Source organism: Triplophysa dalaica, chromosome 22, assembly GCF_015846415.1.
Source record: "Triplophysa dalaica isolate WHDGS20190420 chromosome 22, ASM1584641v1, whole genome shotgun sequence".
NCBI classification, from domain to species: Eukaryota; Metazoa; Chordata; class Actinopteri; order Cypriniformes; family Nemacheilidae; genus Triplophysa; species Triplophysa dalaica.
Window position 1 is genome coordinate 7,912,672 of NC_079563.1, and position 72,089 is coordinate 7,984,760.

General features: G+C 36.6%; 4 protein-coding genes across 6 annotated transcripts; 3 read left to right on the top strand and 1 right to left on the bottom strand.

The window, feature by feature from the left end:
- The first annotated feature begins 7,479 nt into the window (after positions 1 to 7,479).
- Positions 7,480 to 38,886, top strand: phf24 (PHD finger protein 24). The gene is made up of 8 exons (XM_056735834.1): positions 7,480 to 7,863; positions 18,595 to 19,013; positions 23,790 to 23,975; positions 29,358 to 29,436; positions 29,632 to 29,834; positions 31,502 to 31,668; positions 35,227 to 35,316; positions 37,173 to 38,886. The coding sequence occupies exons 2-8, from the start codon at positions 18,597 to 18,599 to the stop codon at positions 37,267 to 37,269; spliced, it is 1,239 nt and encodes a 412-aa protein (XP_056591812.1). The 5' UTR covers positions 7,480 to 7,863; positions 18,595 to 18,596; the 3' UTR covers positions 37,270 to 38,886.
- A 4,716-nt stretch (positions 38,887 to 43,602) lies between these two features.
- Positions 43,603 to 49,993, top strand: prkab1a (protein kinase, AMP-activated, beta 1 non-catalytic subunit, a). 3 transcript variants are annotated; one of them, XM_056737429.1, is made up of 8 exons: positions 43,603 to 43,730; positions 45,241 to 45,456; positions 45,542 to 45,711; positions 46,470 to 46,563; positions 46,647 to 46,761; positions 46,856 to 46,989; positions 48,820 to 48,888; positions 48,973 to 49,993. In XM_056737429.1, the coding sequence occupies exons 2-8, from the start codon at positions 45,310 to 45,312 to the stop codon at positions 49,048 to 49,050; spliced, it is 807 nt and encodes a 268-aa protein (XP_056593407.1). In that variant the 5' UTR covers positions 43,603 to 43,730; positions 45,241 to 45,309; the 3' UTR covers positions 49,051 to 49,993. The 3 variants fall into 3 exon arrangements, with proteins under 3 accessions (XP_056593407.1, XP_056593408.1, XP_056593406.1); XM_056737430.1 differs by having other exon boundaries at positions 43,631 to 43,730; positions 45,305 to 45,456; XM_056737428.1 differs by having other exon boundaries at positions 43,641 to 43,730; positions 45,214 to 45,456.
- Positions 49,994 to 50,347: 354 nt separating this feature from the next.
- On the top strand, positions 50,348 to 51,960 carry LOC130411978 (phospholipase A2-like). Its single transcript, XM_056737022.1, has 4 exons — positions 50,348 to 50,424; positions 50,895 to 51,045; positions 51,600 to 51,733; positions 51,815 to 51,960. The coding sequence occupies exons 1-4, from the start codon at positions 50,376 to 50,378 to the stop codon at positions 51,931 to 51,933; spliced, it is 453 nt and encodes a 150-aa protein (XP_056593000.1). The 5' UTR covers positions 50,348 to 50,375; the 3' UTR covers positions 51,934 to 51,960.
- Positions 51,961 to 64,632: 12,672 nt separating this feature from the next.
- Positions 64,633 to 66,650, bottom strand: ppp1r3c2a (protein phosphatase 1 regulatory subunit 3C2, duplicate a). Its single transcript, XM_056736383.1, has 3 exons — positions 66,508 to 66,650; positions 66,306 to 66,367; positions 64,633 to 66,088 (listed from the first exon to the last, which is right to left on the bottom strand). Exons 2-3 carry the CDS (start codon positions 66,317 to 66,319, stop codon positions 65,095 to 65,097), a joined length of 1,008 nt encoding a protein of 335 aa, XP_056592361.1. The 5' UTR covers positions 66,320 to 66,367; positions 66,508 to 66,650; the 3' UTR covers positions 64,633 to 65,094.
- Positions 66,651 to 72,089: the final 5,439 nt, after the last annotated feature.

The following is a 72,089-nucleotide window of genomic DNA, read 5'->3' on the forward strand; positions in this document are numbered from 1 at the left end:
TCTGAGGTCAATAAGGGGAGGAAAAACACTATTGAAGCAACATAAACATATGCATTGCATGCTGTGATGCGTGTGGATTGGTTTGTGTGAGGAACAGATTGAAACGAAAGATTTACATTTACCGATAACCATCATTTTTTTTCTCAAATGTTTAAAAAAATCCTTGTATATATTAAATACTTCATAAAGTTGAATATCTCTGCTTTACTTTTTCTTTTAAAAATATTTAAGTAGAAATATATTGATTGTTTTAGTCCTTGATTCTGTGTTTTATTCACAATAAAACACCGCTATGACTGCTTCACCAATTGATTGACCAGACGGAAGTGATAAATAATATTATACACCATAAAAAAACTATATTCTTTATATTTCATGTTGAATATTGTCTAATGTCTTATTTCACCTTGTTTTTTCACTCAAATTGGTATTTAAAAATGAAATATAGGAGGAAGGAAACCTATAATCAAGTAAATATTATTAAACATATTAAACACACTTTCCTATAAACTAAATGATCTTGTACTATATTTTCACCATCATAAATCATATTTATCACTCACAAAAGTAGTGTCAAACACATTCAAGCTTAATTATTGTACTTACATTCGTAGGTAACGTCAATACCCTGAACTATATTTGCTTCAAAAAACTTCTTATTAACTTTGAATTAATGTTACTGCTTTAATCTTTATATTTTTTATAACTGCAATCTATACAAAATGGTTTACCATCGTTGAACATAGTATAAATCTGTCATTTATAGTAACCAAACAGATGGATTACGTTTCAAAATAGGTGCAAGTTTTGGGAAAGGGTGGATAGTAAAAATGTCTGTTCCCCAGACATACAATATGGTTTCAGAAGACATGTAATATAGTGCATAAGTAATAGTTTGTTTTTCATCTTTGGTTTTGCAGCTTGACCGCCTCTGGTGTTCATGAACCGTCACTGTATGGCTGAGCTAAATAATGAGCTTCCAAAATGTCAACTTTTCTGTTCCACTGACGAAATAAAAACATTAGGTTTTCATGACCCTTAGCTTGTTTACGCTTTGTGTCTCTCTCATTTAGACTAACAGCTATGTTGACCACCCGAGCTGAGGGCATCACAACCATTTAATTAAAGAAACCAACTGTCCCTGCTGTCAGATCCCCAACCAACCCCCCGTTCTACCACCTCTAATGATCATCAATGCTCCATACTGCCAGGCTAGCTCGCTGAAAGTGTCCTATATTTAAACTCGGCATTGGATTCTGTCATGGTTATACATTCACAAATCAGTGTGTCACCGTTCCCATCAAATCCCTGCTGACAGACCCGCTGGGTTTGATCTACGGCAGATCGTAAAGGTGGGGTGGAGGCAGTTGCGTCGAGTTTGTATACAGCTCTCCGGCACCAAAGGTGCAAATAAAACACTTTGCCGGATTGAACTAGGGAGGGAAACGACGGTGGTCTAGCGGCTCAAGGAAATGTGCAATTGAAGCTTTTCTCACCTTTTTGGGTGAATCAATACGTCTATGTCTTGAAACCTTTAAAAGCGGCACTGATAAATATAACATTTCATTTCCAATTACTCAGAGAAATTCTGCACTAGGCAATGCACAAAAAGCGAACCGAATGTTCAAATAAATAAATGAATCTCTATTGTTATCTCTGAAATGAGTCAGCAACACACACCCACTAGCAGAAGAACTTCTTAATCCCAAGTCTCTTTGAATTAACTGTTGGAAAACTTCCCTGATATTTTGAATAACAACGTGTTTCTGTAATATTATAGTTCCCAAATATATCGTGGTTAAAACAGCAAGGTTGTTTTAAGGTTAAAGGAACAAACCTCTTCAACCAGCACCACAAACAAATGGCCCACGAAGCGTTGCTTGTTATATTATTCATTTTCATCGAAATCATTATTTTAGGGTTATGGTCCTACATTTGTCTCCTCAAATCTGTGGTTATGAAAACAGATTGTCTCTTCTCTGTTCTCTGTGCACTAATAGAGACAAACACAGTAAAGTAATAATAATGGCAAAACCATCATCGAATCATCTAATAATCATCTAATTACTGTCTTAATGTTCCCTGTGTGATGTAATCCAAATACAAGTACATTAGACTATAACCTCTAAATGGAAAATTAGTTTAGCTTTGTTAATTCAATGTGGCCTTGCCGAAGCGTCTCTCTGCACAGGAGTTTTTAAACACAGCTCTTCTGTGGCAGAAAGCTGGAGATGAAGAGGAAAAGGAGGTCATATTGCTGTTGTCTCTATCAAATTTCAGCATTGCTGCCGTAATGCAATTACGATGCCATTTGATTATGCCAGGCAGAGAAACATTTCCTGCCTCTAAGGATGCTGGGAAACGCCTTCGCACTTTATGGACTGCAAGGACAACGTGGCTAAAGGCCATCTTTGATTAACATGTGTATTATACTGTATATGTAGCCTATGATATTATAAATAAAGTTAGTAATGAATATAAAAACGGAGAAACACAACTTAAATATTGATAGCTAAACAGATTTTTACATGTGAAAAACATTTTAGTTAATTTAATCAATTTGGAAATTTCATACGATTATGAGTATTTATATAAAAAATTATTTGTTTACTAATATTATAAACAAACATGACAAATTGAACATTTTACTTGTTTCAGGCTTATTGGTTCGTTTAAAGTGATAGTTCACCCAAAAAAGGAAAATTCTGTCACCTTTTACTCAATCTCTTTCATTTCAAGCCTCTATGATTTTCCTTTTTCGCAGAACACAAAAGAAGATATTTTGAATCTGAACAGCACCGGACCCCATTCACTTTTACTGTATGAACACAAAACCAATGCAAGTGAATGGGGGCCAGTTAACAATATTTTTCAAAATATCTTCTTTTGTGTTCTGCGGAAAAAAGGACCTCACACGGGTTTTAAATGTCAACAGGGTCAGTGAATGATGACAGAACTTTCATTCTGTCGTGGTCAGCTTAACCAATAAGAGCATTTTGGAAGGAGGGACTTTGTATAGCCCTGAAGAAATCCAGTGGTTTCGTTAGAATGGCGACAGCGGTGAACAATTGACTTGAAATATGTGAAATATAAGCGTTTTTTGAAATTAGAAACACGAACATCCATTGTTAAACACCTAAAAAACAAGATCGAAGCCTCAAAAAAAGATGTGAAGGTGTGACAGCATAGTGCTGTGTCAGCCACCGTATTGCTTCAAAAGGGAGAGCAGTGGAGTGTACTGTTGGTTACAATTCACTACCTCACCCCTAGATGCCACAAAATTTCATACACTGGTCCTTTAAAGATTACGAAAACACGTAAATAAAAACTAAAGATCTGCTCATATAAATATTCTGTTATAAACACTTCAATATTCCATTAAAAAAATCATTGCCCATTTTGATTTCATGGAGACTTCAATGTGATTGATAACCTTGTGGAACTTTGGCAAAAGTATGAGTAATGCGTTTTATTTGAAGGACATAAGTATTATTTCTAGATTAAACTTTTTTTTAGCTGTTTTCACAAATGGGACAGAACTAAATTCAGGCAGAGAAAGAGAGAGGTGGTTGCTAGGCAACACACTTGGCATCAGAATCATAAGATTTGTGCAGCAGCACCTCACCGGGTGCCACATCAGAATCCATTCATTTCTCGTCATGGTTGTTGCTCTGATTTGTTCGTGGTGCTAGACTAATACCCCTACAGCAGTCTAATACTGGAGAGAAATCAATGTAAGACAGACTTCTTGGAAGATCTACTGCCTGGAAAGAATGAGACAGGAAGGAGTTTAAAAACACAAGCAACTGACTCTTTTTAAATTCTAACCTTTTTATTATTTACAACAACATGGAAGTGATCCTTAAATTGGCTTAATGACAAAAACACACGTCTGTTTTGTTTTTGATTGTTTCCTCATATCTCCGTCTTCATCCGTTATTTCATTTCCTCCAAACCTTTATAATAGCCACAGACAACATCAATGATGTCACTTTATGAAAATACATAAAGCAGCAGACTGAAATAGACTTTAACCCATTCATTTACTACTAGATGAATAAGAGCTGTACTTACAGCAGGGGTTCTCAACCTTTCTGACTCCAAGGCTTTCTGAACCAACTTTTAGTTTTAGTTTTCATGCGTTTCAATGCTAATTTTGTCTCATTTTAAAATATTGGTAATCTTGTAGCCCCCTTTGAAGTCAGCTGGGCCCCCCTGTTGAGAACCACAGATTTACAGTATTTAGTTCACAGTATTTTCAAGGTATAAATTGCATTAATTTGAAGATTATGAAATGAAAAGAGAGTGAGCAAGCATAAGGCCTAATACAATCTGGTAAGCTCTGAAAGTCATGACAGTAGCTATTTATTCTGCACAACCTTACAGTATAGAATGATAAATGCAAAATATGCTGTTTCGCCTAAAAATCTATGTTTTGTACTTGTGTTTGGATCATTGTTCCCATTTATTCTGCATGCAGCCTGTATAGTCAAACAGTGACGACAGGATGCCAATAGTTATTGATTCTTTGGGGTGGTGTTGTTTGATCTAAGATGAGATCCTAAGAGCGTTTGGAGGGATTTTTTTTAGAAATGACACCAAAGTAGAGCAATATCAGACTGAGCTGAGTTTAAATTATTTTATTATTAAAATAGCCAAGTATGCTGCCATACAACAGTCGAATAAACAGCTTAGCAGATGATGTGCCAAAAGTCTTCTATTTTGTAGATTTTGTCTCAGACTTTTGTAGGTTCAACCCCAATAAAGCACAAATTAGTTATTTTAGCTTAATTGAAAGACCATTGTGTGAGCACTGCAAACAAATACTGAAGTCACTTTGGATAAAAGACACAGCCAGGTGTAGCACTATACCGTATGTGCTTTTCTATATGTAAGTCTATATGTGTTCTGTATACACTGGCACATACAGTCAACAACCAAAGCCATTATTAGTATCTGTCAGTGTTACATCCTCACTCGGATTGTTAGCAGAGAGCTCGATGCCCAGCTCCTCCCCAGAGTCCCGGCAAATGAACGCTAATGGTCGAGTGATCACGCTGTGGATGGGCTGCTAATGGTGATGGAGCTAGTGCAACTGTTGCGTTCCCTGTGTTTCCTTGTGAAAGCATTGAGGCTGGCTCCACTGTGACTGTATTCCTGTCAGGAACATTTGTCTATATTAAAGAGCGCTGGAGCACTCGTTGAGAAACCAAAAGTTTGCCTGCCCTTGAACCATTTAGCATGTCGTCTTGCCCAATACCAGCTCGACAGTGATGTAGCGTTTTGTCAACAGGCGACAGAAACATAACCGGCTATTGATGAGGAAGTCTCTGGTGTGTCATACCTCATAGTGAAGCATTTACCCAGACGACATGTTAACATTTTGCCAGACGGTACAAACAAACAACAACTTACTGGAATTCTTACTGTAAATCTCTTGGTATCGACAAATAGATAAATAAGACACTTTAAATATTAAGGAAAAATAGTAAAAACAGTGTAAAAGTACAGTATATTACTGCATACTCATTGCCACATATGATATTTTCCATTTCTTTATTTTTATTCTTTTTTCATAGTTCTACGATTAAATGTCAGCTTTATTTTACTAAAAATGTTGAGGAATTTAGCTGGATTGTGTTGTAGAATCCCAACACATGCATTACAATATTCTTTGGTACATTATAGCCACAGATTGAATTAGATAGCCTGATACTAGTTCACCATACTGTGCTGGCTCTTAGGTTCCCAGCATGTACTGCGGCAAGGTTTAAAGGTATCTAGTACATACACCGCAGTCCTCTTGCATGGAAATCACCAATTTGTTTCTTCAGTAGCCCTAAATGGACAAACTGCTCTAAAGAACGTCATTCATGAATACTTTATCTCCTTCAGCAAAGAAGCAAAAACATGACGTCATTTTAGTTCTGTGTCAGCCGCCGTAGTGCTTAAAAAGCGAGGAGGGAGGGGTAATGTAACCATTACTGAGTTGTGTGAGTTTTGCTGTCTCTGGTTGACAAGTCCATCACAACCCCTGCAATGCACTCCCTCTTGGTTGTGTGTAAAATGTTATATTATTTCTGTGCTAAAATGTAAGTCAATCGCTAAAACTCCATGTGACGTAGTGCAGCTAATAGCTGTTTCTATCACAATTTGAAGTATCACATCAGAAACAGAAACTGTATATTTAAAAAAAAAATATCATGAGTTCGCAAAATAAATTTTCCACTCGCATTATGTTGTTTTTGACTTTTATGAAAATTATGAATATCTATTACTAGGTTGCCAATACTATTGTCATCCACTTGAACAACTGAAAAAGCACCTAATTCTTTGAAATCCAGCTTAGCTTTTAATATTACTATTAGTAAAATGCTGACTGCAACAGTGTAAGTGTTTTAAATAACAAATATTTGCATGTTAATAAATATGATAATTAATATAAAAGTTATATCATAAGTTATATCATATTGTATTATATATTAGAATGTTATATTAAAATGTTTAAAAAAAATAGTTTTCACCCTTCTGGCTTTATATGGATAAGTTAATACTTATAAACCAAATTATGTTTTCCTTTCATTTTCAGGATGAAAGAGCAGCAAGAAGGGTAGACGGGTGAAAGTTTGACTTGGCACATTGTCTAAATTATGAGAGAAATTATACATCTTCTCTTTCATTTCCTTTGACAGAAAGGTATAGTGGTCCCTTGGGGAACCATTGTTGAATGTGCATTTACCTCACCATTAATTATGTATGCAACTCCATTTGACCCAGCATGCACAGGGACCACATACTGGGAAGTGTTGACCATAACAAGCTACAAAGGCTTCAAATGAGACTTTTATGCCGTGCATAATACAACTGTATTCTAATTTACATTTCCAGGAACCAGATCAGGCACATTTAGGGTCTTAGATTAGTAAACGTTCAAATTACATTTGGTAAACAGTCATGTGTCATTTTCTAGACCGATAGATTTAATGATCATTTTGAGTAGTTTGGTCAAATACTGATTAAGAATTAAATGTTTTTTTGTATTCTAAACAAAGTAAAATGAGGTTTGTTCTGTAATAAAATCAGCGTGAATCCCCCAACTTCATAATATATATTTTAAATATTAATATAAATGATCATTTTATTTATTTTATTTTGTTTTAAAATTGTATAACAAGTTTGTAAGGATTCAATAAATCGAACTGCACTAACAAGTGTGACAACTGGCCCTCAACTAGTTTACCACCTGCCTTTCTCAATAAGTGCAGCAACCACGAATCAGACAACCACAAATAAACCAAAAAATCAACAAACAGTATCTTCATTATTAACAAATGTGAGAAATTAAAACTGTTCACATCCTCCTTATATGTATTGGCTCACCGCATCTCCAGTGTGAACGTCATTTGAACAGACCAATGAAACGTCTCCTTTCGCAGGTTGAAAACAAGTTCCGCTGAAAACGCTCAAAAAAGATCGAACCCTGCCAATCTAGTAGTCAGACGAAGCTGCAGACAACTTTACACACGATTCTTTTCATTTACACGAGTTTAGGACGAGCAAAGTAACACTTTTCATAGCTAGCCTGAGGAATTCAGCACTGGAGCTGTCCAGGGTTCTGCGCCTTGATGCGAGACGCCCCATTGCGCTCGCGCTTCATTAAACCACATTGTTTTTCTTGGGTAGCGGAACATTTGCTTGTCGAGGTTACACATGACACTAGGCTGTGGTGTACTGACCGCCACGATCTGAGACGCATACACTTCATTGACGAAAGCGAAGCCTTGAAATGAGTGTTTGCAGTGCGTAAGAGGAGCAAAAGAAAACGAGTCCCAAGTCCCGGTGCGCCGTCCGATTTCATCCCAGGTTTGTCTTAGTTTTCTTGTAACACTTTAAATCAAGACTGTCATGCGTAATACTGCGTTTTATCTCAGGTTTTAGAGGTGCGTTATAGAATTTTACCGCTGCGTTCGTGTTGTTTGTAATGAAAGGATGCAATGGAGCATGGACGTAAATATGACGAGCTTGATAATTCATGCATCAGTTTGTGTGGGTGTAGAAAAATACCCCGTTGTTGTCTGTCCTACCCGTCCGATGTAGGTCAACGCTGACAGAAGGGTTCGAAGGAGAACCACGCATTATTACGCGTAAGAGTTTATGCATCACACTCCAAGCTGAAATGTACACGCTTATGTAGACAGCAATGGACCATTTAAATGCCTGAAATGCTCATGACCTTTATGCAATAACTTTTGCATTGAGAGTGAATTCACATGCTACATATTTGCGGTACAAGGGTGAATGTGCAGGGGGATACAATAACTCGGTTGCAGTTGTGCGTGCGCTCTTTATCCAGCACTGCGGAGGTAAGTTTGCTAGATCAGTTGCAGAGTCTCTTCGTGAGACCCTTGTGCATCACCTCTGACGTCATAGTCCAGTATGTAATGTGGTGGTCAGTAAGGTAGCTTGTTTTTCCACACAGACGTGATTACATTTCAGGGCAGATATTGCAGATTACTCTTCATCTATTTTGGATATCAATATATTAGCTATAATAGTAATACCTAATAAGGTGAAAAAGCATTGTTATGATGGTATTTATTTTTTGTCCTGCTTGTATTCTTATTTTGAAGCTGCTTTTCCCATTGAAAAAACATTACAATAAGTAATCATCATGCTGTCCAAACATTTTTCTAATAGGCTATAGGCAACAACTACTAACACCAGCTCGAGCTGATTTTGCCAAGTGACTGATGTCCTCAGGACAACATGTTTTGTATATAAAACCTAAACCTAAACCCCAACCCCAACCCTAACCATAACCTACCCCTAAAATCAGAGGGACATGATAAGTGTAAAACAATAGTCTAGAATCACCCAATCCTGGTTCGAAGATTAAACTTAAAATAAACTGTAAATTTATTTCTGAAATCTGTTTGGTTGATTTAAATATTGTCCCAGGGCCAGGGCAAAAACAGGAGAGCCCCAACTGTAGGTCTTCTGTAGCAGTATTTAGTCCTCACTGTAGGGTCAGATATTAACTAAGCTAAAGGAAAGTTTAGTCACTCATAGAAATCTTTTTTATAAAATCTATTGTATTCATTTACTGGCATGCTTATCCAAAGTGATTTACAAATGAGAGGTGTAACATGAGGAGAATTTATTTGTTTTATAGCGTAATATATTTAAATGTTCTTATAGTTATGGCTTAAAACACTAGAGTTTTAGTGTCTCTATGCAAGCATCTTAGTGAACTGTAGATTTAGATATCTAGTCACTGTCTCAGGAGTAAGTCTTGTTCAATGTTCAGCTAGGTATTAGTAGCTTAAGGTAAAGTCAGCCCTAAAAACACTACTTGTGAAAAAGAAAACTTTTAATACAAAATAATTATAACAAAATGTACTATTGCATAAAAAGGCTGAGTCATTTTCAACCCCTCCAAAAGAGAGCACCAAAAAAGTGGTTTGGTTCAACCCAATATGATTTTTTTGGGTGGCTGGGTTTGTTCCCTTTTGACACAAACATGTCAACCCAGCATGTGTATGTATGTATCGAATGCATATTTTGTATTTGTTATGGTTTTATAAGCAACAGCGGTCATTTCCATAAGGAATTTAAACTGATTCGTGTGAAACATTTAATATATAGAAAGATTGCATTCGTGTCACGACTTGCTTCTGTGGGCAGTTTTGTAACAAATGTGCTGTTCGCACTTTTCAATTACAGTGAACATTGAACCAAAAAGATGCAAAGCACCATAAAAGAAAATTATGTTTAGCTTGCCTATGTAATTCTTTGGCTGACTGTGGGTAAGACTGAAATCTAATTTGCAAATGAGTTGTTAACGCTGATTTGATCTATTTAAAAAAATCATAAGAATCCTCATATTTCGACCTTTCTCTACATTTCAAAACCCTTGTCATTCAATGTTTATGGCACTTTCATATTGATTTTGTCTAAAGCATAAAAACGAGCAATGAGCGCAACCACGTTCTATTCCCTCCAAAGAAAAAACATCCTTTTCCATTTCCTGCTCAGTTCTTTCCTGTCCGCCCTCTTACCCACAATGCACCATGAGTACGGGCTTTGGAACCCAGCAGATAGTCCCTATTCCCTGTCTTTCTCACAGGGCTCATTGTCAGCTCCTCTCAGAAGATTGCCTGGCACAAACTCTGTGCCTGACAGGAACTGAATGTCAACGTGGGGGCTCCTCTTCAGACATTTACATTCAAATTCCTCCACATTGCGACGCCTCTGTGCCCATAGACCAGCGTGCGAGTGGAATTTTAACTCCCTGTACTCATAGTTTAGCCAGGATGCTATTTTTTGGTCACAAGGTCAAGATACAAGATATTTTAAAACTCAACTTTAATATACTGAACTAGCATTCATTTCTTTACTCTCAACGTATGTCAAAAATTGACTCATTTTTTATCTCCTATAAGCAATTTTGAGATAACTATACGAGTTCAAAGTTGTAAATTAACTGAGAACCCATCAAATGTTTCCCTGCATACAGAAGAAATGAAGCGGTACTCAGATTGTTTGAGTACACCCGTATTGCACAGAGATGTGATTATACGCTTAATCACTTCATTACTCATTAGCTCTGTTTTATTTTTAAACTTTGCTTGCTTGTTTGTCGAGTGGAAGTTTGTGATTCTGCTCACTGGCTGAAGGTGGCCTCTGTGAACTTGTTAGCGTGATTAGTTCCAGCCCTGTGCCGCTATGGGCACATTCACATCAATGGGAAGCATTTCCATGGAAAAAGAATGCTTTGTAGCCGTCCTTTTCACAGAACGCTTATCCACAGGCACAGGGGATAAAGACAGTATTTGTAGGAATTCCGGTCTGAAACGACTGACGCGTGAAGCGAATTCTTGAAACATGTAGTTTATATGAAAAACTGTTACTGTTATATACTATATGAAAAACAAAGACTTTTTAACTCGCAGGTGCATTGTCTCTCAGACTCACGCTGCGTCTGAAATCACTCACTCATTCAACAATATTATACATGCCGCATATAAACATATATGCATTCAACATATTAACTGAATGAGGATGGAGGAAAAATAAAATAAGGAGAGAATTTAGATGGTTATATTTACAATTATTATAGATACAGTTGAAAGAAAAAGTATGTGAACCCTTTGGGCTTACTTGGATTTCTTCATAAATTGGTCATAAAATGTGTTCTGATCTTCATCTAAGTCACAACAATAGAGAAACACAGTCTGCTTAAACTAATACCGCACAAACATTATAAGTTTTCATGTTTTTATTGAACACAACATGTAAACATTCATAGTGCAGGGTGGAAAAAGTATGTGAACCTTTGGGTTTAATAACTGGTTGACCCTCCTTTGGCAGCAATAACCTCAACCAAACGTTTCCTATAGTTGCAGATCAGACCTGCACAACGGTCAGGAGAAATTTTGGACCATTCCTCTATACAAAAGTGTTTCAGTTCAGCAATATTCTTGGGATGTCTGGTGTGAATCGCTCTCTTGAGGTCATGCCACAGCATCTCAATCGGGTTAAGGTCAGGACTCTGACTGGGCCACTCCAGAAGGCGTATTTTCTTCTGTTGAAGCCATTCTGTTGTTGATTTACTTCTATGCTTTGGGTTCATGTCCTGTTGCATCGTCCATCCTCTGTTAAGCTTCAGTTGGCGGACAGATGGTCTTAAGTTTTCGTGCAAAATGTCTTGATAAACTTTGGAATTCATTTTTCCATCGATGACAGTAATCCGTCCAGGGCCTGAGGCAGCAAAGCTGCCCCAAACCATGATGCCCCTCCACCATATTTCACAGTTGGGATGAGGTTTTGATGTTGGTGTGCTGTGCCTTTTGTTCTCCACACGTAGCGTTGTGTGTTCTTTCCAAAAAACTCAATTTTGGTTTCATCTGTCCACAGAATGTTTTGCCAGTAGTGCTGTGGAACATCCAGGTGCTCTTTTGCAAACTTCAAACGTGCTGCAATGTTTTTTTTGGACAGCAGTGGCTTCCTCCGTGGTGTCCTCCCATGAAGTCCATTCTTGTTTAATGTTTTTCTTATTGTAGATTTGACAACAAAAATGTTAGCATGTGCCAGAGATTTCTGTAAGTGTTTAGCTGACACTCTAGGATTCTTCTTCACCTCATTGAGCATTCTGCGCTGTGCTCTTGCAGTCATCTTTACAGGACGACCACGCCTAGGGAGTGTAGCAACAGTGCTGAACTTTCTCCATTTGTAGACAATCTGTCTTACCGTGGACACATGGACATCAAGGCTTTTAGATATACTTTTGTAGCCCTTTCCAGCTTTATGTAAGTCAACAATTCTTGATCGTAGGTCTTCTGAGAGTTCTTTTGTGCGAGGCATGGTTCACATCAGACAACGCTTCTTCAGAACAGCAAACTCAAAACTGGTGTGTGTTTTTTATTGGACAGGCCAGCTTTAATCAACACATCCAATCTCATCACATTGATTGGACCCCAGGTTGGCTGACTCCTGGCTCCAATTAGCTCTTGGAGAAGTCATTAGCCTAGGGTTTCACATACTTTTCCACCCTGCACTATGAATGTTTACATGTTGTGTTCAATAAAAACATGAAAACGTATAATGTTTGTGCGGTATTAGTTTAAGCAGACTGTGTTTCTCTATTGTTGTGACTCTGATGAAGATCAGAACACATTTTATGACCAATTTATGAAGAAATCCAAGTAAGCCCAAAGGGTTCACATACTTATTCTTTCAACTGTATATATACTGTGGTCTTAAAAAGCTTGGAAGCTTGGAAGATAATAAGTAAAAAAAAGGGGCAACTGCAAACAAATAAGACTTGAGGTATTCTTATAAACTAACTTTAATTTTCTTAGATGTTTTTCTGATTTCTTTTGTTTAAAGGTCGTTGATGTGAAGACTGAATTTAGTCATCCACTTAACTCTGATTTTACCAGACACAACAGAGACGATCAAAATACGTTCCTGTCCAGATTGAACGTGAGATGGCATCAATTTAAGTTTTGCATATTATTGGTCCATTGTGACTTCTCATGAAATTGGATTATGTGCAGTGTTGCAAAAGGGTGTTGAGGGTTGGGGGTTGGTGCTTTGAGTAGACCCCGGGGATTTCAAGGATGGACGGAGTTGCACCTCTTAATGTAAGGGTTGTTTTATCCCATAGCATTTTCTGCATCTTTGGTTTAAAAATATAAAGCGTCCCCAACCAGAGCCCCCCAGTAAATCTCAGCCATTTCCAGCACTTATTCAAATAAGAGAGGTGTACAGGATATTAAGTGTGTTTGACCATCAGAAAGGGAGCAACTGCAGAGCGCTCTGGAGTTTCTACAGCAAACAAATATAACAGATCTGAGGCTAAACTTTTCAATAATCAGACCTTAATGTTGGAACAATTATAATGCCTACAGATCACTTACATATGTTAAAGAGACATTTCAAATATGCAGTAAGATTTACTTAAACATTAAAAAGAACGGTGACAGTCTTCTGCTAAACAGCTGTGCAGACAGATGCCTCACACGGCATGATAATAAGAAGCCATGGTTTCCCAGGTGTCCTTAACTAAATTGGCTATTAATTCTCATCTCCGCCTCATTTTATCAGACGAAATAGCACAAAGAACAGGTATTCCATCATGACTGTAAGAAAGCATTGATATTATTCTAACTCAAAGATGAATGAGATCTAATTGTCTAGTTTATTTTGTGGTGTTACACGTAAAGCTAACTTCTAAATATCTTGATTTGATGAAGTGCTTCTCTCTCTCTCTCTCTCTCTCCTGGCTTTGCTTCAAGGGTTTTCTAGACTGTATCAATGCTCCCCAACTTCATTTTCCAGCAGAGTCATCTAAATTTTTCAAGAAGGTCATCAGCTTATGAGAAAGTCTTATTTATTTCTGTGAAATTGCTAACTTGGTGCTTCCTTCATTTCGCTGAAAGATTTATCCCCTAAATGTTCACACATACTTTATGAAAATGAAATATTAAGCCTTCATTTTGCGGATAGTCACATCACATTTTTGGCTAGCTCATCTGCTATAAAAAAGCACCACATTTGTTTGTATTCTAGCTATGAGGTACAGTGTAAAAAAGGTTAAGAACTTTAATGTTTAAGGAAACCAGACATTTTGAAGGTTGCTCAGCTATGGGGCCAAGTAGTTCTACTAACTCAATTTATTGTGTAATGTCCTTTAACATCGCTACTAAATAAATAAAATATTACAATATTATTTATTATTACAAGGCCACCACACCACATCGTGCTGTGCATTCTTATTTTCATCTTATTTATAATCTTTACTTAAGAAACATCCAAAAAACATTGGTCAAGCTACTGTTTAAAGGAATAGTTCACCCAAAAATTAAAATTTTCATTATTTACTCTCCCTCAGGTTGTTTCAAACCTGTAAAGATTTCTTGAAAGAATTTGACAATATTTTTTGTTTAGTGCATTTTGACCAGCAGCAATGCTACGCCATGCACCTAACCCTCACAATCTAATTGGTTCTCGTGTGTCTCGTATTGAATCTCATTGTTTCTTGAATGTCTCTAAACCAATGAGATTCGTTGAGACACGCCAGAACCAATAAGATTCAATTTTGTGGAGCCGGCTTGTCGCCATACAGATGTTGTTTTCTCATCTAATCCTTTGAACCTATATATTCAAAGTTTATTGTGACTTATCATGGATAAATAAGCTCGAAATATGAATCTTGTTAAGTCACAAGCATAGTGTTTGACTTTAGAGGACATTTATTAACCCCCTGGATTCCATTTCATAATATACATGACACACAATGGAAATGTAGATCCGTTATAATCAACATTCCATTACAATACAATTTCTGTCGAGAAGTCATTTGGGTTTTAGTTATCAAAAAGAAATTGACTTAGCGATTGTAGCCAGAGACATTTTCTCAAATTTTATTCTTTTAAACTGTGACCTGCTGTGACTCTTCTCTTATCATCTGCCTAATGCCTCCGAGGAGTCTTCATCCATCGATATGTATTCATAGAGTATTCATAGGGCACGTCTAGGTAACAGTTATTGTTTTCGCCCCAGACTGTTGACAGCCTGATGCATACTGGAATAACCACATAAAACCGCCGATTCCAATCTTATTGTCTGGCTTCTAAACAATTTCTGGGCGTCAGGAAGCAAAATTCCGTTTACACATTTCCAAGCTAATACAATCAACGCTTTTGAGGAAGAATTTGATCCTTGAGCACACCAGCTCATTCCACTTTTCTCAGAGTCCGATTTCAAATTACGTGCCCCTTACGTCAAGTAGCGGCAACAAGGTTAACGTTTACAAATTTCAGCATGAAAAGCATTCAGGTGTTTTAAAACAATATACCTTTAAAATACGTGTTTTTCACTAAATATAGGGTAAGAAAATGTTACAGCTAACAGATCCATAATCAGATGTGTCCAAGAACGTTTATTTTCTTTCCTTTTAGCATTTAAATGTCTAAACTATTGTAACAAATTAGTCCAAAAAATCGAATATGTTCAAAAAGCGTAAGATTTTGAATGAACAGCTGGGCTTCACTGTAGATGTTGATCCCAAGTTTCATCTCAACAGGCGAGATCAGTCATTGCAACACAATATTGCTTTATATCCTTGAACTTCACTTGAATTGCTGAGACTCTTGGTTTATTTGAGCAAAATGGTGATGAAGGAATGATTTTGCGTACGGGCCAAAGTTTAAAAACGAAAAAAAAATTGAGTGGAAAAATCGCTGTGCATGCATACTTTACTTTAAAGCAGCAATGTGGAGATTTTAGCGGCATGTAGTGGTGAGGTTGCGATTGCAACCAATGGCTTACTCCACACCTCCCTATCAAAGCCCTATGGTGGCTCTTACAGGACAAAGATGTTGTTGTGTTTTCACTTCTTTGCAGAATGAGATAACATATTTACGAGACACGCTCTGTAGAACAGTTTGTCCGTTTATAGGGCTACTATAGAAACAGCATGGTGAATTCAATGCAAGGTGACCTGCGGTGTATATTAATAGAAATCGCTCATTCTAACATTATAAAAAGGTAACGCTTCATTAAATTAAGTTTTTATACACCTCTGAAGACATAGTTATGTACTGTATATTATATTGCATTTCTGTCAATAGATCTTCCGAAAAATAATACCTTTATGAACAAATGTCAATATCAAACATACAGTATGCTTGCTGCCTGTATAGAGATTACTCAAATGATGCACATTATTAATTCAGTTACAAGACGCTAACCACACCTCACTCAGCCAAACGATGTGGAATCTATCAGCCCGAATGCCAACACAGTAATATACATGACAGAGCTCAGAGTTATTACTGTAATAATCTGTACGCCACTCCCAGGCTTGTGATAAGTTGAGCCTAAGAACCGCCTCCTTGATTTTACTCAAAATTAAAGTCTGTCTGCAGAGCTGTGCCTATAGGGACAAAGCAATCCTATAGAGTGACTTATTCCGGAGAGAGAGAGATTGAGCTTGATGAGCCAAAGCCTGGGTTGATAGTAAAGTTTGAATGTTTGAAGTGTGGAAGAAGAAATCTATTGAAATTCACAACTCAAAATGCACCCGGGTGGTATTTAGGAGGCGATGGAATGACATCTGATGCGTTTTCGCACCATTAAACCGATTAAAGAACTAAAGCGTTCAAGATGATTTGATGTCTGCTTTGCTGAATCTCAGCTCGATGTCCAATACAAAAATTTGTTAAATTTAATGAAACACTTTAAATGCAGTTTAGTGCAGCATTTGGGCTTTGGGCTTGAAAGAATTCTAAGGTTTAGTTTCAGTTTTTGAGTTGTAATGTGAATTGAAATGGCCACACCCCATGGGATTGTAAATCACAATTGGATTTAAACAGGAACTCAATAAACTGTACTTTAGCAACAAAAAATATATTATACAGGCAATTTTTATTAATAATGATTATTTCTTTCTTGATATGCAGATACACATTTTTCTCATTTTACTAGACATATTCATCTCCATTAATTCAATACTGTCAAAGCAATAAACTCTTTAAATGCAAACATATTTTGCCATGCTGCACTGTATGTAGAAACACAAAATGTAATTTCATATTTTCTTCAATACCTGTGAAAATTCCAGTCAATTCTTCCACCAGTGGCAGAAAGTATTATATAAAGTATAAATATAATAAATGTACATAATTCAGTCAGTCCATAGTTGACATGTGATGACAAATATTAGTATGACTGTAGACTATTATACATATTATTTGTTTATGGATAATTAAGTATGTATTACATTTATTGTTACATTTTACATTTCTAATCCTAATTGCCACCTCAATTTAAATTCAGGAAATTTAATTTTTATTAGCAATTTTTAATAATACATATCAACATGTCTTAGTTGTTTAATTTATAATTATACCGCTAATAATAAAATGAAAACAAAAATATCAAAATATAAATTATATTATTTATTTAATTATTATAGAAGGTATTATCGGACGCACGGGCAGGGGAGGACTGAACGGTAGGACAGACAGATGGATGTATTATTAACGCGAATTCACGCAACGCAAAGGCATTAGCGAGTCAGACACGTATGCATGTAACGCAATGGTTTACATGCAACATCCAACACCCCGTCAACAGAAATGGTGGCCGGCCGATGTGGGCCAAATAATCTAGGGCTGCTTTTGCTTCTCAGTCCGGCTCTTGCGCACATGCCTGGCCCAAATTAACTTCTAATCTTTGTTTGTTGACCAGGCTGGCTAATAATATAACTATTTATTTAATTACATTTAAATTGATATTAATTTGTGTTATAATAATTGTATTAAATGAAAAATGTGTTGAATTTTATTGTATATTATTTTATTAAATAATCAATTTGTTGAAAGGGTCCTGTAATTTTGTCATATTTAAGTTTAGCCAAGTAACGGTTCATCTACTGGTAACCCAAAACAAGACTGGTTAGACATACATTTATCTTTTTAGCTATTGTAATCTACTTGTCTACTTGCTTGTTATCAGAAATAATGTACAGTGAGACTATTCTTTGCGGATGTGCACCGTAAATTAAGTTTGGGCCACAAAATCGTAAATGCGCAGTAATCCTTGTTTGTTGCATGAATACCGTCTATATGATAAATAATATGGATTTGAAATCGCTCCCTCATACCTCTGGTTTTAAATCCCAAAATCTTACTCAAGAGCTTTGCATTGGATCTGCTCTCTGTTCACACTAAAATCTCACGTTGTCACATGTGGCCATTAGCTGTTATTGATGAACTGTGATGGTAGAGCACCAAAACAAAAGGGTTTCTGAGATCAATCACGAGTCGCAGCACGGACCAGATCTGAGGATAATGTTAGCAAGGTGTTTTTCAACACTTAGCTTGATCCAGCATGTAGGCGTATGCTGTTGCAATGTGATTTAGAGCGGGTCTTGATTCAAACCCTCAGTTGATTCAGTTTTCGAAAAAGGATAAAAAACCAACACAACCACCTATACATGCATACAATCTAGGATTTTAAGCTATACCTTCTTACCCCTCATCTATCTGACGTTGATCTTATATCTGATTTGTTGCTTCATTGCAGTCATGGGTGTGCTGATGTCCAAGAAACAGCAGGTAGAGAAGGTGCAGAAGTGCAGCATTGTGGTGTCCGCCTTCAAAGAGGGGTTGAAGGATCGGCCGACTGTAGACCAGGCCGAAGACGTTGTGACCGAGAATGGAGATGGATCTGCCGAGGGATCAAACCAAACTAACACAGATCACGCTGAACATAAAGAGAAGGACAACAAGCAGGGGTCTTTACCTTCTCAGCAGGCCTCTGCCCTGCTCAGAGAGGAAAATAAGGCCAATAAGGAGGCTTGGGGGCGTCTACGAGATGGGAAGGGGGTGGAGCCAGAGGATCTAAAGAAGTCACATCAACTCACTCCTCCGGCGTTCGTGCGGCCGAAGAGAGATGTCAACGACGACAAGCCGGTGGATGTGCCACTTGGGCAAAGAGAGCAGGTAATATCAAAGTCAACATCTTGTGTTTATTCACACTATAGTTGTCACATATTTTTAAAAGAACATTATTATAAATAAATAAAAAATAAGAGTAGAAACCATCTGTGAAACTTTTTTACACCAAGGTTTTTAACTGTATTTCACAAACAAGGCGCCATAGCAACAGCTCTCCATTTCACAGATCTCCCAATACTCAAAACACAACCTCTCTTGACCCTCACATCTGGTCATTTACACCACGAAAAAACGACGAATACAGGAGAGCGGATGACTCAACTAAAATCTGTTCTGGTAAAAACAAGCTTGCCTCTTCCTTCACCTCGCGTTGTTGTATCTCTTATTTTTTTGAAGCCGAGACCCTCTTTATGACTCATGTATGCTGGAGAATGTCATGATTTGGAGTTAGGGAGGCTGATCTCACTTCAGACGAAATGGCAGCTCAGGTTTGTTGACAGTGTGTGGGCAGTGGGTTGCCGGTGTGGTACAAACCCGGCGCTGGAGCCCGGGTTCAGTCTCAAATGAATTGGGGTCACTGAAGGTCACGGTGATGGGGCCGCTCCTCATGACGTGCTAGAGAAGAGCCACTCTACACAACTCTAGCACACAGCGCTTTTGTTTCCCTCGAGTCTATTTTTTGGCAGCTATTGTGTAAAAGGCAAGAGCAGGCAGTGAATGAGTTTTGGCTTGTCTTTGAGAGCTGTGTGTGTGTGTGTTTGCTGTTGTTGTTCAAGTATTCTTGAGCATTTCAGGAAAAGAAGCAAGAAAAGATGTTAGTGATTAAATATGAGGGATGTAACGATATCAAAATCTCACGAAACGATAATACCTTGGTGTAGGGCCTGTGGTACAATATTTATTGCGATATTTAAAAAGACAAATGAAGACTTCGAAAAAAGTGCCATAAGTGTTTATTTAACACTATATATAAACAATTATTGATCATTGCAATGATGTACAAATTAACCATGTCATATCCTGTCATCCTTTTTTTTATTCTCTAATCATAGCTGTTGCTTTCAGGTATGAGGTAGTATGAGATACAGTAAATCAATTGACCTAGTTAAAACTCCCCATTATACAATAAAAAAGCACCAGCTGGATCTTGACAGAGATAATATATTTTATATTGTTTAACATTCTCTATGTTACAGGCCCGGAAGAACTACCATTTCATATAGTCATGTGTTATATGTAGCATGGCCTTGTAAACTAATAGCACTGTTTAGCGTGTTGATAAAATTTTTATATGCTCTCCTACTTTGGATAAAAGCATCTGCCAAATTAATAAATGTAAATGTGACCCAGAGGGTGTGTTAGCCGAAAATTCTCTGTCATTGACAGTTTTATTTACCAGTGACGGAAAAATCTGAAGGCCGTCCATCATTTTGATGGATTAAAATTTGTGATTCCCTTTATGTCAAGTTGGTAGCATCCAATCATTTCCTTTTATCAGAATCTGAGCGTAAGTGACCGGAGGAAAGGACGCATGTTTCCCATTCATTACTCATAAATGCATAAATGCATAAATGCCTCTCCCATTCAGGAAAACCCAAGCGGGCTCACCGGAGACTTGCGGTGGAGAGCAAGTCGGCTTTACAATGCAGTCTCACGAGAATTCGTGACATTGTCACTAACTGCAATCTATTCATTTTCTGTTTACTGACACGAATTTCCCACTTTTTTCGTCTCGCCCAGCACAGTAGTAGCGCAACCTCTGATCTGACCACGATAACATTGAGACAATTTTGCTATTGCGATAGCGTGGAATTGATAATATTGTTACGTCTATAATAAAAACAAATTCAATTTAGTGGAAATAATTATTTTAGCTTGGCAAAGAGCAAGAAACCTGGGCTGTGTTCTGAAATATAGTATGTATATGCTTATATGAATATTTACAAATACATGTCATATTTAAAACATCATACATATAAACTGTAGACTTGTTTCTCTTATTATGTCATTTTTGTTGACATCATTTTTGATCTGTTGACACTGGAGGTCAGCTTGCACTCTTGTAGACAAAATCTGTCGTAAAGTGTAAATGTGATTCATTGAATCACTGGCAGAGTGACCGTCCTTTGTCTCTTCTGATCACCGCAGTTCTAAATACAGCACTTCTATCTCCTTCATTCACAACGTGCCCTCTCCTCAGACACCGATGTCACAGTTTGATAATTTAAAACGGAGTCTGTCTGCTACATGTAAAGGATGAATTTTGCACCTGAAGTTTCATTAAGGTGTTCAATCCCCTGTTGACTGGTGCCATTACGTCCACTGTTAGTTCCTGTTTATTGAAAAACTTAGTTAAAAACTGACATGAAGTTAAATGAAGAACTTCATTAGCAGTAGGTAGATATGTACTTCTTTATGAGATTAAAATCCATCTGAATAGTGATGGTTCTTGAGAAGTGATTTTGGAAATGCTGTTTGAAATGTTTTAAATCCTGATCTAATTTATCAGCACATTCTTTTATTTTCATGTATTTTTTGTCTGTTTTTATGAATTTGAATGTGTTTGGATATATTTGCCAACACTTTTCAATAAAGATTCATTTTTTTCAAGATTAGTAGAAGTGCTAGCTAACATGAAGTAACAATAAATAATAGATTTTTTACAGTATTTTTCCTATAATATATATATAATCGATTTATATCCTTGCTAATGTTAGTTTACACAAATACAGCTATTCATTGTTAGTTCATGTTAGTTCATTATGTGTAATGTATAAAGACACGTTTTAATTAGAAAAGCATATTAGAAATTGTCATAAATTAAGATTAATAAATGCTGTGGAAATATTGTCCGTTACCAATTTATGTTTATTAATCTTAACAAATTAAACGTTGTAAAGTGTTTCATCATTTTCTCAGGAATTTACAAAAGATAACCATAACCATGGCGGCGACATGTTGCGCATTAGTGCTTTGGGTAGCCTGAGTTTGACTCCCGGCCCGTTGTCCTTTCTTGTTTTTTTTCATTCTGCCGTTTTCACTGCCCAAATAAGGGCATAAAATTACAAAAGGCTGTCAATCCTTATTCCCAGTCTACATAGGGTGTCTTTTAAAAACTCCATATCACAGAAATGAGCAGCATCCAGTAAGATTTCACTTGATGTACATTAGTGACCCACCTGCGTTGTCTAAACAAACATTGTAATGGTAGATTATTGTAAAGTAATTCTAGAAAGCTTAACAAAGGAACTTTATTGTATTAACAGACACGTAGTTGATTTGATAGATTTGTTCACACCGAGTTATTGGTTATTGATTTAGGCCTGCTAGGGGACAGTTGTGGCTAGTGGTCAGAGAGTTGGACTCGTAACTAGAAGGTCACTGCTTCGATATTCAGGGCCAGCGTACAGTAGTTACTGACATGCCATTGAGCAAGGCACCTAGCCCCCGTTTGCTCCCTGGGCGCTGTGTTCACTACTCACTGGATGGGTTCAATGCAGAGGTCACATTTTGGTTATGGGTCAACATAACTGAGAAATAGGTCACTTTCACTGATTATTTTGATGGGTCTCTAAATAACAGCAACACCATCCCACCACCTATAATGTCCACTTCTAATAAGCGAATTATTTATTGTATTGATTAAGTAATTACTCGAAAGGGGTCATTTGACAGGGCTAAAACAAATATTATCATTTGTTTTAGATGTAATGCAATGTGCATTCACGATTTAAGGTTCAAAAACGCTGTATTTTCCACATAACGTGTGTGTTTGTATCTCCTCCTTGACCCGCCTCTCTGAAACACTCCGATTTTTTACAAAGCTCATCGCCCTGAAAAGCGAGGTGTGCTATGATTGGCCACTTAACCAGTGTGTAGTGATTGGTCAAATATTGCAAGCATGTGGTGTAAATGTAGCTCCTATTGCCATATTTGGAACATCAGGATTCAGAGCAATTGTACTGAGAGGTACGCCCGCCTTACTTGCGTTTGGGCGATCTTAGTCAAATCATACCATGAACTGACGTGGGTTTGAGGGGGTGTGGTTACACAAGGCGTTTCAGACAGGTCTAGGTGAGCATTCGCTTTTAGAAAGAAGGCATCTTTTGGGCAATTTTGGGTAACTTATAACACACCAGAGACACAGAAAAACACGTGTTCGCGTCATATGTCCCATTTAAATTACTTCTACGTTCTTCAAAAGAAAGAAAGCTGTACAAATATGGATTGACATGAGGCCGATTTAGGGGTTTTCGGTGAACAGTCGCTTTAATGAAAATATGTAATTAACATCATGCTTTTATTACTGTGGTGGTGTAATGATAATTGATTTACTTTCTTTATTCAGCTTTTATTGGTCACTTAAAAATAATAATGCATCATTTTGGACTTATAAACACGAACATTAAAATGCAAATAATTCTATAACACTAATTAGTTTCTGTAATATAATGTATGAAACAGATGACATCTTGCCTTTTCATCAAACCTGCATGGTTTCCACATATCATGACATGAAAGTTAACCACATGCAGATTTAAATGCTGTAAGTCTCTGCTCAATGGGATCCTCTAAATGAACATTGAAGGTCAAGAGGGATTATAACTACATTTGGTGACCTTTAATGGAAAGGAACTAATTGAGGGAAGTATGGATGTTGATAATGGAAGTGTTGTGTGATTGGTGAGTCACCACTTTTTGTGATGTGAAGTTATACAGATTCTCTGTGCTTTACGAATGATCTGTCAGTAAATCAATAACAGTCTCATTGCTATGTAAAGAATGATTTGTGTGTGTGCTCTCCCATTGTTTTCTGATCAGCCTGTCAATGACGAGATGTGCGATGTGTGTGAAGTTTGGACGGCGGACGATCTCTTCCCCTGCCGGATGTGTACGCGGGTTTTCCACGACGGCTGTCTGCGGGAAATGGGCTACCTGAGCACAGAAGCCCTGCAGGAGATGAGAGAAACTGCCCACACTACCACCGGCTGGAGTTGCTATTACTGCGTGAGTTGTATCTCTGTACCCTCATGAATAAATGCATAAGCACATCGGCAGACTATAAACACACACTGTGTTATTGTAGAAGCACATATCAGCTCTTCAGCGGTTATATGTAGTAGGATTTATTTTTAAAGCACATTTTAATTCCTCTTACACTTAACAAAGTGCTGTTCAAAACGCATAAAAATTACAATATCATCTATAAACATGAAGAATAAGAATAAATATTAGGGCCATATTTAGGGTCATGAAATCTTTTGTTTTTTAGTTTTAATGTTTCAAAGCAACAACATAAACAAACGTTACTGCACATGAACACGGTCGTGGACTGCCCTTCACTTCCGGCACACTTTCGCAAATAATAAAGTGACTGTAGATTATTTCTGATAACGGTCAAAGAAACCGAAAAGAACCGTTAGCGATACCAAGCTTAACCGCTAGATATCAATTTACCATATGGTTTCTTTAAATGCGACAAAACCACACGGCCCATTCAACAAATTGTTTAATTAATATAATTAACATACAACAAAAATCAACAAATCGTTTATTGAATCAAATTATTACACAATAAAATAATAAAATAAATTAATATGCACAGAAATTAATTGGACACTGGCCAGACCTATAAACAAACACAGACTGGAAGTTAACTGGTTAACGCCTCACATGACACGGTCTTTACAATAATAAAATATTTTCCCACATGAACACATACAGAACATATTACATTTAGCAGATGTTTTTATCCAAATCGACTTACAGAGAGTTCAGTGAGCAATAAGCGATATGTCATACAGGAGAAAGAAAACAATAGGTGCTAATACAAAGTTACTAGTTTTAACAAAAGCCAGACCCTTTCGAGAAGGCAGTAGTCTTTTGCTGAACGCAGGGTTCTTGATGGAGTGTAGGAGGGTGTGAAAGTATGCCGGTTCAGATCCAGTGATAGTCCTGTAGGCAAGTATTAGTGACTTGAATCTGATACGAGCTTCAAATGGGAGCCAGTGGGGAGAGATGAAAAGGGGTGTCACATGAGCCCTTTAGGGCTGTTGGAAGACGAGGCGTGCTGCTGCATTCTGAACCAGCTGAAGTGGTTTGATAGTGTTTATAGGAAGACCAGCAGGGAGACAATTGCTGAAGTCCAACCTTGAGAACACCAGGGCTTGGACAAGGAGTTGTGCCGCATGCTCAGTGAGATAGGATTTAACCTTTCTAATGTTGAATAAGGTATATCGGCATGACCGCGTTGTCTTTGCAATGTTGTCATTGACGGACAGCTGTTCATCAAATATGACTCTGAGGTTCCTGTCTGTTATGGAAGGAGTAATTGTAGTATTGCCAAGTTGGATGGTGAGATCGTGGAGTGTGGCGGAAATACGAGTAGTTCCATTGTTGCGACTCTCTCTCTCAATGGCTTTGGTCTTCCTTAATGCGATTAGTTGGAATTCCGCTTGGCCTCTGTTATTTGATTGGCTGGAATTCCGTAATCCTGTTTGATTGGTCAACCATTTAACATCTCATTTGGGTGTAACTTTTTCTGGTTTAAAACATCGTCGGAGTCATTCAGGATCATGTAAGTGCACCAGTGAATTTTTTTATATAAAACTGTGCTAGTGGTTTAATATCACCACCTTGCAATAATACCGATGATGTAGCGTTTCAATTATGTACACCACCCGTGCTTTGGACATATCCACAAATCCCATATATGAGCACTTCCCAAAGGTCACCACTAAGATGAGTCTGTCAAGATGATTGTGTTATGCTAGAGGGCCTGTGTACTCTTCTAAGTGCCCCTTCTCATCTCTGCATTACAAGAGTCCGGGACTAAAATTACAGAGTGGCCTGTCAAAGCGCGCAAGCCTCCTTCAGAGTCAAGTAGAGAGCTTATCTCGCTCACGCAGACTGCCTCAATAAATTGTTTGACATTCGGAGAGCGTGCGATTTTTGTAACACTCTGAGTATGGCGAGGGCCTGTTGCAAACAACACACACTTTCATGAAGCACTTGCAGGTTTCCAGCTAGACTCACACCCGCAAATGGGTTGTATCCCGCGTTGCATTAACAGCTGTGAAAACATCTCTCTGAACAAAACACGAGGCACTTGCTGTTATCGAAATGTCTGGCTCACAATTCCTCGGAGGACTCGATCGCAGCGTGTGTTCTAGTTTTCTCACTCTGACCTCACTACCACCTGCTGCGTTTTCACACCTGCCAATGGTGGGTGAATTGAGAAAATTAACTGGGAAGAAAACAATTCTAACTGGCCTTTAAACTTTTTTGCTAAACAAGGATTTTTATCTTGTTTTTCAATACAGTTGTCCAAAGTGTAGTATACCCCAAAATGAAAATGATGTCATCATATACTCTATATAGTATCTACTATACTGCAGAACACAAAAGAAGATATTTTGTAGAATGTTGGTAACCAAAACACTGGTCCCCGTTCAATTTTATTGTATAGACACAAAACCAATGCAGGTCAATGGTTACCGCCGTTGTTCGGTCAACAACATTCTTTAAAACATCTTTTGTGTTCTGATGTTTTTTTAGAAGACATAAACCATGTATTATGTTCCAGTTCCTCACAAAATACTGGCCAACGGATGCGCAACTGATATTTCCTCACCAAAGCTTTTTACCAACATTTGGCATTAAACAAGTGCTCATTTTGGGCTGTGCTATTGCCTTATCCACATGTCTGGCTGCACATCAAGACTTCAGATATTGAGACTTGGGGTTCAGAGTGCTGTGTAGCTTTTAAGGAACACAAATATTCAAATCCTTTTCATATCATGTTATATCATCCTGTATCTTCAAGTGTATTTCCGTGCTTTGGGACAAACCAGGGTCTTAATGAGAAAATACAGAGGCACGGCGAACGCAGGCATGAAATTTAGCATTGAGCATGAAGACTGTGGTGTAAATTAATTTTATGAGAGTCCGGGCTGGGTTGTCAAACTGATTTTAGCGCTTGTTGTCACGGCAACTCTCCGGTCAATAGAATTAGCAGTATGATTAGCTGTGTGACAATTTAGATGATTACAGCACTTCCGTATTAAAATCAGGAATAAAAGAGCTCGATCTGATATGATATGCACCTGGTGTGAAGATAAACAATTTTCAAATAACTCACAATAAAACAACTTCAAATAAAAATTGTTGATGATTGGGAATGTGATGGACATCACAATGAAAACTGTGAGTTGAGGTGATTTAGAACATGTGAGATATGTAATTCCCTTTCATGCTCAAAGTATCATGTAATTATTCAGATCCAACTCCACCCCGGATTTTCTATTTCTCACTTTTCGCTCGCCACCTGCTCTCAATTTGCGCTCAGTTGCATCTTTAGTTTTTTCAAAAAGCATTTTTTTCACACCAAACCATTTACATATTCAGATTTGGACACACGGTCAATAGGAATAATCTTGGAATGGATTTGCAATGTGTTGTCTTCCCAGCTGTCCCCGTCTTCCATTTCTGTGGATGTATTTCTGTGATATGAAGAGTGTTCTGACATCATTGAAGGTTTTGTGGATTGGAAATGTCACCCAGCAGGGCTGCTTTGTGTTCAGACAGTGTTTTCATGGTCTATTCTATAGCAAATCCAACTGTGCTTGTGCACTTTACACTGGTTTCATCTTCTGGATTTCTGCAGGAGTTTGAATCACTAATTATTGTCATGTGTGATGTCACAGCAATAAAGAAAACCTCAAAAATAATATCAGATTATTGTGATCATAAGTACAAATTGTACATGTATATAAACAATATTTATAACGGTTCAAACGGTCAGATGTTATACATCGAGGTATTTTATAACCGGCTAATCAGAATCAAGGACCAGAACTGACCATTTTGTAATAATGTTTTTCAAACCTCAATCAGATAAAAAAATAAACCTGAGTGATATAGAACACCATGCAACATTCTCTACACTGCACATTATGGCACTTTAGGGAGTACATACCTCATACTAAACATTATTGTTCTTCATTCTGGGGATTTTGACCCGTTGTCTTTGGAGGAAAAAAATGAACATGCGACTACTTTCCAATCTCGTTTCAATCATCACCCTGAGAGGTGGAAGAGTTCCCATAGTCTTGAGAGACACAACAGAAAGGAAATGGAGGTAAAGTAGCTTTGAGACCAACCCTCCCATCTGCTCTTGTGACACTGTTCACATGAGTTCTCATCAGACTGGGACATGCTGATTGAAAACACAGTTTCTCTCTGGGCTATGAAAGCCTGCAGACGGAGCTTGAGACAGTTTAAAATGTCATTTTATATTTGATTTGAAAGGACCAGTCGACGTTTAATCTCTGATGGCGTTCTTGAGTCCTCAAACTCATTAGATTCCATAATAAGACGAGTCAGTCAGGTTGATTATTACTTGTAATTCATAGACTGTTTTTAGAGCCAATGCAGGAGATAGAAGCACCTGCTGAAGATAATGAATATGTTTTTAGAGGCTTTGTGCAAGATGGATGCTTGATCTTTTTTGTCAGAGCTGACAATTTAAACTCTGTCTGAATTATATATATTTTTGTTTTATTTGACAGAATTTTCTTGTTTAATTGTCAAATTACAGAAATAGATTTCAAATTTACAAGTCGGTTGTAAAATAACATGAAACACATCATTTAACTTTTCAAAGAAATCATTTTCAGTATTTTTCTTGCACTGCCAGAATATCACAGGTTTTTTACAGTGCCGTTCAGCCTATAATGCCACTTCGAGGTGAAATTATATATTAAAGGGATCCTATTTTTTAAAGTCTTTATTATGTCTATGATGTGCTACACAATAGGTGTTCATGTTTTGATTTTCAAAAACTGCTTTTTATATCACTCATTTCACCTGTGCTTTACAACGCCAACGACTGTTGAGTATCTGGTTCTATGTCCCTCCTTTCAGAACGCTCTGATTGGTCAAGCTAAGCCAGTCTTTTGTGATTGGTCTACCGCTAAGAGAAGAAGTGAAATTCCATCACACCTCCCCTTTAAAAACTAGATGGGAAACAATAAGCTAATTTAATTGTCCTCTCATATAAATTCTGTAATAAGAGACTTTCTTCCATTTCAGTAATAAGTCTCATTTATATGCATTGTTTATTCATTGTGACTAATTCTTTTAAAATAACACTAACCGATTTACTGATAAGAATCATTTTAATTTATAGCTTTGGCTTTTACACCAGACATTTGTGTTAATCGATCAGTTATAGCTTCAACAAAACTTCAAAATCATTCTTTCATACAAAATACCCATTTCACCAGTAAAATTAGTTCACGTTGAAAGTGGTGTGCTGTAATATTCCTTTAAAAGTGATTCTCTTTTTACTGTGACAAAACTGAAAGTCTTTTGCTTCTTATCCTCCAGGATAATGTGAACTTGCTGCTCACAGAAGAAGAAATGTACAGTCTAATGGAGACCTTCAAGCAGTGCAAGATCATTCCAGGTGTTTATTTCAGGATTATTCTAATAGCTTTTTTCTGAGGTCGTGGTTTGAATGTATTGTATTTCTTTGTGAACTGAAAGAAAGCAGTTAATGAAAGGTATGCTAATTCATCATGTCAGTTCTGTAATTATGCCTGCGTCTCTGTTTGGTTGATCGATGATGCCCTATTTTCTCTCTCGCCTACTTTTTCTTCAGAATCGTGCTTGGTATCGGATGAACTTCTGCAGTACAGGCACTTTGTGACCAAGCAGCTTTTTGACAGAGACTTGACCGATGAGGAGGAAGAGGAGGTGCTGGCCCAGTTCGCAGCTCTGGATCCGGAGAAGAAGGGCCAGATTGAGTGGTCTGATTTCCTTTACCACGAGACACTTTCTGTCCTGCAGAAATTCCGCACTGAGGTGAAGTGAGACAGAGATTGTTTTCTTAATGCATTGACTAGTCAAAATTATGCATTATTTTCTAATCGGATTCCATAAAAATTGTTAAATCAACAAAACAGATTTAAAGGGATAGTTCAGCAAAAATCTAAATTTTGTCATGATTTATTTACCCTCATGTTGTTAAAAAACTTCAACCATAGAAGTCAACGCGGGGCCAGTGTTGTTTGGTTATCAACGTTCTTCAAAATATCTTCTTTTGTGTTCTGCAAAAGAAAGAATGTCATATAGGTTTATAATAACATAAGGGCTAGTAAATAATCAGGTTTTGTTTAATGATCAATAATAAGAAATAATCAGGCTAGGTTTTATCACATGATTTATCTGTTTTTGCTAATGAACTCTTTGAATATATATATCTCATATTTCTTAAAAATATACATGTATATTTGTGTATTTAAATATGCCCATAAATAAACAAGCTTGGTACTTTGCATTCACACACACATATTATATAAACAAAAACATTTTACAGTACCGTAAATATTTAGAAGAGCCGTGTGAATCTTAAAAAAATATGGGTCGCAAAAGGATAACAAAACATCTAAGCACACTCTTTATAAAAAAGAACCAATTACTCAATTATAAAAAAAACACCATAGAGTCTTAGACCTTTCCAATGATATATAGTTTGTCACGATTCGATTAGAAATTACATGCACAATCTAGACGCAAACTTAGGAGTCCCGTATACGGAACGGGTGACAGTTCATAAGCTTCACCACTAAACGTGTTTGACTCGGGAAGAAAATGTTTACTTAATGCTTTGCTTTGTGTATTTCCCCCGGCATTGAAATCAGGGACAAAATAACTATCAGTAAATGCAATTCCGTGCAATACCGAGAAAATATGGTTCCTATGCAAGTCATAAAGATCACCTTCGAGTCCAACTTATTTTAATATTAGCAAATAATTGCTTGTTTTATTCCCGGTTTCTTTGTTTCTCCTATTGAAAGCAAACATTTTTTGCCACTCAAAGGGGAATGTTCTTGTCGTAAAGTGACATCAATGCATACCCTCTTATAAAGCAATTAGCTAAATATGTTAAAGGGGTTATATTGCCCAATACGTGTTTTTCTGTGTCTTTGGTGTTTTTTAAGTTGCCCATGCATGTATTAGACAAGAGAAGTTGCAAAAATTTAAGAGTCGAAACAAAAGATACATTCTATCTAAAATGGGCATGCACACCCAGACCTGTCTGAAACGCCTCGTGTAACCACACCCCCACAAATCCACGGTATGAGTTGACTAAGACCGCCCAAATGTATACGCAAATTCTCATAACTATAATTGTCAGAAACTGCCATGTGGGGATGCTTAACATTTTGTGATTTAAATGTTTGTATTTTGATTAAAACCGCTGGAATGTTGTAAAAAAATTAAGTTAAGTTAAGACTAAAAATGCAGAAAACATATTTACAAAAATTACATGTATTAAGAATTGAAAGAACAGATACCTATTTCTGGCTTTGCCAAGAAACCAAGAATCTGTTTTTGCGTAAGAACCAGTTTTGTATTTCCTCAAGTGGACGCATTATGTCATGTATTCCTCCATCTCCTGTGAAAACCATCCCAAAATCCAGCTTGTGTTAATGCCAATCAAATTTTTCTGTTTGTTTTTTGATCAGCACTCTCTGGTAAGAATTCTCACGGCGAAGGAGAGGGACCGGGCTCGAGCTGTGTTTCAGAGTCTAGACCAGGACAAAGATGGAATCATCACTGTCGGAGAAGCCAAGCGGGCACAAACCTCCTGGTTCTACAAGATTAACAAAGAGTCACAGTCCTGCAATGTCAGGTGAGTCGGTCATTTGACAGTCATTTACTGTAGGGTAATCATGGCTACTTACACAAAGAACTTCAGACAAATATTTAAAACCGTTACAGGAAGCCATGCAATTTGTCTGGAAATATGGGATCAAGGGAGTTTTTAAAGGCATGTCAAAGGCAGCCAATACTAACCGCTCTCGCTTTATTAGCATGTATCCCACATCTCTGCTCATGAATTAAAGCCTAACTTTGCATTCTGAAGCTTTGCTGAGGGAACTGAATCATTTTAATGCCGCATTTGCTGTCAATTTTGACTCTGAATTAATGCATAACGCACAGTGAATGACATAACAGCTGAGGTAACCCATCTGTGGCACGGAAGAGAAAAACAGGAAAAGGACAGAGCTTAACAAAATACATTTTGTCCGTGATATCATAATTCAGAACTCTGAGAGCCCAGAGGAGTCAAAATGATGCATTTTGCAGCGATTTGTGGGTTGATGAAGCCGGGCATCTGAAATGTATCATGTGTGAATCTGAACCCTTCATTTCTCAAAACGCCATCAGTTTAGCCAAATCCTAACATCGAGTTTGACTTTACTGATGGGCCAGAAACTGTGTTTCATTTGATGTATTTATGTAGATCTGATATACCTACAGATGTACACTATCAGTTGGGACACACTTAAATAAAACGTTTCATAAATATTTGATCAAATGTCTTTGAAGAGAAAATTATTTGTGCGTGTGCTTTCATTTCTTCCCAAAGCGAACATTTTAATTAACTGTTTTTAAATGAGTGAGTTGGAACAGATAATGAATCAAATGTACGCCAACAAATGTCCAGCACATTACAACTCTTTTAAAAATCCCAGCTCTCCTGCTAATGAATAATATTGAGGAACTGCCAGAGCTCTCATTTAGGCTACTTTGAAGAAGCTGATATTTAAGAGCACTTCCATTTGTGTCATTTTATAGCTTTGATGGCCTTGCAAACATTCAAAGATGTAGAAAATTATAACAACAAACTTGAGGGAACAGTTCACCCCAAAATGAAAATTCTGTCTTCATTTACTCACCATCAAGTTGTTCCAAATCTGTAAATGTCTTTGTTCTGATGAACACAGAGAAAGATATTTGGAAGAATGCTTGCAAAAAGGAAACGTTTCTTTGTAAATTTCTGTTCTGTTGAACACAAAAGAAGATATTTTGAAGAATGTAGAAAAGCAAACAGTTCTGGGCTATTTTTCCTATATGGTAGTTAATGACAGCCAAGAACTTTTGGTTTGAAGCATTCTTCAAAACATCTTTCTCTGCTTGTTATATTTGTATTTGACATATATGTTTAATCTGTATTTATCTGAATTTTTTTATATATATTTGTATTCTGTGTTAGTGTTATTTGTATACGCCATGGGTCTGAGAGTAACGCAATTTCAATCCTCTAAATGTATGTATTGTACATGTGGCAGAATTGACAATAAAGCAGACTTTGACTCCGTGTTCATCACAACCTTGATTGTGGGTAAATGAAGACACAATTTTCATTTTGGGATGAACTGTTCCTTTAAGTTTGTCGAAATAATTTTCTGCACTTTTGAATATTTGCAAGGCCATCAATGCTGTAAAATAACACTAATGGAAGGACTCTTAAATATCAGCTTCTTCAAAGCAGCCTTGAGGGTGAGTAAATGATGACAGAATTTTCCTTTTTGGGTGAACGGTTCAACCAGGCGTGCCCAGATTTTTGACCGGTATTGTGCAGTAATTGTGAATTGTGTGTGTTGTCTGTGTGTTGACATCATCCTCCATGCTTTGTTGTTTTCTTCCACCTCGCCGGCAATTGTGAATGTCCATTTGCGCTGCAGGCTCACTGGATTGTGTTCCCCTTGCAATGTGGGGTAAGTTATTTCATCAGCATGGACTTCCCTAGAAACATCATTCACTCCCCTGCAACATTCTCATTGTTATCATTATCACTTCATTCTGTGTACCATATAGAGGCCAAATAATCAAAGTCTAAATATAACTAATGAACCTAATGGTTGTTGTTTAAGACTATGGTCGTTTCTTTCCTAAATTCCTTTTCTCTCTGCTTCCGTAGTAGATTAGATCCTGAACTCTCACTTTCTGGATCAAAAGAAGGGCTTTTGTTCCTCTCAGAGAAGCCCTTAAAATGGAGCAGAGCCGGTTAAATGAGTTCATGAGTGTGTGGATGCATATGTGGATGGTTGGCGCATTCATGGCGTGACTGAGCTTTCGGTCTGAATTACGCTCATTAAAATCAACCAAGGAGTTGAGATCAAAGCAGACAGCAGTATGAACTCACAGTGGCTCTGGTTCTACATACAATTTCTGTGTTGCTTTTAAATGCAATGGTTATGGTTGTAGTTTTGTTTCATGCTTCAAATTCACATTAATTGATTTCAATGGATGAAATTTAGAATTACAGTTTACTAAATGACATTCAGTGAGTATAAGTACATACAGTACACTCTTAAAAATAAAGCTGCCTTACAATGCCATAGAAGAACCTTTTTTGTCTAAAAGGTTCCATAAAGAACCTTCAACATTTGAAGTTATAAGAGGTTATAAGAAGGTAAGGAAGAAATCTATAAAGAACTCTTGAATGAATGGTTCTTTTTGGAACCAAAAGGGGTTCTTATATGGCAACGCTGTGAACCGTTATTTTTAAGAGGGGATATACATTATATATTTTTTATACATATATATGTACCTGCAGTGGTGGAAATGGTGTCCATGGGGGAACTTTTATATTTTTAAACCATAGATGCGGAAAATGACACTAACTGTTTAAAATATGCACAGCCTTTGGAGGCATTTTATGGATAAAAGATGGAAATACATTTTGAGGTGGAACTCAACCTTGAAATTCACTGCCTGGACCATGTCCCCCCATGCCCCCCCCCCATCCTCCCAACTGTTCCTACAAAAGTTATCTTTGCTTATTTGGGTGGGATGTTTTAAATAGACACCTATGATGGCGTTTGTTCTGTCTTATTTTATTGTTGTGGAGAGGAGATTGTTTTCAATCAAATTCCAATTCTTTGAGCAAATTCTTCTATTCTGTTTCCCAACAAGTAAACATTCACATTGACAAAACACCCAAATATATACAGACACAATAAGATATACTTTGTTTTATAATGGATTCTTGTATCTGTGCCTGTATCCCAACTGTGACTTGCATACAAAAACCCATCAGCCTTCAAAGTAGTTGCTTCAGGTGATATTTCATCTTTTTACGGGTTTCATAAGAACAATAAATTAGGAGTTTGAAAACCACAAGAGTGTAACATTCTTTCCTGTGGCTCAGTAGTTAGAGCATGGCATTAGCAATGACAAGGTCATGGGTTCGATTCCAGGAGATTAAACACAGTCAGAAACAAATGCATGATACGATGCAATGAACGTCGGATAAAAGCATCTGACAAATGCTTAAATGTATTTTTAATTTAAAACCGCTGTTAAGAAGTTTTGTGTGTGTGCGTGCTTGTGCGTTTGTGTGTGTTGAAGAGAGTAAATAAAAAAGTGTGTGTTTTTGTTTGATTTTTTTCGTCAACAGTATCAGTCATGTAGGTCCAATATCTGAAAGCAGTCCAGCCAGCTCCAGCAGTGAGAGAAGCAGAGATAAAGCCATGGAAAATGACAACAGGTTAGTGTGTGTGCGTGACGTTTTTTTATATGTGTGTAGGGACCGAATGCATGACAAGAGTCTTGTGCTCTCCTCATGTAAAATACCATATCACGTGTCTTATGATGTAACAGCAAAAAGTAAAAAAAAAAAAACGAACAATAAATACTAACATTATTATTTTTGTTTTTTAGTGTTGCTTTTTTGCTATGTCACACTGTAGTACACTTGCGGTTTATTTGTGAACTACCAAATATGGACTGGTGTCACAAAAATAATTATTTAAGTTTGATGCCAGTATAGCTGGCCAAATACAAATGTAGCTGAAAAAAAATGTGGCTGATATTAACATTTTGGGGTTGTTTACATCTGGTAGTAAGATCGTTTTGGTCGATCGGATCACAACTGGATGATGCTAAATACATGTGTAAATAGGGTCTGAAACGTATCGGGCTTGTCCACTTTCGACAACTTCCAGTGGTAATCAAAAACACATTCGACCGGAGTGTGTTCGTGATGTAGTTGTGCATGTGGTTGAATGCGTTCGAACAGCCACAAGTAATCGCCTACTCTCGATCTACGGACATAAACAATCAGACAGGATTTAAAGGGTTTGTGCAACAATGTTTCATGCATTCTGTCTTCTTTACAATGTTAAACGTGCTGGCTTCTTATGCTTGACATGGTCAACTTGTCAGAAAACGTATTTCTGTTCTCTTCACACTCCCCCAGCGTTTGTATAGGTTTCGGAAAGTTTTTTTTCGAACATTACAATCCGTTTCGTAACAACTTCTCTTAGTCCCTTATTGGACAGTTCTCTCGTAAAAGCATGCCCACGTGTCAACCAGGGAGAGTGGGAGAAGGAGCATTCGCACATCTCAACCAGTTGGACCAAGAGAGAAAGAGATCACTTCGCATTTGCGAAGTTCAGCTGTGTCTGTTTGTTCATTTCATTTTGGTGAGGAATGTTATTTAAATGGTGGATATAATGCTGGATTTGGAGATCGTTTGAAACTGATAGATGGAGCGGTTACAGCTATCATAGCAGAAATAAAGACCAATGCTCTCTATTTTTATTGCCATCTTCGGTCACGTTCATATGTGCCTTGCATGCACTTATTTAGACCATTTGATCGAAGTATCTAAAAACCTTTGTATTAAGCCACCAATTAACCCTCCCCTCGCAGAAATCGGAACAGAAGTGGTTAAAAGTAGACACAATTATAATGAAACGAGAGATGGATTAAAACACCAGGTATAAATACACTCAAAAAAGGTTGTGGAACGAACTTAAAATTTTGTGGAAAAGATTTCCTTAATTTAATTATTACAAAATACAATTTGTTTGAAACGATTCATTTTAATCTTGTTTTACGGACTTAATTTTTTTTAGTAGTCTTGATTAAATTAATTTGTGTCTTACCTACACTAAATAAAATGTTATGTTCTACATTTGTTTATATTATACATTTTTAACATTAATTAGACATTATTACATTTAACTTCATTAAGAAGATATTGAATCAATAGAACTCAACAGAATTGCAAATAAAGGATTGAAACCGCCCACAACCTAACCAAAGGGAACGCTTTTCTGAACCAGATAGTAACCACCAACATGAATGGATTCAGTTATATAACTAAACAAAAAAATCATGTTGTGACTACATTTTTCAAAAGTTGTGTTGATTTAACTTAAGCAAGTTTAGTAAATTGAACGAGTCGCAAGAAATTATTTTGGAGTGCAGGTATGAGTCTATTTCGTTCACTTGTGATCCGATCGACCAAGCTCAATACCAGGTTTTATTAGGGCCTCTGACTATGTGTTGCCTTGCTGAGCCACCAACATTACATTGTGATTCTTTTGTGTATTTAAGACCAGCTACCTGGGACAACTTCATGAGAGACAGTGCTATCTACATCCTGGCCGCCAGGCCCAACAGCTCAGCCATGCACATCCATCTGCCTCTCTAACCACTGGCCCATTGCCTGTGATTTCCAGACGGGCTAGAGGGAACTTCCTAGGTCCAGTTTGAAGAGAAACAGGTGCTGAGAACAAAACTCCCGACACCACAAGAGTCAAATCAAAAAGAAGACGGCAACACACTCCAAGAACGTATAAGCCATGAACAGATTCTTCCTCAAATACTCGATCTATCTACATATCGATAGAACAGTCGCTCTAGAACCATAGCACATCTGTCGCCAGAATTAAGGTTTTAGACACTGTGTGCTTGTGTTTTTGTGACCAGCTGTTCTGATGAGAAACACTGCAGTTAAAAAAGAAGGAAAAAAACACTGTTAACAGTAAAATGCACCACAGCACTGGTGTTTGCTTCTAGTGTCTTTGGCCTTGTTGTATAGTATTTTAATTGTGGCTCTAGCCAATCAGCTTGCAGGATCCGATGTAAGATCAGCAGTTGCATCATTACGTTTTACAATTCATAGTCAGAGAGAGAGATGCTATATATAAACTATATATACGTATACATTATACAATATACAGTATATATAAATATATATTGTATGTGTATTTATTCCCATATCTTCAAGGACGGATTATGGTCTGGGCCAATGGGGGCAAGCAACTTGACCCGAGGAGGTTAATAAATGTCATCTGAAATTAAAAATGTTTGTGAGAGAAATTGATTCATAGAAACGTAATACAGCCACCCCATAAGGGCCGGGTTAAATATGGGGTGTGACAATGTCATTGGTTCTTGTGTGTCCTTTGAACTATCCTCATATATGTATTCTGCCATAATGCATATGCTGATTCGACTTACCGCTATCTTTGCATATTTGGGAAGAAGAACTTGTTCGTTTCTGCAATATTATATTTGAAGTTTTTAAACTGCTCATTCTTTGTTTTCAAGTATATTTATTTTGATTTAATTCTACAACGACGAGAAAATGAATCAAATTTGTTTTTAGTTGTATCATGCATTTTAATAGCAACAGTGTAATGTAAAAATTATGTTATAAAACAGTATCTGTCGTGAGAAGGCCTAGTATGACCATAATGCTTCCTTGCGTATTTTAGAAAATAACTGTTTTATTTGTTGTTTCTTCATCTGATTTATTTAATACCTTATTTTATTTTTCTCCAGGGTCTGTAAAACCATGTTACTCCCGTAAATGTGGTATTTCCCAGTGGTTACCTTATAGCTGATGCACATGTACAATCTTCCAAATATCTCCAATGCTAATTAAAAAGCAACAATTTGTTGATAATCAGGTTTAGAACTTGCTGCCTATATGATGACTCAGAGATTTCTTTCTTCCTAACATCCTTTCTTTCTTACACATAGTTTTGATCCACAATGAATTTGTTCTTAGTTGTGGTGCAGAGGAAAAAACGTCTAATATCTAAACCTTTTTATTGTTACACATAAACATGTACACTCCTGTTAAAGTGGCGAGTTACACTCAGTTGCGTATATCAAACTGTATTATGGGTATGAAGCATCATAACAGTGTTTATATGATCATATTTACTGTATTTGCTAATGGACGGTAGATGATGGATTGATCAAGGCATTTATTTCAAGGGACTGTGCAATACTCCGGGTTTTGCTGGTAATGCTGAAAATAAACGCATGATGTTAAATCCAAAAATTTGACTGGAACTTTGTAGGCTAGGAGTCGTTCTTGAGAGCATAATGTGGTTTTGATTGTTTGTGTTCGGATATCTATTTTGATATCTGTCTATCTAAATATCTTTTCCCAAATATCAATTTAGCTGCCAAATGCAAATGTTTTGTGTAGTTTCATGTAATTCACCTCAAGAATAAGCTGTAAACTGCTGTAATTGTTTAAATGTCAACCGCCAATACTTCAAGCTTGGCTGGAGTGGTTTGTTTGAGTAGCCGGGCACGTAAACTCCACCCAAGTCCTGCCTCTTTGCCCATTTTCGATTATCCGGGATTGACGGGCGACGATTTTTCATATTGTAATTTCAGAAAGTGTAGAAAAATTCTTCCTCTTTCCTAATTATGTCACTACCGAAACACAACAACATAATAACTTGATATAATCCTCCTCATCAAATTATAAGATTTTATTTAAATCTACTTTTAAATATATTTTTGGCTATTTCAATTTTTTTTACACATGTAAATCAATAATATTTTTCAATTTTAACAATATTTCAAGTGTAATTTATGAGATTTGTTGTATTTTGAATCCCACCTTTCATTGTAAAACGCATACAATTGATAAAAGTTATGGATTCATTAGTTTACATATATTGAACCAAACACCATCAAAACATTTTAGTTGATCATTTAATATAAAATGTCATAACAATATTTAATTTGCACAGTTGAATCAGACTTTCAACATTTTATGTTAATACAAATAACTTGCCATGTTGCACATACGCAGCCAGCACATATAGCAGATACACATCTGACAGTAAATATCTAATAGAAATGTCGGTAGTGACATGAAAATCCAGGACACAGTTTTTTACATAAAGTTTAGTCATTCAAAATGTAAAATAAATATATTTAAAAAAAATTTGCAAACCAAGATTTAATCTTAAATCCTTTAATGCTTTTTATATGTGATTTTTTTTATTTGGGACAGTTTGCACAAATTCTATGGAATGGCCAATGTCCAAAACTAGAATAAATGCCAACTAAAATAAAACCTTTTAGCTTTCCATAGCATATTGCAATATTTCTAATATGAATAACTATGCACATCAACTTGACTAGACCAAAACAAATCACATCATGAAAATGTATGAAAAGTCTGATGAGTGCTCGAAACGTTACACGTTCTGGAAAAGTCAATCTACTGTTTTTTATATATTTGGCTTTTGGTGGAACTTTTCATACATTTTTCTAATATTTCTAAGATGGAAATGTTGCGTATAACACACAGAACCTCTGCCACATTCCTATTGCTTAACAATAAACATGACGCACTTTGCATCCAATTGCATATCTTTTACTAATGGGAGTTCAACTATTTAATTTAGCTTGTGAAAACTATTCAAAATGTGATATCTACCCCCCTTGTCCCCACTGGTGAACATCTGGAGATGGACCTAATGAAAGTAATAAAAGTTGTGCCCACAGCGCTGAGGGAACATGCAGTAGCAGGTGTGACAGAAATGCCCCCTGGCAGGGAGCTTTTTACACATCAGTGAATGCACGGTGTCTCTGCCATCACACGGTCCCCCGGGCCTGTCCTAAATCTGACATTCTGTCAGAAATATCAGACTGCCATTTGGTTTTATTAAAAGATTCAAATTTCACGCTTTGAATGCATTCATGCATTAGTTTCTCTTAGAATTCTGTCTCTGTGAGAGGATGGATTTCAAGTGTTCTCTGTTTTTGAAGTTAAACCAAAGCCCTGTCCCTGACTGGAGGTTAGTCTACACAGTCTACATGTTTCCAATCCCTTCACATCAAATTGGCAAGCTATTTGTGTCAAATCTTGAGCCTGGTACTCGATATATCCCCCAACACCAAGTTTTTGAGAGAGATGGTGTGTCATCAGCAGTCATCCATCACGGGGTTAAGACGTAACGCAGTGCAGTTGATGGCATCACTCATTAGTTATAAAGTGATGAGGAGAAGGACAGTTTGGCAGGATGCCGGCGCCGGCCGCTCCGAACGGGAACGACATTAGTCAGTTGATGAAAGAGATTCAAGATCAGGTCAGTTTTATTGGTGTAAATCCTACATCATCTTCATGAGTGTACTTGTCTTGTTTTGCTATTGAAAGTCATGACAAACGACTTTAATGAAAGATACAGAACAAAACATTTTGCATTGAAAATTTATGCCAGCCTTTTTTTAGTACATTTTTTTCATTATGAGATGTACAATAAAGCAATTATAACTGAAAAAAATGCCCACTTAGTTGTGATTTAAACAAATGAATGCAAAATTAGTTAATTGTCTAAGGCTCTATTTTATTAATACTTTTGGACAATGTCATTCCCAACCATAAAATGAAAAAAATCTAGTTTTATATTTATAAAATATCAATATTTGGTGGATTAAATACCCATATAAAGTTTTTATGTGTGTTTTAAAAGCATAGTTTTACATAGTCAGGTAAGTGAATTGTACATGTTAATTCTACAAAGTATGTTGTCTCAAAAATGTGTGTCCTTTTTTGTCACATCCAGAACTTGTGCATAGAATGATATTTTTCTGATATCTGGACTCTATCATCAGGGGTTTAAGTAAAACAGATGATTCAATATCGGTAATACATTCCCTCAGTTTTAACTGAAAATGTCACATCCATAACACTGGAATTGTCCCTTTGCATTTTTCCAAACATGTTCTTTATCCTAGCCTTGTCCTACCATAACACATTTCATATTTTAGATCCACTTTGTAATTCTACGTTCAGTTTTTACATACACATCTGATGGAAACCCAACTGTGTTGTTAGCTCAGACTCTGGAGGTCTCGCCTGACATATTTGTCTCTATTTCTGACGCAGATGTCATGAAATATTCAACGCTTTTTCTTCAGTCATAACGCACTCTCATGACCTCCTTTACCTGTGGCTCTATGACCTCAAAAATACTTCAAGCTCAGAGCTGATCATAAATTCAGCGCCACATGGTTCTGTCTGTAACTCTCTGCCTCACACACAAGCATTTGACACTTCCTCCACAAAAATGTTACATCACAATTGCATCAGATCATTTGCCAGACCCATCGGGTCTTTTGGTTCATTCAAATCTGTTAAGATATTGTACAAAATGACATTATTGTGCATACATTGCGATACATTATATTGAAGTTATCTCGTCATTACTATAAAAATCCCAGTGTAATGTAATGTAGCCTTCGCATTAAATTCCAGTAGTGTTATGATTTGCCAACGGAGGCTGTCTGCCAAAAACGATCCTAACAAAATTATTAAGGGGGCGAGTCTAATGTTTCACCAGCAGAAATCTCTGTTCGAAAAGGAAACTGAGTTTTTCTAGAACTGTGTTATTTACGGCAGCATCATGAAAGTAAGTTTTTACACTTATGGAGTTGTCAGCCTTTGAGGATTAACATGAAACCTTGACTCATTTTCCCCTCAGAAAACATTTCAAAGCTTTAAAGCTGTAATGGTTTGATCAAACACATCTCCCAGTCTTCCACACAAGTATATATATATTTTGCATATTTTTGTGTCAAAATCACAAATGCAAATTCTGATAAATACCGCCTGTCAGATTGTTTGGGAACTGCTTAACCCAGACGAGGCTGACACATGAACACATAGATCAGTAAAGCAGATATAACCCTTTCTGCTCTCAGATGTTCCTGCACTCAAAACAGCATTTCTAGAACTGGATGTTTGAGTGGGTGGGTGAGAAAGAGGAGAGAGAGAGAGAGAGAGAGGTTGGTCTATAACACTGGCTAAGACAAAGGGGAGTAATTGTACTTCGCATGATGCACAAAAAATCTTGAAGACGAGCACTAACAGTGAAAAATACATACGGACATCTAAATAAAACAGTGTCATTTCTCACACTCATTCATGCTCGCTGTAAAAAGCAACACAAATACCATTTACATACTCCATTATAGACCACCAGCTGTTTACCATTAAACCATTACAAATTTTTGTAGTCTGTTTAGGATTTATTTTAATGCTGTTTCATCGATCCCCATGTTTAAGATACACCGCACCAATAGAACCCATTACCAATAGAGACCCACAGAGACCATAATAAAGTTTCCAATACAAACCAATACAGTTTACGTTATAACTATTAGAATTTCAGTTTTTTAACAGGGATCATTTTGTGTTGTTCTTGTTTTAACATGCACAAAGGCACTAAACCAGTATATAAATAAATGATTTATTTGCCTCTGTGTCCAGTAGGTGACTTTTGGTGTAAACAAGATCCAATATTATAATACAATGCATGATGCAATCGCTGCACAGCTCTGCCAGCACTTCTTGGTCGGAAAGTCGGTCAATAAATGACTCGATTGTTATACATCACAATTTAGTCATTCCATTTTTCTTCTTGTACCTACATCTCACCTTCACGTCTTTTTCATGTGGCGGACACATGGCTAAATGTCTCCATCCAGTGGCGAATAAGAGACATTGCAGACCTTAAGAAAAATAACGTCATACGTTTTGTTTTAAATCCTGCGAAGAAACAAATATAAATATACTGTACATTAAGGAACCTCTACTTCACATATATCTACGCGGGATTGCATGAGCTTTGCCTTCATTACAGCACAACGTTGATACAGCTTTTTGAAACTAGCGGCGGCAATACACGCATGCGCAGAGAAGCCACCGCTTGGCCCCCTACCACACACGCATGCGCAGTAGCGCAGTGCGCGACGGGGGGAGTGGCATGTTGTGATAAGCATGAAAAAATGACAAGATAACTGCGATCGAGGACAAGCAGCCTTCCCTCGTATACATTACAGCACATAAGAGTAAGTCGTGTTACGCACATTAATAATATGTAATATTGATGATTATACATCGCATACCGCATTCTGATTATAGAGCGTTCGTTCGCTCTTTCTGCGGCCACGGGTTTATTAAATGAATGTAATGTATATCACTTGAACTGTCAGAGCGATTAAAACACATGATGGAAATGAGGAAAAACGGCGAATAATGTTGCGGGTATCGCTGCATCCCATTATACCAGTGTCAGCTTGCAACTTAAACAGGTCGATTGCGTTGCATCTAATATCAGGACGATACATCTTCCAGCCATTTGAGCTCGGCTGAAGTTACTGTATTATCTTTACCCTTGAGATGTTTTTAGAAGACTTGTCAGACTTTATGACCTTGCCTTGCACTATTTTTTTCTAAACGCACGTAGAAAATGACAGCAATAAAAACTGCGCCCGAGGTTACAGAGGTCTCGAAATGTAGCAATTAAATCCGTAATTAAATAAGCTGTCAACTGCGTTATAAAGTCTGGTATGGCGAGCAAATGCAAACTAGATACATAAATGTCCTTTTGGGAATGTTGGTGCTTGTTACGCAGCACAGGAAGACAATAAAGATATTACGTGTAATTAGAAAAAGAAGAGCTTGAATTATAGATAAAAGTCCCAAAATTTATAAAAGTTCATAAACTTTCAACTAAATTATTGTAATACAAATGATAATCAGTTAGTAAAAAACAAAGTTAACTATAATATACACTAGATATAATGGAGAGATATAACTGTTAGAATTTATTAATAAAAAAATGGGTATCACTGGTGAGGGCTCACTGAAAATGAAATCAGATTTGGGGGTTTGTGTTTTTGACCTGTCTTGCAACTTTTATTTTGTTTTTCATGCTGCTTCATGCATTGTTCCTATGTTGTTTGTGTATTTTTACGTTGTTTTATGTAGTTTCATATTTTCTGTTTGTGTGTTTTTGTCTCTGAATTTATTCTTGTTGTTGTTGATGTTGATGCTCTTGCCATGGGCGCCGTAAAGGGGTGGAAGGTTAGGACGATTCTAAGGGCCCAGGGGGATTTAGGGCCCAGAAGAGCAGACCCCCTTTTTATTTTCCTATTTGAAGGGGACCCAGAAATGTTGGTTTCCATAGGGCCCAGAATTTCTGGCGCCACCCCTGCCTCTTGCCTTTGTTATTAATGAAGCATATTGGAAAAGGGAAGAAAATAAAGAAACTTATGGTGCACTGCACTGCTAACAGTAAAAACTTAAACGTATTTGCTGGCTGTCCTTTAATATGTCCCATTCCTGTTTCAAGAAGAAAAATATCAAGCCCAAAAATGAAAAATTATGCACACAAATCATTTCACAGGTTCTTTGAGGGTGCAGATGTTAAATATTTATGTTAAAAAATATCAAATTAAACTCATACTGTACCGTCTATCATAGCAGAATTCTGTATTGTGAAAGTGTTGCACAGCATTACATAAAAATCAGCATGTTTATTTTACACAGTGCTGTGGGGTTTGTATTTGGTTACAGATCATTTTTAACCCCCGGCCAGCTGGCCGCTCACCCTCTGTGACCTCTGCTTTGGCTTGTTAAGGCACTATGGGTAACACAAGCAGTGAGAGGGCAGGCATGGGCCATGAAAAAGCCCACAGGAGGGATAGTCGAGGAACCAAGGAAGGAGATCGTCCCAAAATCCTGATGGACAGCCCTGAAGATGCCGATATATTTCACGGGGAGGACATAAAAGTAGGTTCCCGTTCTTTTATTGGCTATAATCATGCTGTCATGGTTTAGGTAAAACATGTGTGCTGATTAAGTGTGCTTCTATAAGGCACCAATAGTAAAAGAAGAGTTTCTTGCCTGGACACCAGACTTGGAGACCGGTGACAAGGGCTCGGACCTGGACCGGCCCACTGTGTTTCGATGGACGGGAGCTGGAAAGGAAGTGTTTATTTCGGGCTCCTTTAACAATTGGACCAGCAAGATTCCTTTGATAAGAAGGTTTGCAAATATCTTGGATATTAAATAATCATAACTTCTCACAGGTTTTGTGCTTAAAGGGATAGCTCAGCCAAATACTCAAATTTGCCGTTCATTTACTTCATCTGAGATGTAGGTGACATTTTTTCTTGAGTAGAACCATAAAGAAGATTGTTTGGTAAATCCGCAGCCCTCTCTGCTTCATATAATGGGAATCAATGGTGTCCACCTGTCTAAGAGTTCCTAAAGCATATAATTCCAAAAAGCGGCTCCTGGCAACATCTTGACGTTTTATGAAGTTACTCGCTCGATATTTTCATAAATTTGAACGTCATTTTTAATAATATTAGCCATACTGTACAGCCTCAAGACTCCCTTTCTGCAGGTGGCGCTAAACGTACCAGACGCTGGTGTGCGATCCGCAACCAAATACTATAAGAAGAAGATTGCGATTGTGTGCAGAGGCTGCACATTATGGCTAATATGATTAAAAATGACGCTCAGTTTTATGAAAATATCAAATGATTCGCTTCACGAAATGTCAACATTTTGCCAGGAGCCGCTTTTTGGAATTACATGCTTTAGGAACTCTTAGACAGGTGGACCCCATATACTTCCATTATATGAAGCAGAGAGGGCTACGGATTTAAAGACCATTTGGTCAACAATTCCTTTCCAGAAGCACCAGAAGAAAGTCGTACCGGTTCGAAATGGCAAGAGTAAAAATCATTTTTGTGTAAACTATCATTTTAAAGATGTGTAACATTGTGATTCAATAGTCAAAACAACTTTGTGGCCATTGTGGAGTTGCCTGAGGGTGAGCACCAGTATAAGTTCTTTGTGGATGGGCAGTGGACACATGACCCAGCGGAGGTAAATGAGACATCACTTGACAACATCGATTAGTGTGTTTCAAACAAATGAGGAACGCAACATTGACATGTTATTCTCCTCAGCCTGTGGTGACCAACCAGCTTGGCACGGTTAACAACATCATCCAGGTGAAGACGACAGACTTTGAGGTGTTTGATGCTCTGATGGTGGATTCACAGAAATGTTCGGACATATCAGGTGTGGACACAATGACTTCAAATACGTAGTCAAAAATGCACAATATACTCTTAAATCGTCTGTTGTCGTGACCTAATGTGCCTGTTGATTCCAGACCTTTCCAGCTCTCCTCCTGGACCATATCACCAGGACGCTTACGTACCCAAACAGGAAGAGAAATTCAAATCTCTTCCAATTCTACCGCCTCATCTCCTACAGGTCATTCTCAACAAGGACACAGGCATCTCGGTGAGGATCTGCACAAACTCTCTCCACAAAATGATTTGGTTTTCAAGCTTTGGTCTTTGATTTGTGTAACACGGCTAACCTGCACAGGAGGATTTATCTTGCAGTCATCTAAAGATTTTTGCAACGCCCGCAGTGTGTTTTCTTGCTTTGGGAAACCGTAGAACATTGGTTGAATTCCTTTTCGTTTTATCGATTTGAAACACAGTCTGAAAATCAATGAGATTTGTGCAACAGGTGCCAGATTTTCCATTCATAAGCTGAATAATTTTGAATAAAATTTAGATAAGAAACAAGCGGAGGGAGCAACATTTTTGCATTTGCCAGACTTTTACTCAGAGTGACTTAAGGTGCAATAATGGCAGGTTTAAACAATTTGTGTATTTGTTACCACCCTGCTTTATAAGTAGAGGTACTTTTATACTGTTGCCAAGGATTGTTTTTTGTTCCGAAGGTTAAAAGTGGAAAGATTCGGTTCATCATGAGTCATTTTTATAGTAAAATTAAGTTATTTATGAAACAGATTGTCAAGATAACTACTATTTTTAAGTATAAACTGCGTAATCCAAAAAAGTGACTGTAAAATATGTATTTTAGGTAAAGGAAAGGTATTTGTTTTGGGGTCGTTGGGCTTGCTTTGATTGGGCATTAGACTGGTTTGTTACGCAAATCTGGCAACCCTGGCATAAACCCTTAATAAATATATATATATATGTAAAGAATATTATTCCAAAAAAAATGCAGGTTAGACAGAGAAAAGTAAGTGTTAGTATTAGAAGATGTGATTTTCCTTCTGAACATAAGAAAACAGTACAGTTACATATATGGTTTTTGACAAATAAATGGCTTTTGGTGTGATAGCAAAAATGTAGCAATGATGATAAATCTCTCTTAAAGTCCTCGCGAACCGGAAGTTGCGATGGTTTTTACTACCGTAGTCTGACACATTCCTGAGTGAAAAAGAATTTCAAAGGAGAAAAGTAGTGGGCGTGGGTTGCGTTTTTCACTGCGAATTGATTGGATGTGTAAAACAGCTGTTCCATTGATTTTGAACTGAAACCGGCAGCAGACTGACATTTGAAGGGGAGGAGTTAACGGAGGCTGCAGCCAAGCCGTCTAATTTACATCATTTCAGATGGATGGTTATTTTAGGGCGGAAGTGCATTTTCAGATTTTAACCCAAGATTATAAAGGCTCATGAATTTAAAAAAGGGAATGACCCACATTGATAAGCTATTTTTAATAAACATTGCAATATTTCACGGAAACATAAGCATTGTCATTTTTAATCTTACTCTGCCCTTAAAATAAATATTAATACTAATAAATAATATATTATTAACCGTTTGTTTTCTAATGTTTTTATTATGTCACATCTTAGGACACAATGATATCATTTTCAACTTCCCATCGATTGTTACACACAGATATGTTTATAGTGTAACACATTATATTCACACCGTAGTCTACTTTTCTGACATGTATACACACATTTTCTCATGCTTTTGCTCACTTGACTAAAAATGTGCATGTGTAGTCCTATGCATGGTCCATAATGTCACTTTAAAGAAATTGACACGTAAAACATTTGGTATTATAAAAGATATAATCAATAATTATGCTATTTTTATTGCATCGGATGCATTGAATTGAGTGATTTCTCAACTAACCAACTTCACAGATCATAATTACAGCATTAATATTTAATCTTTTGCAATGTCTTTGTCATTTGCATATTTCACTGTAAGACACAATAAAGATGTCTTCATCAATCTGAATGAGTTCTCCTCTACTGCACTGATTAAAGAAAAATGTACATTTGTTTCCTTACAGTGTGATCCAGCTTTACTTCCCGAGCCCAACCATGTCATGCTTAATCACCTGTATGCTCTGTCCATTAAGGTAAGAAACAACCGAAAGAGACCAAGCAGTATTGATTTTTTTGTCTATTCTGATGAATCTGTTTCTCCTCCGGCTCTCTGACAGGATGGCGTAATGGTTCTGAGTGCAACCCATCGTTATAAGAAGAAATATGTCACAACTCTGCTGTACAAGCCAATCTGATCTCCGTCTGCTTGTCCGAGAAAACCGACCAATTTTAAATGCTACGAGGATTTGAACTTTGTTTAGTTTAGTTTAGTTTTGCTCTGTCTATATATTGTGTATTATTGTAAATAGAGATGTACAGAGATGCACTTTAGAAATCAGTATATTTCTGAATATAAGCTAACCAGAAACACACAAATGGCTTTGGAGATAAAATATATATCAGTCAGTTAATCTTTTAGATGTTGGGACGCTTTTTGTAAATGGTGCTTATTTTAGAGGCCAAAAGAACATGTACTGAACTTTTTTTGACTGAAAAGGGACTAATCGCCCAAAAATGAAATATCAGTCATGGTTTACTCACCTTCAGATTGTTCCCAACCTGTTTAAATCTCTTTGTTCTGCGGAACACAAAGGAAAATATTTGAAGAATTCTTTAGAATATCTTTTCTTTGTGTTCAGCAGAACAAAGAGATTTATACAGGTTTGAAACAATCTGAGGATGAGTAAACGATGACAGAATTTTCATTTTTGGGTGAACTGTCCCTTTAAGCGGATCACAAAGCAGAATAAATTTAGATGTTCTTGAATTAATGTAAAATTATGTAGAAAAGCCTAACTTGTATATTGTTTCTTTTAGTGTTTCTTTTGACATTCTTATGTAGATAAATATTAATATGAATACATATATGGAAGCACATTGAGCTTTAAGGCATCTTTTTTTTAGGACCAAATATAGAAACATTACAGAAGAACTGCTGAGAAAACCTTTGTTTTTGACTTTGACGATTCAATTTTTTTTCCTGTCAGTGTTAGTTTAAAAAAATATGTATTTTCCATTTTTCTTTATTTTGATTTCTTTATTACATTTGAAGTCACACCACAAATACGCTGAACAATACCAATCACAAAACCACATCATTCTGTCTTCTGTAATCTGTGTTCTGTGAAATAAAACAATAACAACACAAACTGTGTTGAAATGTGTTTACTCCCTTCTAACCGTCTGTTTTGTGAACACACATTGAAAGATCACACTCATGGCCTTTAAAATGTTTTGAATATGAGGTATGAAAATCTCACTATGCCTTCATCTTTAAAGATTTGCATTTTACCATGTAGCTGCGTAGTCTTGTCATAGAAAAACAATTCAAACGATGCATTTCATAAGCACATATTTTACAGGTAGAGCTGAGCGTGGGAATTGGCATGCAACTGTACATGTGTGTTCAGAAATGTGCACAGTCAAAGTTTATCTTCAAGTGTCACGTGTATTAAGGCAGTGGGGATTGCATAAAATGCAAGCAGGGTCAGGTGGATCGTAGACCACTGCGCCAAAGACCATGAATGCACTCAGTGCTGTTCTTCTGCTAGCCATTGGACTGACTTTGGGTGAGTAACATGTTTAAGTCCAAAGGAAGGAAGAACTAGAAGACCACCAGGGTACAGTGTATATGACCACTTACTGATAAACAAAATAAACATATTCATAACGTTTTATATATTTTTAATACTTATTCATAGTGTATTTAGTTCAGCTAATGCATTAACTGTTGTGTTAAGGGATAACTTCACTTCAAAATTTGCCCCAATTGACTTTCCATAGCTGGAATAAAAATGACTATGGGAAGTGAATAGGGGCGTAAATTTGGAAATGAACTACTCCTTTAATAAATAAGATTTTGTTGATTTTGCTTCTTCAAAAGGTTACTAAAACGTGTTACACATGTTCAGTTCAGGTTATTGCATGAGCACTAATAATTAATTATTTTGATATTTATTTCATATTACTCATTAAAGTATGTCAAATAAACTACTTTATTAATACTAAAATAATAGTATTTGTTGATTATGTATTTCAGCTGAGGCTTCTCCTGATCATAGAGCTGTATGGCAGCTGAGAGAGATGATTCTCTGCTCTGTGCCGGACAGCAGGCCAATTCTGGACTATGCTGACTACGGCTGCTATTGTGGTTTGGGTGGATCTGGTACACCTGCGGATGAGTTGGATAGGTCAGACGTGAATACCACGGAAAGTCTATATTCATGGTTGTGTTTTCACACATACAGTGTCAGAACAAAGAACTTAAGACATGACTTTAAGAAGTAACATTTAAAATGTATGACATTAAAAATGTCAATTTTATTGCTTTCCTAAGCATGGCGCTAGCAAAGCCAAGGTCATTGCGCATACTAGGAAACAAATGTATATAAATGTTAGTAGCTATGAATAAAACGTCTGCCAAAATGCAATAGTTTCAACTATTTATAGCAATACATATGTAAATAGACTTGGGCAAAAAAGTCTTAAAAAGTATTTGGGTACTTATGTCATATGAATCTAATGTGAACCTTTATTGGACACCTGCTTGAATGTCATGGCAACCTCGTAAATCTGTTTAAAATTATAAAAGTAATTTTATGGATTTCTTGGAAAATTAAAGTTAATTTTAATAAAAAGTCCTGGAGTCCAAATATGTTTTGGGCCAGTTTACATGATGTCACATGATCAGGTTTACATGTAAAGATTATACAATCTTTGTTCATTTCACATTGTTCCTCCACAGATGCTGTGAAGTGCATGACAAATGCTACAGAGAGGTCAAACAGCAAGACAAATGTGTGCCCATAGTGGACAACCCATACACCATGTCCTATTTGTTCAGCTGTGACAAATCATCCCAGAAAATCACTTGCAGCAGTGAGTCCTGATTTTACTCAGTCCTTTTGAGTTCATGCAGAATCCATGAAAGAGTGAAACTTTCTCTTTTTAACTCAACAGGTGACAACAACGAGTGTGCAATGTTCATCTGTGACTGTGACAAGAAGGCAGCTGAATGCTTTGCAGAAGCTCCCTACAATGAAGAGAATGCTCGCCTTCCCAGTGACCGCTGCAAATAAAGTTTTGTTTCAATCATTTATCCTCAATACCACTTTTCTCAATATGTTTTTGTATGCGATGAACATGTACATCTTATGTAAAAGTTAGTTTACTAGTCCGCAATAAAAGCTACAATAATATCTAGACAACACATATGTTTAGATACAACTATCCACACCGATTTTGTGTTTTAAAATGAGTGTTATATTTGCGATGCTGTGGTAATGTTTTATGTTTAGCGACACTAGTTTAACAAGACATGTGAATGTTTCATTATTCACTAGATATGATGCATGTGGGATTTCTTTATTTGCGTAAAAGAAGAATAGAGTCACCCATGAGCCTGCAGAACAAATATGTGAGCTCATTAAATTAAAACTAATAGCACACATGTAATTGATTTTGGGATCAAAATACTTATGAATGGATGTTATTTATCATGATGACACTGATGCAATGCATTTAGAAAAAAGATAAACTAGTACTACAACAATTTTAAACATCATATCACTAAAGAGGTTTGGTGTTTAAAAATCATTAGCTTTCTTTTTGTTTATTATATTTAAGAATGTCGTGAATCATGTAACTTTAAAGGGATAGTTCAACCCAAAAGGAAAATTCTGTCATCATTTACTCACTCTTCTCATACCTGTATGACATTCTTTCTCCTGCAGAACACGTGAGAAGATATTTGGAAGAATGTTGGTAACCGAATGACAACGGTACCCATTGAGTTGCATTGGTATTGCGTCCATACAATATAAGTGAATGGGCACCGCCGTTGTTCAGCTACCAACATGCTTCATAGTATCATCTTTAGTGTTCTTCAGAAGAAAGTCAGTCAGGTTTGAAGAGGCTGAGTAAATGATGACAGAATTTTCATTTTTCGGTGATCTTTAAAGCAGTAATGCTTTCACATGTAAAACTAATGAAAGTATGTGAATTATATCCGACCAAAATAAAATTAAAAGCTCATTGAGGCTGTTAATAACTTAAACTTAAATATATGTTTTCAAAGAAATTCCAACAAATTTACAATTTACAGTAAACCTGATTTTAAGCTGATAAGCCTTTAAAGTGTGTAAGATTGTGTAAACAGATGAGTCCTCATGCATACTAATGTATAACTGAATATTTTGTATATTACATGTAATATTTTTTAATTTGTCTTTTATATTAGATCAAAGATTATTTATTAAAATAGTGTACTTTTATTAGCAAATGCATTAAACATTTAGGTTTTATTTTGTTTTGTAGCACATCCTCCTTGCCAACAGAAATTAGAATAGACAACATTTTTGGATCTGGTGAATTTTCTTGTCTAGATCTACTTTGAGTAAACTTTTTTTAACCAATTCATGGAGAGTGGTGCAATTGCACTTATATGATTGTTTTAGAAATAACATTAAATAAAATAATGGAATTAGTTATTTTAATTCACTTCCTTATTATTAGCGTGATTGGAACACACAGGCATGCAGAAGTGGTGTTAAAATGTTCTAGAGCAGCAGCAAGTTCATACACAGACTAGTTCTTTAAAATCAGGAATGTTTAGATTTATAGTACATCTTTTGTTTGCATGTATGTTCATTGGTTGCTGTAATGCTGATAGGTTGATTTAGTGGGAAAAAGTGTCTGCCAAGAACATAGTGTAATTGACACAGCTGTGAGTCACGCTTAAAGTAGACAGTTTAAATCTTATTTCTTAAATCAGGTCAGTAGGTCTGGTAAATGTCCTGTAACTGAACTTTGTTTGTAAAACACTGGGCATCACAGGTAGAGGTCAGAAATTCACAATTAAGTTTAAACTTTGCATGCTGCTTCTCATAGTGTATTCTGTGGAGACACGTTGAGGTTATTTTTAGGATGTATTTTGAAATATCTTCCTAAAGATGTATTGTAATTAAAATATCCACCACTAGGAGTCGCCTGAGTGTTTCTAATTCATTATTTACCTCTGTGTGAAAGAAAATAATGTGTTTGTGTACGAATATATTGAACTTATTTTAGAACAAAGTAATGTCATTAAAGTTTTAATTTGGTTGTGCAGTTATGTGTTGTTTTGAAATGGGGTATACTGTAAAATTTAAAAAATGTAGCATACTTTATTTCAGGAAGAAATTAAATGTTTTGGTATCATGACAACAATGTTTAAGAGCTTAAAGTGTTTTTTGTGTGAAAAAGGACATACTATGTACTGTAACTGTTCTCTAACACTCATGGGGTTCATTGATTCAAAATGATGTATTTGGCTGAATGTGTGAGTTCACACATCTGAGATTTACAAAATAAAATCAAGATGACAGACATGTATTGTGTGGCCTAATGGTCTTTTCTAAAAAAAAAAAACAAATTTTAATCAAACATCTTCAAAACTTGTTTATAGAACATGTTCTATAAATGTTGATGTTGGTGAGGCTTTTTGACTACACAAATTGTATATTCTCAATGTAAGTTGTGCAACTTTTAATATACTTGTTTGTTACCACAAATAATACCAGATTTCTTTTTTTAATCTACGCAACTCTTAACGTCATTTAACGATATAATCCCAATAGGTTATTGCAAGATATAACAAAACAATTGATATACCGTATCAATTCCATGCATTAAACAGTCTCCGTTTTATTGTAACCTTCAACCAATATACATTCAAAATTAAATACTAGTAGGTCTTTGTAACCTTAAAATATTATAAACCTTGTATGATTGTTCCCTAGCTTGCAATCCAGTGGAGCCAATGAAAACATAAATCATACGTTGTATGTACTGTTGTCAGTGAGACAAACAACAACTGTTGTCCAAGGCCAAAAAATGTTAGTATCCATAAATTAATTCCCCCAATGAATTTTATAAATGGACAGGCCATACCATATTACAACTACCCTGACATTTCAAAGAATAAATCTATATAAATAACCTTTTTAAATGCGTCAGTGACATTCCAAAGCTAGGTTTACGTATGACTTTATAATATTAAAGGTGGAGAGGATGCCTCCCTCACAGAATACAGAATTGATACCATCCCATAACAAAGCAGAAGGTGAGGCAAAATATAACAGAGGAAAAATGTGTTCCCTAGCAACGGCCTCTGAGTCATTGTGACTCTTCTTCAGTTTGGCCATCAGCAAATGTCAACTCTTCTATCAATTTGTTCGAACAGGAACGTGCGTCGTCTTATTCATCATGATTATAATTTAAAAACTAATAATAGAAATAAATTGTATTTATGTACAATGAACATTGCTAATTAAAAACATAGATACAATAGATTTAATTTCTTCATGAATAAATCAATCATAACAATAAGGGGAATTCAATCAGAATAAGAAAACGCACAAAAGAGGTGCTGATAGGACTGTGAAATGTGCAGTTTTGCTACAGGTTATGCAGGATGCAGCTTGTCAGTAACGTAAGGCACACTCAATAATAAATAGGCTACGTCTTCAGTGCCAATGCAGTGCAATATTTTAACCTTATCTTAAATAGTTTTGATGTCTTGATAATTGTTATGTCTTCTTTATTAATACGCTGTGTAACTTTGTTTTATGCTCTGGTGCCGTGTAACATTATTAACCTTATTGTCCGACAATAAGTGTGTTCCATTTCATAATCTTTTTTTGCACTTTTAATTTTTCTTACAAATCTTCACTTCAATAGAAGGTGTAAACTTGCAGCAAAACACAAAGAAAAAAACAAAACAAACAAACAAAAAAAAACTGTCATTGAGAGGCAACACTGGATATATGGGGCAGCATTTTGCTCCGAGGTAATACGTTGTCTCTGCTGTGGCATGACTTATCGCTACCTTTTCAGGTTCTTCTGAGCTTGCCTAAGTAAAGTGTCAAAGTCTAGTGCATCCAATTTACCCTTTGCAGAAACTGGCTCATACGCAAACTGACCGCCATGTGACCTTAAAGTTCCGCGAGACTACTGCTATTGAATCGCTCTCGCGATACTTCGATGCCATACTGCCAGTGGACTGCGCAACGCCGTTTAAAGCCGCTCGCACTGCTTTCAGGGCCACTGAAGGAGCTCGTGCTTGCAAAACAGTTACTTTAATAACACATTTTCACAGCATAGCGCTATTTTAGCGTGTCCGAGACCCGGTGAAACTGGACTGCGGGTTGTTGTGTAAATAGGCCTTTGTGCTGAAGTACCATGTGCACAGGTGGCGCGAATTCACCCAGTATGTTTGCTGTCACTAGCATGTGAGTAACGTTACTTGTTAAACTACTACTGGGTGTCAACAGGACTAAATAATAGTTTATGAGCCAAAGAACATAGCCTACAGGACATACCACAAAAAAGAGCCCTGTTCTCTATTTCTTTCTTTTCAGTCAGGGTAAATAATAACAACAAAGCGCCGAATTCACACATGGTATCGGATGACGAGCCTCAACATGGGAGAGGATTTGTTTTCATAGAAATGCGCACTTAGGAATCAAGATTGCTAAGAACAAAATGTGTTAGAGAATAGTGCATAAAGCCTTTGGGAAATTAGGCGAAAGGGAAGGAACATCCACAGCATTTCAACTGACAACGCCTTTAACGACATTATATCCAAACATTGTTTTCTCAAAGATAACTTAATATTTCATGATGTTAGGCATTCAGCCGACTCGACAAACAGACCTGGGTTGCTTGTGACATAAGTATAAGAAATGTTATAAGAAACGGAGACACCTAAGAAATACTTAGAAACACTTTGGAATGCAATTACATGCGAAACCCTCAAGAACATTCCAGCCTTGAGAACAAGAACATTCCACTATGCTTGCTTCAAACCCCTGGGATAGACAAACCAAGGCTGGAGTTAACAAAAAAAGGCTTTCCCCACCTTTCATTAGCCTGTAACTCGATTCACACCATTTGTACATGAACCCTAGTCACCCAATGTTGCTTTATCTCTGGTGGATTGGTCCTAACAACGGTTCCCCTGTCCCATGTAGTACAGAGGAGTGACTCGTGATCAACAAAATTATACCAAAACGTGGTTCATATCTCCATTTCGTCGCATGTCCAGCTGCAATATTACTTAATGATAAATCTGTCAGATACAGAAAATGTATATGTTGCTTACACCACATTTTTTCCACATGTTTGTCCAGGGTTTTCATTTGCAAGTGCACTGTGACCGGTGGATATCAAGCCAACAAATCAACAAAATGCTTCAATATGCCATGAACCAGATGAACCATAAAAGTATGTACAATTTGTTACTTTCAGTTCAAGTCTTTGTTCAGTCCTTCTGAAACCTCAAATTCTCAGTTTTTCAGGAAATGGAAAAAAACACTTACTTGTTAATAAATGATTAGCACAAGCACTTTTAAAACTTTGAATTATTTAGATATTTGCAAGACCCAGTTACAAGCATAAAGTGTGATTTATAATAATGATTTGTGGCAAACAGAATCAAGAAATATGGAGATGAAACGTTTCAGAAGGACAGCAGTGATATGATAGAAATGGCTGGGAACAGCTAACACATCTGAAATCAACCATTTGAACTTTGTAGTCCAGAAGGAAGTGAAGAAAGTGAGAAATCAGATCTAAAGCCACACGGGATGCCTTATTCTTTACAAGATCGTTCGATCTGGGTTCAAGTCTCAACACATCTCTGTAATTATTGGCGCTTGCACGTGTTGAGACTTGAACATGGACGAAAGGATCTTGTAAATGTTTTTTTATTTATTAATACGTTAGAAAGAAACTTTAATCCAAAGCAATTTACTTATTTTATCAGACCTAAGACCCTGTACCGCTACTCTAAAAAGGTATTTTTTCCAGTTGTGCTAAGGATGACCAATAAAGATTAAAACTAGCAGTAGAAGACCTATTTTGTGTATGGTACAGGCAGCTTATGTCCCTCTTAGCTATAGGGACTATATGAAGGCTTATGTTGGTTATCATAACTGTAAAATAAGGGCTAAAATAGGAAAAGAGAAACTGTAGAAGCCTAAAATGTTTTAGATAAATATTATTGATGCTTGCTAAGGGTTGCATCACTCTTTGCAACCGTTCAGTGGTAGAAATTTAAACAAACAAAGTATGAAACTCCAGGGTGTGACTCAAACCGTTTTTGGATGTGTATGCTTGTGAATAAATGATACCTAAATCCTGCAGTTTGTTGAGGGGAAGCAAAATATCTAGGGACCAGATTATCATAAATACTTGAATACAGGCTTTTGTCCACTTGGGCCACTAAGCAACCCAGAAAAGCAAACAACACTTGAAAAGAGAAGAACACTTGGAACATTTTAGTGATAAAAATGCCCTGCCTTTATTTTGCACAACATCCGTAGTTTGATGATGAAGAATTCTATAAAGGCAACTAGGCAAGCAACACTTGTTGTGTGCTTACAGTTTGTTCATAACATGAAATGCCTTCATTCAAAGTTGTATTCTGTTAAAGCCACCTTTGGCTTGCTGTTTTATCTATTGTATGATTTTCTGTTAGTATGTTTGAAACATTATTAACTGTGAAAAGCACTACACAATAACCGACTTGACTTAACTTGCTAGCAGGACATGATGTAATGTTTTGTGTAACGTGTCTAAGAAATCAGATGTAACGTGTCTGAGAAATCAGTTGATGTTGATGTTTGCAGTTAGAAATTAATTCTGTGCTGTCGGGCATGAGGATCAGCTGGTGCAAAGATGTCATTATATGAATATGAGTCATATCATGCTCAGTTGTGAGAGGCATAGTATGAGATGTTTTTTCCACCTTTGACCTTCCTCCCTTATTCCACAAATCCCTTTTGTGTGTGGGTGTTACTTTAACAACAGGAAATTTTATGTTTCCCCGTTGACCTTGTTTATCGTATAATATTTCTCTTTTTAAATGGCTCGCTGTTTACGTTTTTTATATTGCTTTATCCTTGTACAAATCTCAGATGTTCAGTATAATGTTATAGAATATACCGTTTTAAGCGATATATAACAAATCGGTTGAATATTTATTTTGTAAAATAAATTATATCAATGTATATGGATTACAGATAAAACATCCATATTCAGACATTCAACAGATTTAGTTTAATTCTTACGAGAGACAAAATGATCAGGTGAGTGCAAAAATCTAATTAAATATGAGATTTGATGAAATTAATTTAAATTGCAACCTCCTATAGCGTGATTTGCTTAAAAAAGCAAATGATGCCTAAGCAAGTTTTTATTAATCATACATAATAATCTAATTATTTTTTCAGAATATTTTTATTAACTATGTTAAAATTACAACATATAATGCCTTAAAACAAAGCGTTAAGTTACGTTAATAAAAATTTCGGCAGAAATAATGCAAAATATACATAAATAATTTATTCCTATGTTATAAGTATGCAATATGCAAGGTAGAGAACACAAGCATGTTTATATTTTTTTGTGTTAACTAATGATAAGTCTTATCTTTATAATCTTTACTGCCATGATGTTTAAGTGGTTTAGTGAGAATGACTCGAACTTAGCTATATGAGATGTGCTTAAAAGACATCACAACATTCTCCTTTCATGTCACTAATGAATACACTGTTGTACTGTTGATGGAAAAATGAAATGAAATAGTGAGGGTGTGAAAAGTATGTCTTATGAGAGTTTATTGTCTAAGTTAACAGCATGAGGAAACTCCATATAAGGGACTGTGCGTTAGTTGAGTATGGGGGTAGAATGAAGCGGTTTATACAGGTTGCTCGGAGATAGAACAGGTTCGCTTCTGACATCATTACCAATATAAAATGGTTGGGAGGGGAGACACCTTGAGAATTCATGAATCGCATCCGATGACGAAGGAGAGAATGAATGACAGGCTCCCACAGATGTGAGCGCATTCCACAGTGCACATCTCACTCCCACAGACTGAACAGATCATGAAACATATCATGAAATCAGGTCTGGAGTTCAGGCAGGTGGAGAAATGAGTGAGAATGAGTCTTTCCCCACCTTATCTTTCTCAATTTCACGCCATCGGCTTGAAACCTCTTACTCTGGTGCCTGTGGTATCTGTTTACGTAACATTGCTTCAGCCCGGGTGGGCTGGCCCCACAAGGGATTCGCTGTATCTTTCATAGCACGTAGGAGAGGTAAAAGGTATTTTTCAGGTTCTCCTCGACTGCATTTGAAGACCATCTTTAGGTTTATGTAGCTCTTTTATGTTATATTATGTGATTTTGAGGAAAAAATAATCAATACTTCATATTGAGTATTAACCCATGTGAAAGAAAATTGCCCTTAAATGTACTTCTATTTCTATTTTCACACACTAATTTTGTACCTAATATTCAAAAATAATCTTAAATTTAAGATAAAAACTACATTTTACGTTAAATGCAACAAGATATAAGTGTACTGAACTGTGAATAGAATTACTAGAGTTTGTACTTAAAGTAATAGTTCACCCAAAAACGAAAATTCTGTAAATATTTACTTACCCTATTGTCATTTTAAACCTTTGACTTTCTTTCGCAGAACAGAAAACAAATTATTCCAAAGAAAGTTGTTAACTGAACAGCACTGTACCCCATTCACTTCTATCGTATGAACACAAAACCAATGCAAGTGGATGGGGGCCAGTTATCAACATTCTTCAAAATATCTTCTTTTGTGTTCTGCGGAAGAGAGTCATGCAATGACAAGAGGGAGAGTAAATGTTGACAGAATTTTTATTTTAGGGTGAACTATCACTTCAACATACTAAAAATAATGTGTGAATAAAAGAGCACTTTAAGTACACTTATGGAAGTACTAAGTATAATTCAATTTTGTGCACTTAATTTTACCCGGGGAGTAATATCAGTAATATTGAGGATCACATTCTCTGTATTGTGTGTAAAAAAAAAAAACATCTGTCAAAAACAACCCATTCTGAAAGTTCTTTTCTTTCTTAAACCACTCTTATATGTTTAATAATTAAAAAGATTAATAATTAAAAAATTTAAATCCTATAGAAAAGATGTAACTATATTGATCAGGATTTATCTTCAGTGTTTAGCCATTGGTATAGCCTAGGACGCATTGCTAGATCTACTGTCCTTTCTAAGAACTCCATTACATATAATGATAGGAGACCGGATTTGTAGGTAGGAGTGTGATCTGTGCCACCAGTTATGAAGGCCAGCGGGTGCTGAGCAAGCCCTATCATTTCTGTAAGACTGAGTCATAGTGACGTCCACTTAAAAGTCTGCTTTTCTATGAGCCACTCATTTTAAAGTGCGCAGGGCTTTGACAACATAACAGCTTTCCTGTAGCTCAGTGGTAAGAGCATTGCGTCAACAACGCAAGGTCGTGGGTTCGATCCCAGGGGATTGCACATACCTATGTGTGAATGTATAGGACATCGCAATGTATAAAAGCTATATATACAATGTGTAATGCTTTGGATAAAAGCGTCTGCCAAATGCATAAATGTACATGTAAATAACAGCTGAATTATTCTTCGCTGTTGATAGCAATCGAGGTGGACCTCAATGTGCATTTACTTATGAAGATCACATGAGCATCATAACCAAATGACCATTAGCTGTACATACTACAATTGCTTCAAATCATTTGGCATGGGTGGGCACCCTGTCTCCCCAACCTAATGTCTCTGCTATACCATAGGGCAGTGGTTCCCAACCTGGGGTCCGCGAGTTCACATGAGGGGCGCAGGAGCTGACATACATTGAGATGTAATGAGCTCCATAAAATGTTCCACTTATCATTTTATTTAAAAATATTATGTATGTTTTAAAAAAATAATGTACTTACAATGCCAAGACAATGCAGTCAAAAATAGTTATATCTTATATACAATAATTATTTCAATTTCCGGCTCCTTCAGCAGACATTCACACAGGGCTTTGCCGTACCTGAACTTGGCTGTTCTCGCAATGAGACTCACGTGAGAAACGTCCTCTGTCAGTCGTCAACGTTCGTGTCAACATAAAAATAAAAGGAAAAGTAGCAGAGAAACACAGTTCCAAGTAAGGAAGGAAGGAGGCAGGAACCAGCTAACATTTAACAACTTCTAATAAAATAAACAAGCCACAAAACGAAAGTAAAATCTGTCGTCACGCCTCGCTCTTTACAAACGTAAATTCGGTGATTCTTAGTCAGAAATGATGAAAAAGTGTAGATGCTCTGACAAACCTTCAATTTAGATTTATCGATGGACAAGACAAGTCTCGGCCAGAATGTGTGATCTGTGATGAAAAAGTGGTAAACGACAGCATGAAACCAAGCGAAATGAAAAGACACGTTGTAAAAATAAGCAGTAATTGACAGCAACCTGAAAAATAACATGAACATTTGATTTATTATTCAAGTAAAAATGTCTTTGATATCTTTTAAATTACAAGTAATTAACCATTTAATTGATTATTAAATTCTTAATTTAATTAATTTATATTTACTATCTATACATGTGTGTGTGAGTAGCAATTATACGCACACGCACACATATGAGGGTTGGGGGTGCTCCGATTGTCAAATATGTACGTGCCCAAGGAAAAAAGGTTGGGAACCAGTGCCATAGGGGACCATAATGGGCCCCTCTCATTAAGGGGCCTTGGACTACGATCCTAGTTGGACAATGGACCAGTCTGTAGACCTCCCCAACAAGCTGGTAGCACGATCCTTTGTAAAGACATTCCATTGCTCATTTTAGTATAACAGACCTGATGTATAGAGTTCGGTTCCCATGGTGTCATTTCAGGGGGCTCAAAAAGGATTAGAGTAGGGAAAAGCTAAATAGAAAAGTATGACGGATAAATGTAGAGACTTTTATAAAGTGCATGTAGACACCATTTCGTTTTTTCTGCTAATCCCAACGACTTTATTTTGTTTGCAATAAGTGTTGGTGCCAAACTCAGGATAGTGGATTAACCGGAAGGGGATTCGATTTCGAACAGTAAGGGGCGGAATGAGGTGGTGCATATAGGATGTTCAGTTAAAACAGGTTTGCTTTTGACATCATTACATTTGTTACCCAGTTTACAAAAGAGACTTTCAAATACAAAGGACAGGTTGGTGCGACGAACTCTCACGCCTAGAAGCGCATTCCAGTCACTCCTCTGCTGAACAAATCACAAAAAACGTATCACTCACCCAAAACTCAATTTACACAATCCTGACACAAAACTCTTACTTTAGTGGTATATCTAGTCATCTAATATTGCCTCAGCACACCACATGTAGCAAAGGAAAGAATGTGAAGGAGGGAAGATTCATGTGAGAAGTATTTTTTAGTTCATGAGGAGTACATGTATGAGTGTTTATTACTTTTATGTGTGAAGAAATACACAACATTATACTATATATAAAAAATTCAGATGACCAACGTGATATTTTACTTACAATAACAACTTTCATCTTAATGGAGCCTTATCTTCTTAACTTGGTTTATTAAAACGTGAATCAGTTTTCTTAGTCACTTATGCCACATGACATTGTTCATGCACTGTAAAAATGTATTTGTTGTTTCAACTAAATAAGTTAAGTTACCCGGCTGCCTTAAAAAAATATAATTTCAACTTAAAAATATTAGTTATAACATGAATTTGATGCAAAATTGAATGAACAAATTTTATAGTTAAAATAACAAATCATTTTTACATTTGTCAGATGGTAATACCAAAACTGCCATTGGGTTTCAGTCCATGTGTTATTCAGGAATTTTGTTGTTGTCGTTGATATAAATCAGAAAATAAGAGTTAGTAGAGAAATAAGTAAGGGATCATTTACAGGCAGCCATTAGTTATCGCAGAAATAAGCCCTGACAGTGTGATCAAGACCAGACGCGAAGTGGAGGGTCTAGTATCAGACTGAAGGGGCTTATTTCGCAATAACAACCGGCTGCTTGTACAGTATCCCACTTATTACACTTTACTTACCACATGAAAGAAAAACATATTTTATCTCATTTTTGCCGAATGCAGACCTTCTGCAAGGAAAACTTGTTTACTTTCGGTTTTAAGGTACGATGTTCAAATGTCACGAACAGGCAATTTGGTTTAATCATGTCAAAACTCAAAAATAAGGAACCTGCAAATGTAGCGATTGGCCAATCAAAATCAAGCATTCCACAGAGCCGTGTAATAATATGAAGAAAAATAACAGACAGCTTCATATTGTTTTGTCTTTGTGGCTCATTGTAAAATTAAACCTAAAGTGTGACATGTGTTAAAGGATTTGCAAATTTGAGGAGATTTTAAATAAATGTTTTGTTTGGAATAAATATAGATTATAAAAAAAAACATTAAAAACATAATTTTCATTTGAAAATGTATATGACAACGTTGTGTTGGTGTTCCCCTGCAAAAAAAGGGCGTTGACAGATAAGAACGCACAAAGTAAGGACAACAACAATTCCAATTGACATCTGAGGTGTGGGAAATAAAGTTGTTATTGTTATGTGCAATGTTCAAAACTATTATTCTGTATGACATCTCTCCGGATGTCTGGTTGTGCCGTTGACATCTATTAATGTTTCAATGTTGAGATTATATACTTGTATAGGACCATGACAACATGGGAAACATTCTGCTAGGATATTGTATCGCTGGTGCTAGGTGTGGCTTCAGCTAGATAAAAGACTTCAGGTGTGTCTGTTTATAATACATTAAGTTATGAAACCAGATAAAGCATGTTTAGGCCTTGGGCAAGAACTAGCTTATGTTTGTATTGGAATAATGTTGTCCAAAAATAACCTTGTTTCTCCAGCAATTCACGCCACAGTCTTTTAAAAAATGACATTCTTTTCATTTTAATGAAGAGTTCAAAATAAATACATAATTGTATCAACATATATACAAACATCTACACTTCAGATTTTCTAATAAAGGTACATTTGATCACCAATTTAGATCTTTGGGAAAATTAAACACAGCGTGTAAAGAAAATAAAGGGAAAGCCCTTTGTTTCCTAAAAAGCTATGTTTGCATTCTTTGAAAAGTAAAGTCTAACTTGCAAATTAAAACAGTCGTTGTTGTAAAAATACTAAATGCATTAAAATATATACAGTATATATAGCAAAACATTTGCATTTCTTATTCAGGGTGAACAGCAGCATAAGCAAAACAGATGGTACAAGAGACTTTTAAGTCTATGAATCATCTGCACACATAATTGAGTTGCATCTGTAAGTACAGTCCATACAAATAAAGTTCAAGTCGAAATTTAGACAGCACCTTTGTCCCACATTAACACAGTCCAGCTACGTTTGTCATACTCCCCCAGGACCTGTGCAACGCACGCTTTGTGTAAGGTGGGACTTTGCACGGCTGGTATTTCGCCGTGGTCAGGTCATCGCTTTTGGTCACAGGCCACACCGCAAGACGCTGAGGACTTGGCACGACGAAGCTCCGTCTGCTTGGCGTAAAGAACCGGATAAAGTCAGATGTGGCGTTTTCCACGGATATGTGGTAGTTTTTACCATTGTTATTGTCCACCAGCTGCACGCCGGTCTTGCCGGGTTGAAAGACCACTAAGAACTCGACTCGTTTGGCTGGATCCATCTCGGACGGCAGGGGGATATTAAAAGTAAACAAGTCCGTCTCCAAAGACCCTTTCGGTTCCCTCACGTACGTGCACTCGATGTTTTGGTGGCTTCTCCATGAATCGAAAGTTAAGCGAACGGAGACGGTCTTATCAAACTTTATGTTACAGACGCGCACCGAACCGCTCAGTGTCTTCTCTGTCACGCTGCAGCTCTCCAGCTGCACGAGGTTTTCCTTCAGACTCGCGGGGTCCGGGCACGGCTGTGGAAAGCCAAGCTTTACGCGGATCTTCCCGGTCTGCGTGGACGGTCTTTCCGCAACTTTCACTTTTTCTTCAGGTTGCGGCGTGTCTTCGGTTTCCGTCTCTGGGGGGTACGTGTTGAAGATGCGCACGGATGTGAGAGAGAGCCCTTTATCGTCCGCGAACACCACGCGCTTTTTCTTGCGCAGCGTTCCTCTGCCCGGAGGGGAGTATGAGGAGATCAAACTGGAAGAGCTAAATGAAGAGAGAGAAGATGTAGGGGATGGGGTCGAAGGTCTGGAGTATTGAAGCTCCTGGGAGGGCATGTTGACTGCAGAGGGCCTGAGAGGGGATATGCCGAGCAGATGAGACACCCGTGGGTTTGTCTGCGTATGCATGGCTAGATCCACTGGCATAACAAACTCCGGTGAAGAATACCCGCTCAATCTGTACAGTCTGTAGAAAAGAAAGAAAATAAGACTAAATTATACACGTTATAAGTGCAAGTGACAAATACTTAGTTGAAAAAAAATGCAGAATATAACGTTTAAAAAACGCAGAATGTTTACGCGTGGTCTCCGAGAAACATGGTGACAGTATTGTCATACCAAAACCAATGTTTATAAATGACTACAAGTAAAAAAAGTAAATTGTTATGAACCGTTAAACTTACTTTGTGCAGTTCATATTTCGTAAGTCAGATGAAAAGGCAGTCTTTTGATCGTGAAATGTCCGCTGTAATCGAGAAAGAAACAAGTTTAAATAAACTTTTCACATCTATAACGCAGTTAATTCAACACGAGTATTAGGAAGGATACAGTTGACAGATTGTTAAAAAAAAATTAAACAGAATAAGTGTTTGATGTCGGACTCACCTCGATCAGTAGATGAGCTGGAATGGATTATCCACCAACTTCAAACGTAGAGATGCACTCAATGTTAAGGAAATGGACGAAAAAAGATTATGCAAAGTAAACATCACATATAATCCATTTGACCTGTCTCACTGAAACCTTCGTTCAATGTAAATGTTTGTCTCCGAGTGGTTGCTCGTCAGTTTTAAAGCGCGTTCACGGGGCGGGGCTTTTCGTCATATACTCGTTGGTCAAAGCAGTGGCACAACATGTTCTAATCAATGACGTGCTATTCGCTTTTTGTAAAACTGATGTCTTGGGATTTTGTGATTTTTATTTGACGTTTTATACACAGTCCTCCAGTACCATGTTGATCATATGCACAATATGGGTAGCATGTTATTCAATGGGTAACAAGGAAATAAAAAATATAGAAAAATTAAATAGCAATCAAATTTTTATGATATTGATGATTAATTGAATGTAAGGCCAATGAAGGGCCATATATGTACATAGTATGCAATATAATTCCTTTACCCTAATGGGGACTTCTTTTGGCATTTGGCATTCCACAGGACAATAGGCCTGGATTGTCACACACAATGTATTATTTAAAAAGCATTACATAAATAGTCTGGACTAGTTCCAACCAAGAAATATTCTAAATAGGTTACATTACACATGCACAAAAGTAAATACCTAAACGGAACACAAAATCCTCAAAACACAGATCTCCACCCTGGAAAAATAAATGCAGTCTGATTGCATGATGATCCTCGATAATTGCTCTGAATATTTCCATGGTTTCTCTACAGTCTATGGAAACTGGTTAGGTTTTTTAGTTATGTAATAATTAAGTTTCATGCTTAAATCCAAGGGAGATATAACTCTTTAAACCTTTCAAAAATAGAGGTCAATGGACAGCTCAGCCATGTCTTGAGTTTTTATGGCATTGTTGCTTGTTAATTCATGCATGAAAGTGCTAAGTGATATCCTAGTCAGCAAATCTTGCTTTAAACTCTTATGTTAGCTAGGTTTAAATCAGTTTTACTAAGCCATATTTTTGTCATGACGCAAATTTTTGGCAGGAGTTATGAAAACACATTTTATCTAACAATGCAAACTTTGTACAGATAAATTAAATGTATATTTCTGAGCTTGTCAGTGGAACAGTCAGTATCTGACAAATTCAAAGAATCCAACTCCCTGAAATTCTTGCGTGTCTGTCATAGGTGTGTGCTCTCTTTCCAATTTCACTTGGGTGTTTCAAGAAGAACTGCTAGTTACATCACTTAAGATTCATAGCTGTAGCTTTAAAACTGTCATTGTTGCAGACTGAGTTGTAATAAAGAAACAAACCATAAATACTACTGCATTTCTGTTTTTTTATGAGGATAAGATAATGGAAGGTGAAAATCCTATCAAGTCAATAACGCCTTGCTTACCCTACAGTCAAATGATTACTGAAGAAGGTACATTTCACTCTACACAAATCATTGGAGGCTGATTAGATATTTTATATCTGGTTTCTGCCACTACCTTTTACATTGAGGTGAAGATTAACATCCACACGTATGCTTTAAAACAGACATGTAAAACTAGTTTTATTGTTATTGGAGTCGGCATGGAGAACATACCCAGAGAAACATGATTCATGTAAGAGTAACACTTTGTCAAATATCAGTGTGACAAATTAGTTTAGGTGATAGTTCACCCAAAAATGAATATTCTTTTTTCCCTCTTATCATTTCAAACCTTTATTACTTTCTTTCCTCCGCAAAGATATTTGGAGGAAAGCTGGTAATCAAACAGCACTGGACCCCATTCATTTCTATTGTAGAGACACAAAACCAATAAAATTGAATGGGATTTAATTAACAACATTTTCTAAATATCTTCATTTCTGTTCTGCGGAAGAAAGTCATACAGGTTTGAAATGACGAAAAGGTGAGTAAATGATAACAGAATTTAAATTATAATAATAACTATACCTTTAAATGGGCTTAACCACCATCGTTCAACCAGCACTTTCAGTTCTGCAAAAGCAGTCTTATCAAAAACCATGGTTCAATGTGAAAGTTATGCTTTGCTATTTCTAGCACCAATTTCTAGCACCAACACTTCTGGATTGAATTTTCAAAAACTAGAAAACAAACTTTGTACAGTAGTTCTTATTTGGAGGACATTTAGGCTAACACAGGAATGTTTATCTTTAAGTGTGTAGTAGAGTTTTCTTCTGTGTAACCTATCGTCCAACTGCATCCATTTTTTTTGTCAGAAAACTTTGAACAACGTATTTTGCATAAAATGCACACAATTTAGTTGTTTTTCACAAGTTTTGCTCATACTGAAGACGTTTGACCTAACCACACAATTCGTCTTGACAACAAAACAAAACATCAACATTAGTAGGTGTGTACATTTTTTATGCATTGTATCATGAATCGAAGGAGAAGATTAGGTGGATCTTTTAAGCGGGTGTGAAGCTTAGAGCTAAGTTCCCATCCAACAAGTTCAGTCACTTTTAATGATTTCTGTCTTTAAGATCCCATTAGCCTTCATATAACAAATGAGAAATAACTCTTTCTTAATGCTTTTACATAATTAATATACTGTATATGTGTATGTGTATTTGTATTTGCACCTGAACTGAGCTTATGTGGTTATGGTGACGTGACCTAAATTGTTAAAAAAAATCCGTAAAAAGTCTGGTTTCCACTTTCCAGACAATTTTTGTCAAATAATGGGGAAAACTGTTTCACAAAATTATATTAAATAAGCCAATTTTACGGTCGAAGTATGTTAAATTACAGTATATTACTGTTGATAATTTCTCATTAAACTGCTGAAATACAGATAAATTATATCAATATACATTAAAAAGCAACTTTCCCTCAGGGTAATCTCTGTAAATTTAGGATTTTTAAGTTATTTTATAAAGCCTCTCTGTCTATCTACACATTTTAAATGTATAATAAACAATAAAGTACAAAAAAAATCTAATGTTTGTACATTTATGTCTTTAACCAGTTATAATACAGATAAATATGATTAAAATACACAAAATGCAGCTGTAAAACCTATATTACTGTAAATTAAAAGTAGAAGTTATTTGAATCTATAATGAAACTCTCAGGTCCCAATAATTTCCTGTTAAGTTCTTTACAAGTAAAATAAAAAACACTACATTAAATACTGAGCTGTAGTTTAGTTTGTAACTTCAATGAAACTTTTTTGGGGGAAAACGCCAAAAATATTTATTTTTGAAAATGTTCACTTGACAGTGGGAATAAAAAATGAGTACATCAGATTCAGAACATGAAAAATAGCTACATGCGAGGTATTCAGTAATTACACATATAGACATTAATTGAGCAATTGGAGTCATATAGATTACTTGTGCTGCCTATAAGTGACTTGGATTGTCTCAGTTTTGGTCCCGCTCACTGTCATTGTATGCCTTCCAAAAATCCTGAAGTTATCTGAAGAAAGAAAAACATACATCTTAGATGGCATCAGGTGACCTTTTTATCATAAACACATTCAGTTTACTTACAGCAAAACCTCCTAAGAGTTACTTTTGCCGTAACAAATCTTGCAGTCACAGCGGACCCAGAAGGACCAAACAAGTTAGTAATAAATGATTTTATAGGAAAATGTTACAGTGTAGATCAAATTGTATTTATTGCCACTGTCAAAGTAATCGTATGGTATCAAATTACTTGTCCATCTTCTGCAATGTAGATTTTAAACATTCTGTAAATTATTACTTAAAGCCACAATATGGAATATTTGGACCGCTAGTTAACGCACTTTCGAAACCACAATAAAAGTCGAAGCTAAAGCTAGGAGAGTGGAATTATGGGACATGACGTTATCACCAACCGGAGGCGTATATGGATATCGCCCATCATGTTCACGGATGGGGTAGTGAATTAATTTTATTTTATGTCATCGTAATGAATGTAATGAAATACTGCGTTAGCTCGCGACTGATATTGGACTTTGTTTATTGATTTGGTAGCGTAATGCTAGACAGTTTTACATGTTTAAAACAGTCATACAGTCGTCGTTTAAAAAGTAAATTGGAACGAGCCCACAGTATTTTTAAAAGACATATACTATATTTCATAGGGTAACTGCATTCATAACTATTCATACAATCTGTGCATGAGTATTTCGTGTACAATAAAAAAAAAATGCTTACCTGTTTATTAAAACACATGCGAGAGCGGAGTCTCTGTCAAGTCCAAGACGGTCACGAAGCTCTTTCCATTAAAAAATCGCCACATTGATATTAATCCTTGTTTTATTTCTTAGTTTGTCTCATTTGGCCTACGTTTATACTTTTTGGGGTTTCCTTTACTTGCCAATGAGTAATCGTGATCCATAATAATAGAACAACAGATGCTTTGTCCCAGATGATGTATAACCACTTCCACATTTGCGTGTTTGTGTAGTTTCTACAACCGGAAACTGAGGGTAGTGCGGAGCAACGGATATTATGTCACTGATATGCGACAAATACAAGGGAGACAAGGGACGGGCCATTATTTAAAATAGGAATTTCTCTGGATTTGCACATTCTTGGGAACATTTGGGATAATGTAAGTACACAACTGATGAAAATGATTTTTGGACATTTCATAACAAAATTCTTCCATATTGTGGCTTTAATTACATTTTTGGAACTGTAGTAATACTATAAATTGTTTAAAAAGACATAACAATTCTGTAATATTAAATTATGGTTATTTTAATAATCATCAGCAAAAATCTGTAAATAAATAGGGCATTGTTCAATAGAAAAAAGGCAAATTCTGTAAAAAAGTCATAATTTTATTACTTGTTTAATTCAGTGAATAGTTTATTGGTCTCCACCTTACTGCACCACTCTTTAAGAAAAGTATAGCACAGGAACCGACAAACAAAATCGAAGCGGTAATTGGCTGTGCAGCCGTCAGTGAATCTATCATTTTAGTCTGTAAAACCACTGCATGCCCACTGATTGAATAGAATCAATAGGAATTGCCTCAGCAAACTCGGGTGATCAATTCTGCTCAACAGGTAGAGCGTTATCTGGGAATTCTCATTTATTGGAAAGGCAGCGCTGGCAAAGCAAATGTCACCATCTCTGCTCTCCAATTCCACTGCTAATCTGTGCATTGATCTGTGCAGGTGCCGAACCTTTGTGCACACTTTGATTGTTTTCACATTTCCAGTTAGGCTGCAGGAGAGACATGAGAAGGTTAATGCTGTCCGTCGAGTTCGTGTCGTGTCACTGAAATGACAAACATATTAGTGTGACATCAGCACGGCTCTCAGCGGCCTTCGTTTCAAATACAGTTTTAAAGGGGAGATATGACATGGCTGAAACTGGTAACAATGTAATTACCATTTGTTTTAGATGTAAGGCAATGTGTATACACGATTTAAGGTTTAAAATCGCTTTATTTTTCACACACTGTGCATTTTTGTATCTCCTCTTCCCCCGACTCTCTGAAACTCACATCACTCTGAAACGCGAGGTGTGCTATGATTGGCCAGTTAACCAGTGCGTAGTGATTGGTTGAATACTGCATGCGTGTGAGGGAAATGTTACG

Excerpts from the sequence above, each read along its gene's own strand:
- phf24 (XM_056735834.1), top strand. The coding sequence starts at position 18,597 with ATGGGTGTGCTGATGTCCAAGAAACAGCAGGTAGAGAAGGTGCAGAAG. Across the intron at positions 23,976-29,357 it reads GCTGGAGTTGCTATTACTGC|GATAATGTGAACTTGCTGCT; the intron begins GTGAGTTGTATC and ends CTTATCCTCCAG. Across the intron at positions 31,669-35,226 it reads TCACAGTCCTGCAATGTCAG|TATCAGTCATGTAGGTCCAA; the intron begins GTGAGTCGGTCA and ends TTTCGTCAACAG.
- prkab1a (XM_056737429.1), top strand. The coding sequence starts at position 45,310 with ATGGGTAACACAAGCAGTGAGAGGGCAGGCATGGGCCATGAAAAAGCC. Across the intron at positions 45,457-45,541 it reads TTCACGGGGAGGACATAAAA|GCACCAATAGTAAAAGAAGA; the intron begins GTAGGTTCCCGT and ends TGCTTCTATAAG. Across the intron at positions 48,889-48,972 it reads TGTATGCTCTGTCCATTAAG|GATGGCGTAATGGTTCTGAG; the intron begins GTAAGAAACAAC and ends GCTCTCTGACAG.
- LOC130411978 (XM_056737022.1), top strand. The coding sequence starts at position 50,376 with ATGAATGCACTCAGTGCTGTTCTTCTGCTAGCCATTGGACTGACTTTG. Across the intron at positions 50,425-50,894 it reads AGCCATTGGACTGACTTTGG|CTGAGGCTTCTCCTGATCAT; the intron begins GTGAGTAACATG and ends TATGTATTTCAG. Across the intron at positions 51,046-51,599 it reads CCTGCGGATGAGTTGGATAG|ATGCTGTGAAGTGCATGACA; the intron begins GTCAGACGTGAA and ends GTTCCTCCACAG.